We start from the raw sequence: 72,089 nt of genomic DNA, 5'->3' as shown, positions 1-72,089 counted from the left end.
CACCTTTAACAGCATAGGATCCATTAAAGTGATTGGTGATCAATAATGAATCTACATATACTTCGAGATATCTTACCCCCATATCCTTAGCAATCTGTAAGCCAGCAATTAAGGCTTCATATTCAGCCTCATTGTTAGTTGCTTGGAACTCACAGGCTATGGAGTGGGGTATTATGTCCCCCTGTGGCGATTTTAGTAGGATCCCTAGCCCTGTGCCTTTGATATTTGAGGATCCGTCAGTGTGTAGGATCCAAGGATCCTTGGTCTCATCCAGCTGTTGGACCTCCAATTCTGCTTCCTTTTGTAGATCACTACTGAAATCAGCCACAAAGTCAGCTAATGCTTGAGATTTAATGGCTGTTCTTGGTTCGTATCTTATATCATGGGCACTAAGCTTTACTGCCCACTTAGCCATTCTCCCTGACATATCTGGTTTCCTGAGGACATTCTTAATTGGAAAATTAGTTTTAACAATAATAGTATGGGTTTCAAAATAATGCCTTAACTTAGTGGATGCCATGATCAATGCGAGAATAAGTTTTTCGAGGTGTGAGTACCTGGATTCGGCATCAAGCAAACTTTTACTTACATAGTAGATAGGATATTGTGTACCTTCATGATCCTTGACAAGGACTGCACTTACAGCGGTTGAGGATACCGCTAGGTATAAGGATAACACATCTCCTTTCTCCGGTTTTGCTAATGCTGGTGCTGAGGACATATACTCTTTTAGGGCTTGTAAAGCATTCTCATGCTTCTCAGTCCATTCAAACTTCTTATTCTTCCTTAGGATATCGTAGAATTCTTTGCATTTTTCTGAGGATTTCGATATGAACCTGTTCAAAGCTGCTATCCTGCCTGTCAGTCTTTGGACATCCTTGGCATTGGCAGGAGATTTGATATTTATCAATGCTTTGATTTGTTCCGGGCTTGCTTCAATGCCCCTCTGGGTTACCATGTATCCTAAGAACTTTCCTGCCTTAACACCAAAATGGCATTTTGAAGGATTAAGTTTCATGTTATAATTATCAAGGATATCGAATGCTTCTTCCAAGTCCCTTAGGTGATCCTCAGCTTTCTTTGACTTGACCACCATATCATCTATGTACACCTCCATAGTTTTTCCAATTTGATCCTTGAACATCATATTTACCAGCCTTTGATATGTTGCACCTGCATTTCTTAGTCCAAAAGGCATGGCAATATAACAATATAAACCGGTTGGGGTCATAAAGGCTGTATCCTCTTGGTCAGATGGTTCCATCTGGATTTGTTGGAATCCAGATGATGCATCCATAAAAGTTAACAGTTCATGCCCCGCTGTTGCATCCACCATGGAGTCAATGTGGGGTAATGGGAAAGGATCCTTGGGACATGCCTTATTCAAATCAGTGAAATCGACACATACCCTCCACTTTCCGTTTTTCTTTTGGACGACAACCACATTGGCTAACCATTTTGGATACTTTACCTCTCTGATCATACCTGCTCGAAGTAGTCTCTCTACTTCTTCTTGGATAATGGCATTCCTTTCTGGTGCAAACTTCCTCCTTTTTTGATGGATTGGCTTGATAGACCTGTCAATGCCAAGTTTATGAGTAATAATATCCTTAGATATACCTGTCATATCTTCATGTTTCCAAGCAAAGGTAGATTTTCTTCTTTTGAGGAAGGATATCATTTCTTCTTTCATCTTGCCATGGATCCCTGATCCGATATAGATTTTTGATTCAGGATCACTAGGGTCCAAGAGGATTTCATCTACATCTTGCTCCCTTGCCTCCAAGACATTCCTCGGAGGATACTGTAATTGCTATTGCTCCCTTGGCTTCGAGGTTGGCTTCATGGATGAGGTATAGCAATCCTTAGCCTCTTGCTGATCACTGTCGATCTTGATTATCCCCCATGGGCTAGGGAGCTTCACACATTGATGGTAGGTAGATGGAACTGCTTTCATGTCATGTATCCAAGGCCTGCCAAGGATAACGTTGCAACAAGATAAACAGTCAATAACACAAAATTTTTGGTAATTATGTAATCCTTCCACGTAGATTGGGAGTTTGATGTCCCCCAAAGTTTTCTTCGTTTCTCCACTGAATCCTACAAGCACGGAGGATCTTGGTGTGATGTCTGATTCTGGGATACCCATTTTCTTCAGAACATCAAGCTGGATAATATTCACTGAGCTCCCTCCATCAATAAGGATCCTGCGGACAAAATGGTTAGAGATAAAGAGAGTGATAACTAAACTATCATGGTGAGGATCCTGAATGTTAATGCGATCATCCTCATCAAATGTTATCATCTTCCCTTCTGAGACACTTGAGGTTCTAATAGGCTTTTCTCCATTATCCATTTTTGATTCTTTTGCATGTCTTTTGGCCGCTGAAAAGGATGTACCACAAATGTCTGATCCTCCGGATATAAAGTTAATCACTTGTGCGTTTGCCGGAGGTGCTGGAGCCTTTTCAGGGATCCTTTCAGGATCCTGGGTCCTTTGCTTTTTTCTCCCCAACAATTCTTTTAGATGCCCCTTGCTTAGCAGGTATCCAATTTCTTTTCTTAAGGCTATGCAATCTTCAGTTAGATGCCCGAAATCCTCATGGTATGCACACCATTTGGACTTGTCTTTAGTCCCGGATGGTTTATCATTCTTCCTGGGCCACCTAGCTTTCTCACCTAAATTCTGCATTGCAAGGATTAGTTCATGATTATCAACGGAAAAACAATATTCTGAGATTGGAGGATATTCTTCATCATCCTCTTCTTGGTCGACAGCATGCACATTCTTGTTCTCGCTTCTATGGTAGGATTTGAACTTGTTGTTTTTGAAGGAGGATCCTTGCTTATCTTGTTTTGAGGATCCTACTTGTCTCTCCTGGATCCTCTTGTCATCCTCTAGCCGGATAAACCTGAGTGCTCGAGTTCTTACTTCATCTAAATTCCTGCAAGGTGTCATAACAAGATCATCATAGAATAATGAATCCTTAAGAAGTCCCATTTTGAAGGCTTCAACAGCCGTAGCCATATCCAAGTTGGGAATATCCAAGGACTCTTTACTAAATTTAGTTATATAATCCCTTAATGATTCATTATTATTTTGAGTTATCCTGTACAAATCACTAGTTAATTTTTCAAATTTTCTACTACAAGAGAATTGGTTATTGAATAAATTAACTAAATTAGCAAATGAAGTAATAGAGTAAGGGGGAAGACTTAGCAGCCACTTAAGAGCTGATCCAGTTAGAGTGGATCCAAATCCTTTACATAGGCATGCTTCCTTCAACTTTTCTGGGATAGGATTGATTTCCATCCTTTCCCTGTATTGTGCTATATGTTCCTCTGGATCCGTTGTGCCATCATACAGCTTCATGGTAGGGATATGGAACCTTTTGGGCACCTCTGCATCACAAGGTGGTGCAAAGCGAGATACCTTGTGGCTTCCATCTGCAATCTCTGGGATAGGTTTGACTACCCCTGGAACACTTGAGATCATGTCTTTTAGCTTCTGCAACTCCCTGGCCATAGCATGATTGGTACCTGTATCCTGCATGAATCCATGGTTAGTGGTAGGATAATTGTTTAAAGTGTTACCTCCCATTGGGTTCAAGTTAGGGAATCCATATTGCTGGGATTCTGGAACAACGGAGGGACCAGTGGAAGCAATGGTCTGCATTGGAATGAAGTCCCCTTGATGGACATCTAGACTCCCTGTTTGCAAACTTTTTAGGGATCCTGGCATCTGTAAGGATCCTGGTATCTGGGACGATCCTGGAACGAAGGAGGATCCTTGAACCTGGGATGATCCTGGAACAAAGGAGGATCCTTGAACCTGGGATGATCCTGGAACAAAGGAGGATCCTTGGCCCTGGAATGATCCTGGAATAAAGTAGGATCCTTGAAACTGCTGTGCCCCCGGATAGGCTCCCGGATTCATGAAGGATCCCATGTACTGAGGATAGGATCCTATTGGCTGAAAATGTGAGTCTGATGTCTGAGTCATTGCTGCCGAGTTGAGACGTGATCCTCTTGACTCCCCTATGATTTGCACGTCCGGGATCCCTGATGGCTGGGAAGTGATTATTGGAGTATCGAAGCTCAAGGATTTGGGCATCAGTGGAGAGTGATCCTCTGCTGCTTTCTTTTGTCTTTTGAGATCTCCAATTTCCCTGAGGATCCTTTCGTTGGTTTCATCTTGCCGCTGCATACGATCCTTCATCTGCAAAATTAAAGCAAATACATCACTAGTACTGGGAATAGAAGAATTCATAGCAGAAGAAGATAGAGGTTTAGAGGAAGTGGGAGTTGATCTCTTCTCAGTATTTTTCTGAGATCCTGCCGGTGGAGGAGGCAAGGTGATCTGTGATGAGGTGACTGCAGACATCGCCGTGGACGTGTTCTTCAATGATGAAGCCATGTAACTCTTTGAAATGATTTCGGACAAAAGATTTTCTTATGAATGAAGCACCAATTGCCCCACGGTGGGCGCCAAACTGTTTTGGTCAAAAATCACACAAGGATAATGTAACCAAACTTTATGAAAACGGGGTATGATGCTTGGTTAACTATGAAAGTAAAGGATCACTTCTGTGATGAAGATGCAAAGACACAATGATTTATACGAGGAAAAAGCCCTTGATCAATGAATGATCTCCGGCATAAAAAACCTCGGGTGATGGCAACTACCGATCACCAACTTCAATATAACAAAAATATGATTACAACTTTGGATGATAATGAGCTGAGTACAAGGATCACTATTGCTTTTGGTGTCTAAGTGTGTGAGAGTTGCCTTGTATGTTCGTGTGTGTTCTTCCGAATGAGGAAGATGGGTATTTATACATGTGTGTGTGTGACTTATTTTAGGTAAAATGACTAAATATCAGCTCATTACCCCTTTAGAAATAAAGACAATCTAGCCTAAATTGCTGCCCATGAATCAAGCCATGTTTCCATATCCTGTGCAACGTCTATCTCTGATTTAGCTCTTGCCATATTTGTGAAGACGCGTCCCTGGATCATGGTCTTTAGAATATATCCTGCTAGATGTTCCTGCAAAACAATATTGTATTAAACGGAAGTGGCCGTTAGTATGAGGATCACCATAATGTCCCATGATCCTGATCCTGAAGTTCTGCTGAGGATCACTGTCTGCCAGAGAAACAAGGATCACTGGTTAGGATCACGTATAAGGATCACTTATAGTAAAAATCCAGCCCTAACACTTATACCTTGCGGTATCCTCAAAAGCAGTAAGTGCAGTCCTTGTTAAGGATCATGAAGGTACACAATATCTTGTCTATTATGCAAGTAAGAGTTTACTTGATGCTGAATCCAGGTACTCACACCTTGAAAAACTTATCCTTGCACTGATTATGGCATCCACTAAACTAAGACATTATTTTGAAACCCATGTTATTGTTGTTAGAACTAATTTCCCAATTAAGAATGTCCTCAGGAAACCAGAGATGTCCGGAAGAATGGCTAAGTGGGCAGTAAAGCTTAGTGCCCATGATATAAGATACGAGCCCAGAACAGCCATCAAATCCCAAGCATTAGCAGACTTTTTGGCTGATTTCAGTAGTGATTTACAAAAGGAAGCCGAATTGGAAGTCCAGCAGCTAGATGAAACTAAGGATCCTTGGATACTACATACTGATGGATCCTCAAATGTCAAAGGCACGGGGCTTGGTATACTACTAAAATCGCCACAGGGGGACATAATACCCCATTCCATAGCTTGTGAGTTCCAAGCCACTAATAATGAGGCTGAATATGAAGCCTTAATCGCTGGCTTACAAATTGCTAAGCATATGGGGATCAGGTATCTTGAGGTATACGTGGATTCATTGTTAATCACTAATCACTTTAATGGATCCTATGCTGTGAAAGGTGAAAAACTAACCAAATATTTAGAGATAGTCAAAGAATAGGCACTCTCCTTCGTTTCTTTCAGTTTGACACAGGTACCAAGGGAGGAAAATACAGAAGCTGATGCATTGGCCAATCTAGGATCATCTTTGAAGATCCCAGAGGATATAAGTATCCCCATCATCCATATCCTGGCTCCTGCTATTGAAAATCAGGTGGCCATGGAAATAGAAGAGGATACTGCAATGATCCCTAGCGAGGATACTCAATCTTATTCAGGATCATGGATCTCACCAATCATGAGATACTTACAACACGGGGAGATTCCTATGGGAGAAAATCCTAGGGCTTTCAGGATTAAGGTATCTCAATTCACAATCTTGAATAATGTGCTATATAAGCGATCTCTTGCAGGACCATATTTAAGATGTATCGAGGATCCTGAAATTCAAGAAGTGTTAAAAGACTTCCATGAAGGAGATTGTGGAAACCACACTGGGGGCAGGGCATTGTTCTCAAGGATCTTAAGGACAGGATACTACTGGCCAACTATGAAAAGGGATGCTGTGGAGTATGCTAAGAAGTGTGATCCTTGTCAAAGACACAGCAATATCCTTCATCAGCCGGCTGAATTTCTACATCCTATACCATCCTCTTGGCCATTTATGAGATGGGGGATGGATATAGTTGGCAAGCTCCCTAAAGCACCTGGTGGAAAAGTATTCATGCTTGCTATGACTGACTACTTCTCCAAATGGATAGAGGCTGAAGCTTTTGCCCAAGTCAGAGAAAAGGAAGTTATATCCTTTATTAAAAGAAACATCATAACTAGATTTGGCATTCCTTCTGAAATTGTATGTGATAATGGTTCCCAATTTATTGGGAGCAGGACTACTAACTTTTGTGACAGCTGGGGGATTAAGATGATAATATCAACACCAGTCCACCCACAAGCCAATGGTCAAGCAGAATCATCCAACAAGATCATCATCAATAATCTGAAGAAGAAACTTGGATCCAAGAAGGGGAAATGGGCAGAGGAATTGCCTTATGTGCTTTGGGCTGATAGGACAACTCCCAAGAATGCTACTGGTCAAACACCCTTCTCTTTAGTGTTTGGGGCAGAAGCAGTGATCCCAACAGAAATGGTGGTTCCAACTGCTAGAACAAGTACTCGTGATCCTGAAGGAAATGCTGCAAACCTAGCTCAAGACTTGGATACTATTGAAGAAGTCAGGGATCTGGCTAGGATAAGGATGGCTAGCTACCAACAAAGAATGGCTGGTGCTTACAACAAAAATGTAAGGATAAGGAAATTCCAAGTTGGGGATATGGTATTGAGAAAAGCATTCCAAAATACCATCAATCCTGCTGATGGGAAATTGGCACCAAAGTGGGAAGGCCCTTACTTGATTGAAGCCGAAGCAGGAAAGGGGGCATATAGATTGCTAACCATGGAAGGAAATTTGTTACCAAGAGCCTGGAATGCTGTTCACCTAAAGAAATATTTCATGTGAACAGGATCCTCCTGGCACATATGATCCTTACATTAAAAGCATCCTCGAAGGATCCCAGTGATGTCAATGATCCTTACTCTGGTAAAGTCCTATTCCTAAACTATTCCATTTTCTTATTTTTACCTAAGGATAAGGATCATGTATCCTTCATCCTCCTCTCACGAGAATTTGAGTTCTGATAGTTCAGGTATCCTCAGCATGTTATTGATAGTCTTCAAAAGCATCTCAGATCCTTGGGTTCGACCCCAGTTATCCTTGGCTTGTCCCCAGTTTTCGCCTGAAGCGCACGATGATCCTGGTATAGTTCACGTCTTTGGGACCAGTACCCGCTTTAGGGGCTGATAACCTCATCGTACTGGCTATACCCAGGATCCTACGTATAATGGTAGACGTACCATACATCCGTTCCTAAGGTTTCTAACGTTTTCACGTTAGCTAAGGTTTTGGCATTTTCATGTCACTAAGTTTGGATAGTCGCCAGTGAGGGCCATACTCCAGTTTACATACGATCCTTGGGCTTGTCCCCAGCTATCCTTCGGGCTTGTCCCCAGTGATCCTTTGGGCTTGTCCCCAGTGATCCTTTGGGCTTGTCCCTAGTTATCCTTTGGGCATGTCCCCAGTTACTAACTTATCTTTTATATTGGCTTAGTCCCAAGTTATATCCCATTTTTTCAGGTTTTCGAAGTTAAACAATTAAGGATCCTTAATCCTTACTATCCATTAAAGTTTTACTTATGGTTATCCTGATTAAAGGTTAGGATCCTAACTTGGATCCTCAGGTATGATCCTTAACTATTTTTAATTTCATTCATTATTCATTTGAATAACCCTTAGACCTTGACAACTGAACCTATGATCCTTAAATTAAACTACTTTGGAAATTTTCGATTATAGGATATTTGATCCAGGATCATATCCTAAATTTCTTGAACATAATTTGCTTAACTTTTCTTACTCAAACGAATATGTACTAAAGCAATTGGAAATTAAAAGGATAACAATACGAGATAAGCCAAAAAGATTAGAGTTATTTTATTAACAAAGGTTTAAAACCCTTCAAAGTTGTCAAAATTGTCAACCCACGTTTCTACCAGCAAAACGTGGCCCGTCCACATGGGTTGGCAAAGGGTGTCCATTGTTTGTGCGGTCATAGCATGCAGGTAAATAAAAGGCGGCAGGATCACAATGGCTCCATCCCCCAAACAGAGGATCCCTCCACCACTTGCGATCCTACCTATTGTCTGAAGGATCCTGGATCCTTAATCCTAAAACTATTGTTAAAGTTACAGACCATCATTGTTTTAAAACATCACAACCACTAAACAAAAAAAATTGGGCTCCGGCTATGTCTAGAAGTTTCCTTCATCGCCCAATCCTGCAGCTCAAGCCTTCGCTGCACCATCACCACCAGCTCCACTTGCCTCTCCACCCTGATCCTTGCCAGCATCACCACCTTCAAGCATAGGGATCTCCTCAGCCTCCTCATCATCCTCCAACTCTGCCAGCCTCGCCTTCCAGCCCTCAACGTTCCATGTGCTCTTGTCAAAGGCAGGATCCTGAGCTTCCGCAACCATCTGCAGCTGGATCTTATACATGGCTATCGCAGCAGAGACCTTGGCATCCTGGGTGATATCATGCTTCTCATAATCAAAATTGATCAGCATCCTGGCAGCATTATCCTTGGCGGCCTGGAGCTCCTTCTCAAGATCAGCAATCTTGAGATCCTTCAGCACACCCATCTGTTGGAGGTCAGCAATTTGGCGGTCTTGATCCTCAACGTGGCCAACATAAGTCTCTATTTCAGCAAATTTCTGCAAGGAAAACAAGGCATAACGTCAGAAACAAGTGATCCTCAAAACTGTCAGGATAACAAACAGGGGCAGTGATCCTTACCTCGTTAAAGTAGTCCAGAAACTGTTGGCGGAGCAGGGGCAGACCTTGTAAATCCTCAGAGGCCTTTCTCTTCTTTCCTTTACCCCTAATAGGTGCTTTAGGGGCTGAAGCACTTGGGCTAGCAGGATTCTTCTTCCTTGAGGATTTCACGTTGGTCAGATCATCGAAGCCAAACTTTGAGGCAGACTTAGAAGGTTTTCCAGCACCTACACAACCAAAATAAGATAAGTATTCTAATTAAAATTGAAATCCTACACAGAATTACTTTATGAATATGAATACTTACTTGACATTGTGGCAGAGGCAGAAGATACTTCTTAAGAATCCTGGGTGGCAACTTGGAAAGTTCTTGTCTCCGGGTCAAGCTTCTTAAAGGCCAAAAGTCTCTCTTTTGCAGCAGGTGTTAACTTCAGATGAGAGATGGAGATAGCTGCATAACAAACAAGAAAATATCAGTGATCCTCATCCTAAGGAACAAATTTTATGGTGATCCCTCCAGGATCCTCTATCCTACCATGTGTCACACCCCGATTTCCACGTGTCTCACCGGTGGGCCCGGTGGGGGATTACCGTGACGATGTTGGCAACAATATAGTCAAACCACACAATTATATAATGCACAGCGGAAGCATAATTTAAATATATAATTTCAACCTCTGATCATAATATCAATGTATTACAGAGTTGAATATCCACAGTGGATCGAAAATAAAGATAAAGTATTGTTCCATTAGATACTGCAATCAAGCTTGCGAGGCTTATCCCGACGCTAGGGAGCTAATACCAGCCAATTACGTTTAGGTACCTGCACTTAATCTTTTTGGGGAAAATACGTCAGTTTACACTGGTAAATACATTCAACTGACCCATTTGAAAATGTTTATTAAAATTGATTTGAATGCACAAGGCACAAACTCTTTTATAACTTGGGAAAATTCGTAATGATCTTGTGAACGTTTTACATGTTCTTTTATGCGTTCAGTAGCCCGGGTCGTGCCGGGTTAAAGATTTATAGACACACCACGTTTGCGTAAAACCGTAGTACAGAAACCAACGGCTACGTCTTTTAGTTTTAATGTCGACACTTTATACCGGGTGTACGCCTACACCGGGATGTCGATGGTCGTGGCCATTTCGTAAAATGATGCCAAGGATATCCGGGACAACGGTCATTAAACCCCCCAAAGGCTTATAAGCAACAAAACTGTTTAAATGAGCCGATCATATTATTTTAGTTATCCACCTAAGCGATGGATGAATATAATGCTCAATCAAGCGGTATTAATATACCGTAACCCAAGCCCATATAGGGGAAATAAGTCAAAAGTATTTACCTTTGCAAGTATTAATCCTTAATTTAGATCAAGTCACCGATAGCTTTTACTGGGGCTCCTAATCTGGAACGAAGGTTTTAATTAACCTCTTAGAATCCTAACGGTCCTTAAAGTAGCCGTAGCTTAAACCGGTTGATTCCGATATATAGATATGGTTAATTCGCACGAAAAGGCGAAAACCGAGAATGGAGTATGATTTGGACCCAACAAGTTCAGAGACTTGTTTCATATGGGTTTATAGTTCATACTCTGGATTTTTTTTGGGGTTCAAATAGTATAATTTGACCCGTATCGGCTATTGCACGAAAGCTAGTTTCATGAGCCGTACCGTGTGCGCAAATAGGCGAAACGGTTAACCATAAGAGTCGTACGCTTATTTCCTAAGTCAATATGCCTTAAAAGTATTCTGGTATCAGTAGGATACCTTCCGTAATGCCCGTAACGAGTTTAAGTTAATATTATGCCCCGTAGGGGCTTTTCGGTCATTTTAAAGACTTTAAAAGGGATTTTCGAGTTCTACAGGAAATCTGAGTTTCCCGAACAGCTTATAAAGCTTAAAATACTTTATTTATTATTTAAAACCAGTAGCAACTGGAATCGGGTCAAAAGACCTTGTAGAACTCCCGTTTTGGCCAAAAAGGGCATATTCGGTATTAACCGAACCGTAGCCATAACCGCAGGTTATGAGCAAGGTAAAAATTGTTAAAAATCTTTAAAATTCCCAAAGTATTATTTTACCACAGTGGGTAAAAGTTTTTGGTGACGAAAACTTGGGTTAGATGGGCGTTATGCTAATTGCGCCGTTAATTACAAAACTTTCTTAAAAGTGCGCCTTTTAGCATAACTTTCATTCTAGACCTCGGATTGACGTGAAACTTTAAGGACATGCTTATAATTCAACAAGCAAGGTTTTGGTCCGTTCACGTGTCCGAAATACTCGTTTTAATTTTAAAAGGCCGTTACGGTCAACTTTTAGGCGAATGACGGAAACGCGCTAAAGACTCGGATAACTCATGAACCGACCACAGAGGCTTATACCAACATGTGACCTGGTCCTAAGAGAGTCCTAAGGTATATTTATACCTCACTAAAACGGGTCAGAACTGAAGTCAAAGCAATAGTCAAACTTTTGCGACTTTCGGCTCCGAACCGGTTCTATATAGTAAATGATCGATTCAAACGAGCGCAAACATGTTTATATACTTATTATCATGTTTTATGATTTTCAAAACGGGTTCCATAACATATATATCACAGATTATGCTTAAATTGCTAAAATAGCTTTCTGTTGACTTTTTAACCGCGCGTTTGACTCGATAATTGACATAGTTAGAGTGGTGATCAGGGGGAACCATTTTAGAGGTTTAATACCCACATGAATACCAACTCATAACCATTTTTGATTCGTCATAAGACTGAATCATTTGCAAGATATTGCAATGACAACCGTTAGTTACGACGGTTGCGTTTATAGGCTATAACTATGGAAATGTGAACCCAAAATGGTTATGAACGACTTACAGAAGTTAACTCTTGATGAGAGAACAGAAGGGAAAGCTAGAGAGCTCTTGAATGATCAGATATAAGTGTTTTTGAGTTGTGTGATTGGTAATGCACAAGAAGTGGCTATTTATAGCCAAAGAAGGCCACTTATGATCATTACAAGCTCTACTATCAGTCCAGAGCTGATGGGTAGTTGTCCCCTAAATGTATGGGTCATTTGTAGGGTGCCCATGCCCCATAATTACATGCATAATCGTTCACAAGTTCCAAAAGCCAAGTAGTTACCATTTTTCTGCATCTGGGCACTTTACGCGGCCCGCATGGGACTTTCCATGCTTTTTAACGCGGGTCGCCTAAAGTTCAAATAACAGACGCGAATTAGAGGAGGCTCGCGGCCCGCCTCAACTTATGTTGAAACTTCACGCGGGTCGCCTAAGGTTATATTTTCTGAATTTTTAAATCTTTTGTCATGATTATCAGAATCGGGCCATTATTAACGAAATCTTTCGTAATGATTTGCCTGACCTTTCGGATTTGAAGGGGTAACTTTGCGGTTTGGCCCTCGGTTATTTACCGATAGGGGCCTCGTGTTAATTACCCGCATTATTAAGTCCCCGGTTTATTTATTATTTATGTTGGAAAGCCTTAACTTTCACTGTTGACGCTTTTAACCCTTCTTCTACGAATTCGGCCGTAACTTTCTCGTTTCATATCGAAACTTCGCGAAATTTATATATATTATTTTAGTGAGGGTATAATACCGTTACAAAGTCTTGGAAACGTTAAAGGGTCACTCAGAGGTATTTATTAAACATGTTGACACAGTTAACCCCTGTAGTTTGTAATCTCTCACTTTCTTCCGCGTTTTATATATGTACGATCTATAATTTATTCGTTTGAAGGTTTAAGCGTTATTTAGGGATACTATACAATATATTTACCCTTGCTGACATTTATAACCCTCGAATTTATATACTTTCAAGGTTTGTCAAAAATAGTTCTTTATTTATTATAGATGCCACGTGTAAACAAATGACACGTGTTAACACATCATTGGACACAAAATTTCAAGGTGTTACACCATGGATAGCCCACTCCTTGGGCAAATCCTTCCCATCAGGAATGGTATCTCTCCTAACAAAAAAGAACCGACGCTTCCAGTTCATGTCGTTCTTGGTGACTTTGAAGACAGGGTGATCCTCTCCAGCTTTTCGCTTAAACAAATAACGATGGGATCCGAAAGTGGTAAGATCATACATCTCAGCCAGCTCCGCCATACCAAGATCAATCCTCTCTTGTTCAATGATCCTCTCAAGGGTATATAACACCCTCCAGATCATGGGCATGGCCTGGATATAGCAGATGCCGGTGAGAGAGAAGAAGGATTGAGTGAACTGTCGGAAAGGATACGAATATCCTATCAAGAACGGAGTAACCGGGAAAGCTACCCAAGCATCAGAAATAAAATCACTCAAAGCAGTGGGGGTGAAAGACTTGAAGATGGTGTTCGCCGGAAAACAATGACGGATTCTGTCGACCTGAGGATCGGTAAAACAGTACCTCTCGGTGGGAGAATCTTTAATAATCCCCTGACCCTTCAAGGGGCTGTTCTTCTTAGGATCCTTATGCGGGGAGTTCAGGAGCAACATCTTAACAGAAGGATGGAAGGAAGAAGAAAAACAGAGCAAAAGAGACGAAGATGAGAAGGAGAATACCTGGTTGATCTTCCGAATACGGTTATAAAGGGAGCCGCTTTGAATTTAAATGCATTCGATCCTATCCCTATCTTCTATTTATTTGCAGGAGAGTCACTTCAGTGACGTCAGGTTTGCAACGGCTAGTCCGTCTCCAACGGCTAGCTATCCGTTAGCTTGTTGCGGATAAGATCAACAAAATACAACTCGTTTATTTACAATATTACTCCTTATATTTTGGGGGCAATTGTTAGGGCTGAATTTTTATGACTTATGATCCTTACATGTGATCCTTACACGTGATCCTAACCAGTGATCCTTGTTTCTTTGGCAGATAGTGATCCTCAGAAAAGTTCCAGGATCAGGATCACGGAGCATCCTAGGGATCCTCTTACTAACGATTGTTCTCTTTGAATTTAATGTTGTTTTGCAGGAATTTCGAGTAGGATCCGCTCTTAACAATGTAAACAAGGAACCTGTCACGCTACTTTGGCATATGCATAATCAAAGATGGACGTTGTGGACAATATGGAAACTCAGCACAATTTAAGGGCGATAATTTAGGCTAAATTTACTTCTATTCTTGAAGGGGTAACGAGCTAATAGTTAGGTTATTTACCTAAAATACGACCACACATACTTGTATAAGTAGCACTCTTCCACATTCGGAAGACACAACACATTTCTCACACGCTTTGACACACGATACTATAGTGATCCTTGTACCTAGCTCGTTACCATCCGAAGTTGTAAAAACATTGTTTGTTATATTGAAGCTTGGTGATCGGTAGTTGCCATCACCCGAGGTTTTTTATGCCGGAGATCATTCATTGATCAAGGGCTTTTTCCTCGTATAAATCCTTGTGTCACTTGCATATTTTACATTAAAGTGATCCTTTACTTTATTCATCAAACCAAGCATCATTCCCCGTTTACATAGAGTTTGGTTGCATTATCCTTGTGTGATTTTTGACCAAAACACTTAGCTAACGTGAAAACGTTAGAAACCTTAGGAACGGATGTATGGTACGTCTACCATTATACGTAGGATCCTTGGTATAGCCAGTACGATGGGGTTATCAGCCCCTAAAGCGAGTACTGGTCCCAAAGACGTGAACTATACCAGGATCATCGTGCGCTACAGGCGAAAACTGGGGACAAGCCCAAGGATAACTGGGGTTGAACCCAAGGATCTGAGTTGCTTCTGAAGATTGTCGACATTATGCTAAGGATACCTGGACTTATCAGAACTCAAAATCTCGTGAGAGAAGGATGAAGGATACATGATCCTTATCCTTAAATAAGAAGATATGTAAATAAGAGTTCGAGCTTAGGACATTACCAGAGTAAGGATCATTGATGCTTCAGGGATCCTTGAAGGATACTTCCAATGTAAGGATCATTCATGCCACAAGGATCCTGCTCACATGAAATATTTTTTAAAGTGGACAGCATTCCAGGCTCTTGGTAACAGATTACCTTCCATGGTAAGCAATCTATATGCCCCCTTTCCTGCTTCGGCTTCAATCAAATAAGGGCCTTCCCATTTTGGTGCCAATTTCCCATCAGCAGGATTGGTGGTATTTTGGAATGCTTTTCTCAATACCATATCCCCAACTTGGAATTTCCTTATCCTGACCTTTTTGTTGTAAGCACCAGCCATTCTTTGTTGGTAGCTAGCCATCCTTATCCTAGCCAGATCCCTGATTTCTTCAATAGTATCCAAGTCTTGAGCCAGGTTTGCATCATTCTCCTCAGGATCACGGGTACTTGTTCTAGCAGTTGGAACCACCATTTCTGTTGGGATCACTGATTCTGCCCCAAACACCAAAGAGAAGGGTGTTTGACCAGTAGCATTCTTGGGGGTTGTCCTATCAGTCCAAAGCACATAAGGCAATTCCTCTGCCGATTTCCCCTTCTTGGATCCAAGTTTCCTCTTCAGATTGTTGATGATGATCTTGTTGGATGATTCTGCTTGACCATTGGCTTGTGGGTGGACTGGTGTTGATGTTATCATCTTAATCCCCCAACTGTTACAAAAGTTAGTAGTCCTGCCCCAATAAATTGGGAACCATTATCACATACAATTTCAGAAGGAATGCCAAATCTAGTTATAATGTTTCTCTTAATAAAGGATATAACTTCCTTCTCTCTAACTTGGGAAAAAGCTTCAGCCTCTATTCACTTGGAGAAGTAGTCAGTCATAGCAAGCATGAACACTTTTCCACCAGGTGCTTTAGGGAGCTTGCCAACTATATCCATCCCCCATCTCATGAATGGCCAAGAGGATGGTATAGGATGTAGAAATTCAGCCGGCTGATGAAGGATATTGCTGTGTCTTTGACAAGGATCACACTTCTTAGCATACTCCACAGCATCCCTTTTCATAGTTGGCCAGTAGTATCCTGTCCTTAAGATCCTTGAGAACAATGCCCTGCCCCCAGTATGGTTTCCACAATCTCCTTCATGGAAGTCTTTTAAAACTTCTTGAACTTCAGGATCCTCGATATATCTTAAATATGGTCCTGCAAGAGATCGCTTATATAGCATATTATTTAAGATTGTGAATTGAGATACCTTAATTCTGAAAGCCCTAGGATTTTCTCCCATAGGAATCTCTCCGTGTTGTAAGTATCTCATGATTGGTGAGATCCATGATCCTCCTGAACAAGATTGAGTATCCTCACTAGTGATCATTGCAGAATCCTCTTCTATATCCATGGCCACCTGATTTTCAATAGCAGGAGCCAGGATATGGATGATGGGGATACTTATATCCTCTGGGATCTTCAAAGATGATCCTAGATTGGCCAATGCATCAGCTTCTGTATTTTCCTCCCTTGGTACCTGTGTCAAACTCAAGATACCTGATCCTCATATGCTTAGCGATTTGCAAACCAGCGATTAAGGCTTCGTATTCAGCCTCATTATTAGTGGCTTGGAACTCACAAGCTATGGAATGGGGTATTATGTCCCCCTGTGGCGATTTTAGTAGTATACCAAGCCCCGTGCCTTTAACATTTGAGGATCTGTCAGTATGTAGTATCCAAGGATCCTTGGTTTCATCCAGCTGCTGGACTTCCAATTCGGCTTCCTTTTGTAAATCACTACTGAAATCAGCCACAAAGTCTGCTAATGCTTGGGATTTGACGGCTGTTCTAGGCTCATATCTTATATCATGGGCACTAAGCTTTACTGCCCACTTAGCCATTCTTCAGGACATCTCTGGTTTCCTGAGGACATTTTTAATTGGGAAATTAGTTCTAACGACAATAACATGGGTTTCAAAATAATGTCTTAGTTTAGTAGATGCCATAATCAGTGCAAGAATAAGCTTTTCAAGGTGTGAATACCTGGATTCAGCATCAAGTAAACTCTTACTTACATAATAGACAGGATATTGTGTACCTTCATGATCCTTAACAAGGACTGCACTTACTGCTTTTGAGGATACCGCAAGGTAAAAGGATAACACATCTCCTTTTTCTGGTTTCATCAATGCTGGGGCTGAGGACATGTATTCTTTTAGGGCTTGTAAAGCATTCTCATGCTTTTCAGTCCATTCGAATTTCTTGTTCTTTCTTAGGATATCATAGAATTCTTTACACTTTTCTGAGGATTTGGATATGAATCTGTTTAGAGCTGCTATCCTGCCTGTTAGCCTTTGCACATCCTTAGCGTTGGCAGGGGATTTGATATTCACCAATGCTTTGATTTGTTCCGGGCTTGCTTCAATGCCCCTCTGGGTTACCATATATCCTAAGAATTTACCTGCTTTAACACCAAAGTGACATTTTGAAGGATTAAGCTTCATGTTATAATTATCAAGGATATCAAATGCTTCCTCCAAGTCCCTTAGGTGATCCTCGGCTTTTTTGGATTTTACCACCATATCGTCTATGTACACTTCCATAGTTTGTCCAATTTGATCTTTGAACATCATATTCACTAGCCTTTGATATGTTGCACCTGCATTTCTTAATCCAAAAGGCATAGCAATATAACAATATAAACCGGTTGGGGTCATAAAGGCCGTATCCTCTTGGTCAGATGGTTCCATCTGAATTTGTTGGAATCCAGATGATGCATCCATAAAGGTTAACAGTTCATGACCCGCCGTTGCATCCACCATGGAGTGAATGTGGGGTAATGGGAAAGGATCCTTGGGACATGCCTTATTCAAATCAGTGAAATCGACACATACCCTCCACTTTCCATTTTTCTTTTGAACAACAACCACATTGGCCAGCCATTTTGGATACTTCACTTCTCTGATCATACCTGCTCGTAGTAATCTTTCTACCTCTTCCTGGATAATGGCATTTCTTTCTGGTGCAAACTTCCTCCTTTTTTGATGGATTGGTTTAACTGACCTGTCAATGCCAAGTTTATGAGTGATAATATCCTTAGATATACCTGTCATATCCTCATGTTTCCATGCAAAGGTAGATTTTCTTCTTTTGAGGAAGGATACTATGTCTTCTTTCATTTTATCAAGGATCCCTGATCCGATGTAGATTTTGGATTCAGGATCATCAGGATCCAAGAGGATTTCGTCCACATCCTACTCTCTTGCCTCCAAGACACCCCTTGGAGGATACTTTAATTGCTATTGTTCCCTTGATTTCGAGGCTGGTTTCATTGATGAGGTGTAACAATCCTTAGCCTCCTGTTGATCACTATCGATCTTGATTATTCCCCATGGGCTAGGGAGCTTCACACACTGATGGTAGGTGGATGGGACTGCCTTCATATCGTGTATCCAGGGCCTGCCAAGGATAACATTACAACAAGACAAACAGTCAGTAACACAAAATTTTTGATAATTATGTAATCCTTCCACGTAAATTGGAAGTTTAATGTCCCCCAGGGTTTTCTTAGTTTCGCCACTAAATCCCATGAGCACGGAGGATCTTGGTGTGATGTCTGATTCAGGAATACCCATTTTCTTCAGAACATCAAGCTGGATAATGTTTACCGAACTTCCTCCGTCAATAAGGATCCTGCGGACAAAATGGTTAGAAATAAAAATAGTAATAACTAAACTATCATGATGAGGATCCTGGATGTTAATTCTATCATCCTCATCAAATGTTATGATTTTTCCTTCCGAGACACTTGATGTTCGAATAGGTCTTTCTCCGTTATCCATTTTAGCTTCCTTTGCATGCCTTTTAGCTGCTGAGAAGGATGTACCACAGATGTCTGATCCTCCAGAAATAAAGTTGATCACTTGTGCATCTGCCGGAGGAGCTGGAGCTCTTTCAGGGATCCTTTCAGGATCCTGAGTCCTTTGCTTTTTTCTTCCCAACAATTCTTTCAAATGCCCCTTGCTCAGCAGATATCCAATTTCCTTTCGTAATGCGATGCATTCCTCTGTCAAATGCCCAAAATCCTCATGGTATGCACACCACTTTGATTTATCTTTAGCAGCGGCTGGTTTGTCATTTTTTCTGGGCCATCTGGCCTTTTCTCCTAGATTCTGCATTGCAAGGATTAGTTCGTGGTTATCAACGGAAAAACAGTATTCAGAAATCGGAGGATAATCTTCATCATCCTCTTCTTGGTCAACAGCATGCACATTCTGGTTGTCAGTTCTGTTATAGGATTTGAATTTGTTGCTTTTGAAAGAGGATCCTTGCTTTTCTTGTTTTGAGGATCCTACTTGTCTCTCCTGGATCCTCTTGTCATCCTCTAGCCGGATGAACCTGAGTGCCCGAGTTCTTACTTCGTCTAGGTTCCTGCATGGTGTCATAACAAGATCATCATAGAACAATGAATCCTTAAGCAATCCTATCTTGAAGGCCTCAACAGCTGTGGCCACATCCAAGTTAGGAATGTCCAAGGATTCTTTACTAAATTTGGTTATATAATCCCTTAATGATTCATTATGACCCTGAGTTATCCTATATAAATCGCTAGTCAATCGTTCAAATTTTCTACTACAAGAAAATTGATTATTAAATAAGTTAACTAAATTAGCAAACGAAGTAATAGAGTAAGGGGGAAGACTTAGCAGCCACTTAAGAGCTGATCCAGTAAGAGTGGATCCAAATCCCTTGCACAAGCATGCTTCCTTTAACCTTTCTGGAATTGGATTGATCTCCATCCTCTCCCTGTATTGTGCTATGTGTTCCTCAGGATCCGTCGTACCATCATACAGCTTCATAGTAGGGATATGGAATCTTTTGGGTATCTCAGCATCACAAATTGGTGGTGCAAAACGAGATACCTTATGGCTTCCGTCTGCAATCTCCGGGATAGGTTTGACTACCCCTGGAACACTTGATATCATATCCTTCAGTTTCTGCAGTTCTCTGGCCATAGCATGGTTGATACCTGTATCCTGCATGAATCCATGGTTAGTGGTAAGAGAATTATTAAAAGTGTTACCTCCCATCGGGTTCAAGTTAGGAACATTGGATGTGAATCCGTATTGCTGGGATTCTGGGATGATGGAGGGACCAGTGGAAGCAATGGTCTGCATTGGAATAAAATCTCCTTGATGGACATCTGAACTTCCTGTCTGCAAACTCTTCGAGGATCCTGGTATCTGGAGGGATCCTTGAAACTGGGATGATCCTGGGATGAGAAAGGATCCTTGACCCTGGGATAATCCTGGAACAAAGGAGGATCCTTGAACCTGGGATGATCCTGGAATAAAGGAGGATCCTTGAAATTGCTGCGCTCCTGAGTAGGCTCCTGAATTCATGAAGGATCCCATATGCTGAGTATAGGATCCTGCCGGCTGGAAATATGATCCTGATGCCTGAGTCACTGTTGATGAGCCGAAATGTACTCCTCTTGATCCACCCACATGTTGAATGTCTGGGATCTCTGATGGCTGAGAAGTAATCATCGGAGTACCAAAATTCAAAGATTTGGGCATCAATGGGGAATGATCCTCTGCCGTTTTCTTTTGTCTTTTGAGATCTCCGATTTCCTTGAGGATCCTGTCATTAGTTTCATCCTGCTGCTGCATACGATCCCTCATCTGCAAAATCAAAGTAAATATATCACTAGTACTGGGAGCAGAAGAAGTTAGAGCAGAAGAAGATGAAGGTTTAGAGAAGATAGGAGTTGGTCTTTTCTCAGCATTTTTCTGAGATCCAGCTGGTGGTGGCGGCAAAGGTGGAGTGCCATTAGATGAATTGACTGCAGACATCGCTGTGGAGGTATTCTTCAATGATGAAGCCATGTAACACTCCGGAATGATCACCAACAGAAAAACTTTATTATAAATGAAGCACCAATTGCCCCACGGTGGGCGCCAAACTGTTTTGGTCAAAAATCACACAAGGATAATGCAACCAAACTCTTTGTAAACGGGGAATGATGCTTGGTATGACGAACAAAGATAAGGATCACTATAATGAAAATTGCACAAGTGACACAAGGATTTATACGAGGAAAAAGCCCTTGATCAATGAATGATCTCCGGCATAAAAAACCTCGGGTGATGGAAACTACCGATCACCAAACTTCAATATAACAAACAATGTTTACAACTTCGGATGGTAACGAGCTAGGTACAAGGATCACTATAGTATCGTATGCTAAAGCGTGTGAGAAATGTGTTGTGTCTTCCGAATGTTCAAGAGTGTCATTTATACAAGTGTGTGTGGTTCTATTTTAGGCAAATCACCTAACTACTAGGTCGTTACCCCTTTAGAAATAGAAGTAAATTTAGCCTAATTAATTTCCCTTGAATTGTGCTGAGTTTCCATATTATCCATAACGTCCATCTTTGATTATGCATGTGCGAAATTAGCGTGACAGATTCCTTGTTTATGTTGCTAAGACCTGGTCCAACTCGTAATTCCCGCAAAACAACATTAAATCCAAAGAGAACAATCGTTAGTATGAGGATCCTTAGGATGATCCATGATCCTGATCCTGGAGCTCTTCTGAGGATCACTATCTGCCAAAGAAACTAGGATCACTTGTTAGGATACCAAGTAAGGATCATAGGTCATAAAAATCCAGCCCTAACATTTTTCTTTTTAAGTAGGTTGTATTTTTTATTAATTTTATTGAAATTATGTTTGCTATATTTTTTTTAATTTATTTTAAATAAAAATGGTATATAAATTAAGAAAAACAAATAATTAAGCCTTATCATACTTTAAATGTCCAATAAAATACTTATACTTTTTCAATAAAATATTATCCTTAAATTTAAATTGTTAATTTAAAATATTTTAAATAACCAAATTATTTATACCAAAACCAAACTTTGTATTAATATATTATTTATTTTTGTTTTCATTATTAAAATAATACTATATAGATTTTGTTACATATTTTTTAAACAAATTGTATATAACTTTCAATATTACTTTATAAATAAAATTTGATTTATTACGGGTTTATTTAAATATAATTTATATTTTATCACTCAAATTGCTGCTTATTTGTTTCTTGAATAACATGTTTGACAATTATATACTCCTTTCAATAATCATCTCCACAATCAGCATATTTATAGCGTACTGAGTATATTCATTAGTTTTTTTAAATAGAAAATACATATGGTTCTTATAGATATAACTTTTTATTATTTAATATATAAAATTACATTTATTCAACCCGTGTAATAAATGAGGTTTTAAAGTTATATTGTTTTATTATTTAGTATATAAAATTTATTTATTCGACCCGTGTAACACACGAAGTTATAACCTAGTTTCCAATATCCAAAATTCAAATCGGCATTACATACCTCATCAGGAACCAATTCCGGTACCAATCAGGTACTAAACGACCAATTTCGATACGATATTCGGAATGTGTTTTATTAACTTTTTTTTGAACGACAAAACCACTGAAGTATCATGTGTTTTATTAAGTAAAATAAATCAAAATCGATTATTAACTAATTTTTTATTTTAATTTTTTTTGAATGGCAAATCACTTTATATATATATATATATATATATATATATATATATATATATATAGGGAGAAGATCATACGAGAACCACCTCTTATTGTGAGAACCGCGAGAACCAATGTGAACACACTAAAAATGCCTAAAAATAGCTAAAAATCACACAATTTTTTTTTTAATTTTTTAATATTTTTTATAAAAAAATCGCTACTTTTCGAAGAAAAAAAAACTTTTTTTTTTAAATTTTTTTTTTTAAATTTTTTTTGGCTTCTAAAAGTAGCGATTTTAACATAAAAAATATTAAAAAATTCAAAAAAAATTTTTAGATTTTTTTTTTTTGATTTTTTTAGATTTTTTTAGGTTTTTTGGGGGTTTAGTTTTTAGCATTTTAGCTTGGGGAGGGGGGGTTAGGTTTTTTTGGGGGGAGGGGGGGTTGGGGGGGTTTAGGTTTTTTTTTTTTGGGGGGGGGGGGGTGGGGGATTAGGTTTTTTTAGCTATTTTAGGTTGTGTTCACATTGGTTCTCAAGGTTCTCACAATAAGGGTGGTTCTCGCATGAGCCCCTCCCTATATATATATATATATATATATATATATATATATATATATATATATATATATATATATATATATAAAGACAGCAAGCAACTGGGAGAACAACAAAACAAAAGAAACGAAAAAAAAAACGAGACAAACGACAACTACATCAAGTCAACTACATCAAACGAAACCCAATTCTCCCATTTCGGCTTCTTTAAATTTGAGCGAATACTAACCCAAAGAAAAGAATCTTCCTTGATGAGCTCCACCGTCTTCATAATAGAGATGAAACTATCTTCAAAGACTTTGGCGTTTCTCGCGCTCCAAATTCTCCAAACCGTAGCGATAACAACCATAGATACTAGCCTCTTCCAAACTCTGCTCCCTGGGCAATCTTTAACAAATCTGACTAACTCCAAAAGCGAAGCACAATTAAGAGGGAAACGAATACGGAGCCAAGCCAGGACATGCCACCAAATACTTTTAGCCCACAAGCAATTAAGGAAAATATGATTAGGACTTTCAACCTCCAGCTCACACCTAGGACAGCCCACATCATGAACGGCCACCTCCTACGAGCCAGACGTACCTTGGAAGCAACTCGACCGAGAAGAGCCCGCCAAAGCAGGATGTTACCTTTAGTCGGGGCCCAGCTGTTCCATACTAAATTCGGGTCAACCACTGGGGTGGGCTGCCGAACGTTTTCCAGGCCAAGACGCACCTGCTTGACCGAGAAACTCTCCTCCACTGCAGATCGCCATTTCCAAGCCCCGTTCTCCTCAATCAGGTTTTGATTTATGTTTAACCCGGCTTTGGCTAAAACCGAATCCATTTTGCCGATGTCATTCCACACACCAGGGATCGACTTCTTCAAGGGAATTAAAATATTAGAATTATTATTATGAATTGACAATATTACTTTGGCCCATAGCTGATTCGAGTTCGAGTTATATCTCCACCACCACTTAGTTAACATAGCCAAATTAAAATCTTTAATGCTCCCCACACCTAACCCACCTTTTTTTTTTTGAATTTAAAAGACCTTCCCATCGGACCCATCTAAGTTTCTTTAGGCTACTCGGTATGGTGATGGTCCATCCTTGGAGGATGATCCGCCACGTAGGCGCCACGTCATAGTCCTCCAAAGATGGTCCATCCTCCAAAACTAGAGGGCATGGGAGAATGGTGCTAGATGATCCTACCCACAAAACTATGTACAAGTATTAAAGCATAATGTACAAATCCCACAAATAAATAAACAAACAAACAAAAGAAATGGGGCCCACTGTTTGCTCCGTCCTGGACGTCCGAAAACCGACGGAGACGACGGGCGACGATGGAGGCGGCATGGATGGATGGCCGGCGACGGATGGAGACGGTCCAAAGCCGATCCCCATACCGTATAGCCTTATCGAATCAGAGAATCAGTACCGAGCTCGTCTGATTGCTTAGGTATTGGTAACTTGTGAACTTTGAGATTTGTCTCCATATGCATGAACGAGGAGTGGCCCAGACAAGCATGAAAATTAACCAACGAAACGTGGCGAACTCCACAAAATGAAGAAAAGTAAAATGTTTTTCTTTTTACAAATTTTATTCAACAAACTTATTAAATGATGCCTTGCATACAATTATACATTAGAGTAAATTAGCCGAATTGCTTGTTAGCTATTCAAGGTTTGTTAAGAGTTTAGATCGAGCTGATTCTAAATGAGTTCGAGCGTTAGTTTTACTAAGAGAGCTTAAATAGACCCGCGAGTCTACTTTTTGTATATTTTCTAATAATATTTAATGTACTTAAATTATTATAAAACAATTCATATATAAAAATATAGCTGTAAACATATGTAAAGAGGAAATACAGGTTTTTCATGTTCCTATCAAAGTCAATCCAACATTTTCATTAGGTGTTTTAATCTTGTGAAATTAGAGCTAGAAGTAAAAGTAAGTGAAACAAATTCAACATATATCTAAGTAGTATAGATCCATTATCAGGATTGTTTATAAATGAATCACATAAACTAGATCCATCATATTTCACTCGTTTATTATTTTTTAAAAAAATAATAATTGAGTTAAATCTTTGTTTTTAAAAGCCAATGAGATAAAAGCCCCGTTACCCGGTAACCCAATGGTCCCAATGGCAAAATGCAACCTCATACGCCTACAACCACAAAAAAAATAAATAAATAAAATAACAGTAGGTAACCCAAGCTCACCATCACCAGTTTCGGGGAAACCCGTCGTCCAAAGACCCACTATGATAAAACCCCGTTGAAATCAAATTTGAACTTAAGACCTCTGACCTCAAACCCAAATCTTTTCTTCGCCTCCAATGTCAATTGAGCTATAGCTCATTGGCTAATTGAGTATAATCTCTTTTTTTTTTTTTTGAATGGTCAACGAATCCTCCAAATGGGCTACTAGCGAAATTCACCATATCGGGATACACTCGCCTTCGAACCGGATAAACCCTCACCTAGGGCCGAAGTCCGTTAACACTCGCCTGAAGGCACGACAGCGCGGTGAGGTAAAACCCACTTAGTTCAAGGATCGAACTAGCGATCTCCACTTATTCGCCTAGTCTCCCATCATCGCCAGGTGCTGTCGAAAATAATGCGGAGGACATGAATCAAATTTGAATCCCTTAAAATACCAAATCTCTCTCTTAACACTCCGTCACCACAAACTGCCCTGCCATTTTCCATTAATTCACCATTATGACATTTTGGTAGCAGTTAATATTTCCACTACACTCTATTTAATACACACACACCCACAAACTCTTCTTCCTCACAAACACCATAATTCTGTCCTCAACCAAGACTCAAAAGCTAACAATGGCGAAATCACCAGAATCTGAACATCCAATCAAAGCCTATGGTTATGCTGCTCGAGACACTTCTGGTGTTCTTTCTCCTCTCACTTTCTCCCGAAGGTACACATTTTTCTTATATAATAATTAAACAACGTTCATCGATACATCCAATGCCCATTTTTCTGCTAGAGATATAGTTTTATGTTATCTGATCTGTAGTTATTAAAGGTGCTAGGCGCACTCAAGGCGCATAGGCGTCGCATGGAGCCTAGGTGGCGGGCGCAAAAAAAGCGAGGGCTGAGAAAAATAAAGCGCACAACGAAAAAAAAAAATTAAAAATATTTTATGTATTAGAAAATTAATATTATTCTTCAAATAAAATAAACTAAAGCTATTATATATTAATTACTATCATCTATTTAATACCAAAAGTTATAAAATATTAGTGTATTAGTGTAGAAAAGTAGTTTTCGTTAGATAAAGTTAGAAATCTAGCTTGAATTTTGTTGGAATTCAGAGAATTTGGCCGGAAACTCTCCGGATCCAGGAGTCGCTTCGGAATCTGCGCCTGAACCATCACCTGAAGAATTAAAGCGCAATTGCCCTGACTTAAGGCGCAATTGCCTCGTCTCGCGTGAAAATTGGGCCTAGGCGCAAAAGACGATGGTTTTTAACAACTATGATCTTTGGTTATGAATCATGGTTATATCATCTAGTATATGCTATTTGTACAGTCTAAAAGGAAAGTGTTGTTAATGATGATTTATAGGGCTACGGGTGATAAAGACGTGAGGTTTAAGGTTTTGTACTGCGGGATCTGCCATTCGGATCTTCACTTTATCAAGAATGAATGGGGCGTGACTACTTATCCCATTACTCCTGGGTATGTTTTAATCGATCTGATTATCCTATAGAATTTTCATTTAGATTTTCAATTTTGTTGTTGCATTTGAAAATAGTATTTGGTACATGCATATTTGACTTATGTTATTGGTTGTTTAATGATTACACATAGATTTCGTTGTTGGCCCAGTTGGGCGGTCAAACGACTCAAACCCATGTTACCTCTGAGGTTAACCGATCTTTTTTATGCCACGTTTCATAAAAGTTAAACCATCCACTACCCTATTTACTGGCGTCACTTGAGTTAACCTTTTTCTTTTTTTTTTTTTTCATAAATTAATACATTCCTATAAATAAAAATTTATACATTCCTAAAAAATTTATAAAGTTAAAAACTAATTTTTTTAAAAATAAATTAAGTTTTTGTTTTATAAAAATATAAAACATTTAAATTATAGGCTATTTAAAAAACATATATTTAAAAAAATAATAAAAACCCAAACAATCATCTTCTTCAACAACACCAACTTCTTTCACTCAAAAACAAAATTTCAACACAAAAAATACCTTAACTCAATAGCAAAAAGTTAACCCAACCCATACCCGCCCGCACCACCACAACAGTGTGTGGTGGCAGGTAGGGGTTACCCGTTGTGCCTTATCCAGGTTCCCGAATTTGGTCATCACTTGGTTGGTACTTACCATAGTGTTTGGAGTTAACATGTGGTCCTTTACGTTTTTTTATCCCGTGAGTCACTTGGTGTAAAAAAATTGTGTTTTCATTTTATGTTTTTTCTTGGTTTTGGTCGCCGTTCGGTTGCTACTTAGCATGATTTCCCTCCGCAATACCGTTAACACGGTTTTACACCACCTCACCGAAACGCGGGGGGAACAAGACTAGTTTGAAAATAATTCATATAAAATAATAAGCAAGTTTATCTTTCATCAAGTCAAATTGAATAAAAAAAAACATACTCACTAAATAGTATCTAAGATTCATACATAATCTATTCATATCACTTATTTTAAAAAAATTAACATCCATAAAATAGTGTACGATTGAAACAACAAATATAGTTGAGTAACATTATATAGACAAAAAGATTTTGAGTGACTTTATAGTAGAATGAATAAGAATCGTGGTTACAATTATGTAAAGTATTCCTTTTAAAAATAACAATCTTTTGGATCAAACCCTACCGAACCCGAATTCATTATACAATGATGATAATGCAGGCACGAGATTGTGGGCATAGTGACTGAAGTAGGCAGCAAAGTAGAGAAATTCAAAGTTGGTGACAAAGTTGGGGTTGGATGCATAGTGGGATCATGCAACTCATGTGAAAGTTGTGCTAAAGATCTTGAAAGCTACTGTCCAAAACAGATTCTAACTTACGGATACATCGACCATGATGGCACACGCACTTACGGTGGGTACTCAGACCACATGGTTGCCGATGAGCATTTCGTTCTACGTTGGCCTGAGAATTTGCCACTTGATTCTGGTGCACCATTGCTATGTGCTGGTATCACAACCTACAGCCCACTCAGACACTTTGGACTAGACAAACCTGGTGTGAAAGTAGGAGTAGTCGGGCTCGGTGGGCTAGGTCATGCTGCGGTCAAGTTTGCTAAGGCTTTTGGGGCCGAAGTAACGGTTTTCAGTACCACACCGGCTAAAAAGCAAGAAGCAGTTGAAGGACTTAAAGCTGACCATTTCATAGTCAGCAAAGACCAAAAACAAATGCAGGTGGGTAGAAGATTTGTTAGTTTTTTCTTGATATCCATTTTGACAATAAAAATGTTTATTTTGTTAACTTCTTGGATTTTATTTTTTATTTTTTATTTTTTGGGTAATCAGTCTGCCGCGAGCACATTGGATGGAATAATCGACACTGTCTCTGCGAGTCACTCGATTGCACCATTGCTCAATGCGCTTAAACCAGATGGAAAGCTTGTTCTTGTTGGTGCACCAGAGAAATCATTTGATTTAGCCGCATTTTCTTTGATCACTGGTTAGTGTTAATTCTTCATTAATTTCAGTCTGTATACATACATTCTTGAGCTTGCTTAACTGAAAGGGGTGGGTCACAGGGAGGAAAATGGTGGCTGGAAGTGCAACAGGAGGGCTGAAAGAGACTCAAGAAATGCTTGATTTTGCAGCAAAACATGGAATAACTGCAGATATCGAGCTAATTCCCATTGATTATGTGAACACTGCCATGGGCCGTATGTTGAAATCTGACGTTAAATATCGATTTGTCATCGATGTAGCTAACTCCCTGAAAGCTCCATAGATGAAGCCGGTTCAGTAATGTGTTCATCGTGTAGAACATGAGTCAGTTTTTTTTCATTCTAATAAGAAGAAAAAGTGTTGTCTTGGTCGGTCAACTTTTATTATTCCGTCTTTTTAAGTTGACTTTTACTTGTTTTTTTTTCGGTTTAATTGACGCATGGAGCTTTTTTGAATTTGAGATGTTTTGTTTTTTATTTATTTAATTTTTTTTTTTGTTTTGCACACTATGATTATACTAAAATGATGAAATGGTGAATAACCAAACCTGACAAATATACCCAAAAGGCGAAGGTTAATGTGTTTAAAGAAAACATAAAAGTCATGTGGCGAGAGCACATGGTAAATGATTTTTGACGCACCAATCATCAACCTTTTTTTCTAGGGTGTTGTTAAATATACCCAAAAGTCAACATTTGAGAAAAGAGAATTATGGACAGGAGAAAGAAAAAGGTTGTCATTAATTACTTAAAGCATTAATTACCTAATATTTCTATTTTATTTTTAAATTATTAATTAGAATCATTAGTTTTTAGCTTTTATTTTATTTTTTAAGTGAATATAAGTATTTTTTATACAATCAAACTTTTATGTAATGAAGTTATAACACACAGACTTGACAAATGTTTTGAATAAATTATTCAACTTTAAACCAATCAAGTTGAATAACAATAGAAAAGGTTTCTTTCACTTGATCGGTTCACTTTATTTCAACATATAAAGAAGTAAAGAAGTTAATCCATTAAAAAAATTTACATGGCTAATTTAAAATGTAATTTACCTTGACACAAAAAGTTTGTTACGCCAATTCATATACACACATATATATAATCATCAGTGCATAATAATAATAATAATAATAATAATAATAATAATAATAATAATAATAATAATAATAATAATAATAATAATAATAATTCATATAAATAAAAAGTATCAGGTTAACTCTTGAAGTTATATGAACAATTCATGTAGCAAAGTATAATATATATCACAACTAGCATCAATAAATATACAGAAATAAGACAGCACAAGTAAAAAAAAGGTCTAACCTCTTTTAATAGTACGTAATTAAGTGATAGATATATACATTTATGTCAATAGAAATATTCACTATATCTGGATCAAGTAACATGGGTTATGTATATATTTATGTCAATAGAAATATTCATTATCTGGATCAAGTAACATCGGTTATGTAATACTTATTTTTTTACATGAAATATAGTCTTGATCCCTAATTCTTTTTTACAAAAGTATTATAAAATAAAATAAGATAAAAAGCATAATCATTACTTTTGACTTTATAATAAAACATAATTATTACTTTTTACTTTATAATAAAATAATATAAGAAAGTAGTTAATCATTACAAAATCATTACTAAAATTGACTTTGGGGTATATTAATCCTTGTGATGGGTATATAAGTATATTTATCACACCCCTTTTTCTATAGAAAGGTGTTTCAGAATGAAAAAAAATGAAAAACCATAAGGAGCACATACCTGCTGTTTTTAAAAGGTGTGAACTAAACGTAAAAAACATGAAAGCACAGGGACCATCCGGGCAATTAATTCTTTTTAGTTTTAATGGTTTTATTATTAGTTTTTGAGTAAACTGTCATTTTGGTCCCTGAGGTTTGGTCACTTTTGCCACTTTAGTTCAAAACTCAAACTTTTTGCATCTGGGTCCCCGTGGTTTCAGTTTTATTGTCATTTTGGTCCAAAATTGAAATCAAGTCATATTTGTCTTATAAAATCCTGCAATTTTGTCTTTTTCCTCAGGGCAAAATAGTCATTTTAGTTTTCTTAATTAAAATAATAAAATTAAATAATCCAAAAATCAGAAGCCTCTTCTTCCTCTTCTTCCGGTTTGTTCCCAATCTCCACCACCACTATTATCTCCTTTTTTAGATGTATACATCAGAACCAGACGCGCAAGAATCGTCAGGACTACCATGGGGAGTGACGGTGACGCCGTTCGCCACCAACGACGAGAAAGGCAACTCGCCGTTGTATGGATCCGGCGGAGACTTAATCCCTAGGTGCGAGAATTGCTAGGCGTACTACAACACATATTGTGATCAGGAACAGGGGGCGTTTACTTGTGCGATTTGCAGAACGCTAAATGGCTTACCGTCTGAGACGATTGCGAGGCATGCTAATCCGGAATCGTCTTCGGAGACGATGTCGTCGTTTATCGATCTGGAATTGCCTTGTAAGTTTCAAATTATGTATCTACACTTAGTATCCTGGATTGTTATTGAAATTGAGTAATTCTGTTAAGAAAACAAATCGGTTGAGCTGGAATTAGGATTCTAGACCTAACAAATTATGCTCTGAATCATGTTTTGTATGTATACATGTAAAAAGGGGGATAACTGTGGTGGTGGAGATTGGGAACAAATCAGAAGAAGAGGAAGAAGAGGCTTCTGATTTTTTGGATTATTTAATTCTATTATTTTAATTACAAAAAATTAAAATGACTATTTTGCCCCTGAGGAAAAAGACAAAATTGTAGGATTTTATAAGACAAATATGACTTGATTTCACTTTTGGACCAAAATGGCAATAAAACTGAAACCACAGGGACCCAGATGCAAAAAGTTTGAGTTTTGGACTAAAATGGCAAAAGTGACCAAACCTCAGGGATAAAAATGACAGTTTACTCTTAGTTTTTGCTTGTTTTACAAATACTAAAATTAAAAAATGAATTAAATTAAATTGAATAAAAAATAAATGGTTGGGAAATAATTAAAGGGGGTTTATTCCACAACAGCTTAGGGGCTGTTTGGTAGCCTCTTAATGACCATTCAGATGCTACCTCTTAATGGTTTAAAACCTCTGAATGAATAAGAGGTGACCTCAAGTCTGAATGGTTAAAAGGTAACCTCTGAATAGTAAATCATCACATGTCACATTCTTCTACCTTCTCAATGGTAAAATTCTTAATGGTTCCATTAAGAGGTAGCCTCTTAATGACCATTCAAAGGCTAACAAACAGCCCCTTAGTTAGTAGTGACGCTTTAAAGCCTCCACTGTCTACATTGCGTTGATATGACACAGACGTGAAACTTTAAAGCCTTTATGGGTTTTATCTCACATCCTACCCTAGTCCAACAACACACTAAAGTATAATTGGTGTTAATTAATTATTAAAGTAAAACCACTTTATTTAGATTTTGAACCAGGTCCATGACCCTTTTCCTCTATTTTTTATCGATACAAATACGTTTTAACATACAAATAGGTCTTAAAATGAGAAGTGAAGAAGAGAATTCTTTTTTATTTAAATTTTTTTTCTTATCTACTTAAGCATGATATTTAATTTGCAAAATGTAAAAAAAGATGAAGAAGAAGAAGAAAAGTCCAATATTTACTCTAGTAGAGTAATTATGTGTAATTAGAATAATTATAACTAATAGTTTAAATACACAAAATTTTATATTTTTTAGATTCTTATACTAAAATAAGTGCTTAACATGATGTCAAAAAAAAAAAAAAAAAAAAATCCCTCCTCCTTTTCTTATGTTAAGCATATATGTATGTTAAGTCTCATTTGTACCGGAATTTAACTCTATATATATTTATACTAGGTTACAACCCCGTGTATTACACGGGTTGAATAAATGTATTTTTATATAACAAATAATATATATATATATATATATATATATATCTTTAAAAATCTTGTTTATTATACGGGTTGAATAAATATAATTTTATTTATCAAATAATAAAAAATATATAATTAAAAATCTCGTTTATTATATGGGTTGAATAAATGTAATTTTATATATTAAATAATAAAAAATGTTGTATTTTTAGAAACCCCGTATATTGTACGGGTTTGGTAATTTAATTTTATATATTAAATAATGAAAAAAGTTACATTTTTAAGAATCTCATGTGTTATACGGGTTGACCACATGTAATTTTATATATCGAACAATAAAAAGTTATATCTTTATAAACTCTATGTATTATATGGATTGAATAAATCTAATTTTATATACTACATAATAAAAAAAGTTATATTTTTAAAAACCCCGTGTATTACACGAGTTGCATATATGTAATTTTGTATGGTAAAAATAAATATGTTATATCTTTAAAAAAACCACGTTTATTACACAGGTTAAATGAATTTAATAAAACAATATATCTGGTGACTACTTTTCTTGGTGTACGTAATCATTTTTCACATGATTTGCCTCATAGGATTTTTTGACTTGTTAACATTAATTAATTTTACCTAAGTTATTTCTAATCTCTATATTCTTAATGATATTTCCCTAACAACTTATCCATCTTTTTTCTGTCTATAGCTCCATTTTAATCTCCAAAATAACATTTTAATTTTACTAAATTATTTTATAATATTACCCACTCTTTTAGAGAAATTATTATTATTATTATTATTATTATTATTATTATTATTATTATTATTATTATCATCATCATCATCATCATCATCATTATTATTATTTTTAAATCTGATAAATATTTTAAAATATTAGATTATCTCCTATACGAATTGTTTAAATTTATATTAAATTTAATTTTATAATTATCATTTAATTGATGGCTTCAATGAATTATTATTATTGTTGTTGTTGTTGTTGTTGTTGTTGTTGTTGTTGTTGTTAAATATGATAAATATTTTAAAATATTATATTATCTCCTATACGAATTGTTAAATTTATATTAAATATAATTTTATAATTATCTTTTAATTGATAGCTTCAATGAATGACATATGTCCCTTTATTGGTTTCTTTTATTATATAGTATAGATTGTAAAATAAGAGTAGGAGTTGTGTGGAAAGTCCAATTTTCCTAGAAAGTCTAGGAAGCAATAGTATATTGACATGTGGCATGGATGTATTTTAACTAGAAGGGTAAACATGTAATTGCATATATTTTTTTTATTTTTGGTAATTATCTCAAATAACTATATTTTTTGCATGTTCGTATGTGTAACCGATTATATGCATGATATGCGGGATCATAGTTTTTTTTTAATCCAAATCTATTCCAAATTCCACGAACACGAAACACATCTATATATTATAATTTCGATCATTCTATTCTTCACCAGAATCGTTCTTATTCTATATTATTTCAGTCTGATAAATCTTGGCTTCGAACACCCTCGCTGATTGTGGAGATGGTAATTACAGTTACTTTTGTAGGCTTTTGTGTTGTTTCATTATCATGTTTATGCATATTCGTCAGTTTGTTCTTGATGCTGTGTTTTAACAGCAGAGGTTTTGAGGTTTAGTGTTCAGTGATTCTATAAGATGACCGATGTTTTTTCTAATCTGAAGATTAATTTTTTTTCCTTAAGATATTTCATGGTGTGTTTTAAAATCCATACTTGTAACTTATGTGCAAAAACCATCATGTATGTTATTGGTGCTGTGTTTTAACAGTCATACAGATTCAGGTTATTTGTGTTTTTAACCGTAATGTGTTTAACAAGTTATGTGTTTTAACAGGTTTTGAGGTTGTGTTTTAACAGTTATTGAATCTGAAGCCAATTTTTTTTTCATAGTTCCATATTCAATGGTGTGTTTTAACAGTAATGTGTTTTACTAGTTATGTGTTATGTTATAGTTTCTTCTCGAATGATGTGTTTTACTCTGTAATGTGTTTTACCAATTATGTGTTTCAACAGATGTTGAGGTTTGTGCCAAACCATCATCTTGTTATTGGTGTTGTGTTTTAACAGTCATACATGTTCAGGTTGTTTTTTGTTCATTGATTCATATAAGTGGGCTGATGGTTTGTAGTATCATGGTCACCCTTTTCTTACATATTTGAATAGTGTGTTTTAACATCGGTAGTTGTAGTTTTTTGTTCTGTTTATTTAAACTATTTATGAGAAAAAATCAGTTGTTATATGTGATGTGTTTTAACAGTTATTGAGTTTGAAGTAAATGTTTTTTATAGTTTCACCTTGTATAATTGAATCGGTGTTTTTGAAATTGCATTATGTTTGTTTAGAAATGTGTTTTATACACTTTTTTTGTCATGTGTTGTAGATGCACCTAATTACCAATTACGTGGTGTTGAACAAGTCTCTCCAAACACTGGAACAAAGAGATATATTCCAGATTCACCCTCTTCGTTGACGCCAGCAGAGGGAATGTTATTCGACACAGTTGATGACGCGTATAACTTTTATAAAACTTACGCAGAAGCGGGAGGTTGGACCGTAAGGAAGGGCACACCGCACGAGAACCGTGGTATTGTTATAAACAAGTACTTTTTTTGTTCAAAGGAGGGTCAAAAAGACTTTCGACCGGTTGATACCTTAGTCGAACAGTTGTCTGATAGGTGGGTACGTAGGGTACCATCCAAAAGGACCGGATGCCAAGCTGCGATCAGAATAAAGCTTACCGATGCTAAGAAGTATTTGCTGTATCATTTTATAGAGGCGCACAACCATGATTTTGTGCATCAAGAAGATTTACATCTTCTCAAGGAAAACAGGGGTATTAATCGTGCTCACGAAGAGATGATAAACAAGATGTCACATCTCAACATTGGTCCTGTTCGTGCATTTAACATTATGAAGGAAGTGTATGGTGGGTTCGACAAAGTCGGTGCGACCAAATTCGATTTTAAAAATTTCAAGAAAGAATTAAATCTTTTTATCGGAGAGTTTGATGCGGAAATGTTTGTTAAGCGACTGATGAGGAAAAAGGAGTTTTTACCGAACTTCTCTTGTGAATATGAAACGACAGACGAAGGTGTGTTGAAGTGTATTTTTTGGGCCGACGAGGATATGAAGAGAAATTATTATATGTTTGGGGACGTTATATCATTTGATGCTACCTACAAGCGTAACAAGTAATGATTTGTTTAATTTTTTATATATTCAATGTGTTTTAAAACTTACTGTGTTATAAATACATCATGATCTTTTTGTCATCGCTGATTGTGTGTTTTTTTTAAGGTATAACATGATGTTTGTCCCTTTCACTGGGATTGATAATCATAATAGGAACGTGACACTTGGTGCTGTAATTCTCGGTTCTGAAACGGCAGAGACGTATAGCTGGTTACTTAGGGCGATCAAGAACGCATATGGGTACGCGCCTCCTGTAATCGTTACTGACCAGGACCCTGCGATGAAAAAGGCTATAGCGGATGTTTGGCCTGAGTCGAGGCATCGGTTATGTATGTGGCATATCATGGATAAACTCACTACTAAGGTCTGGTTTTTTATGGCAGGGTTTTATTTTTTTTATATGTGTGTTTTTTACTGTGTTTTTTTTTTTTTTGTCATTCATGATACAATGTTCCCTTAGGTCGGGGCTGCCCTATGTTCAAATACAGATTTCAGGAAAATATTGTCTGCAGTTGTTTGGACTGATTCTCTATTGCCCGAAGCGTTTGAGGCTGAATGGCAGCTATTATTCATGATTTCGGTTTAACCGACCATGAATGGCTGACGTATATATACGGGCTACGTGAATCATGGATTCCAGCTTACTATCGCGAAGAAGAAATGTCTGGTCTTATGCGGACATCATCTAGGTCCGAAAGCGAGAATCACTTTTTTGGCAAGATTAGCAACCCAAAGTGTACGTTGGTTGAATTTCTTAGCCACTTCGATACGGCTATTGAAGCGCAAAGGCACGAGCATCGGAAAAATGATCATGACACTCGATACACCAACCCTGGAGAGTGGAGTGATTTTGTTCTCGAGAAGCAAGCAGCTCAGATATATACCAGAACTTTATTTTTGGATGTTCAACTCGAGATTCAACATGCTATTCATCGTTGTACTAGTGTCAGATTAGATCACGTCGGTGATTTCATTAAGTTTTTTATGAAGGATCTCGACCAGCCATGTTCTTCGTTATTCGAGGTTATTTTTTTTTGTTTTACTTTATGTGTACCCTTTTTTTTCATTATACATTTTTTATATGAACTGTGTTTTATGGATATTAAATGTTACAGGTTATGATACGCGAGGAGGATGTTACTGTTAAGTGTATCTGCAACAGGTTTGAGCAGTTTGGATTGTTGTGTAGTCACATTTTTTGCGTGTTACGGATTCTTGATATAAGGGAGTTTCCGAAACAATATATATTGAGGCGTTGGACGCGTGAAGCTGTTCCAAATAGTTCCCCCGGGTCCATTCTTACGGATGGTGGAGATCCAGATCGTAGTGAGGAGGTTAACCGTTGTGTTCGTGAGATTAGTCACGCAACTGAGTATGTTGTGAACAAGTTGATATCAAAATTTGATAAGTTGTCTGATTTTTGTGACCATATCAAGCAGTTTATGTCAGTTGCTGATGAAGCTCAAATAAATGCACCTCCCAAGACACGGCGTAATCGATTTGCTGAACTGCTAGGAGTTGCTCCAGAGAGCACGGCCACTATCCGTGTTCCAGTTGGTACCAGGTTCAAGGGTTGTGGGTCTCATAAACGCCTTAAATCTCAAAAGGAGCGAGCCATAAGTCAGTCTGGGAGTAAACGTCTTCAATGTTCATTATGTAAAAAATACGGTCATAACAGAGTAACGTGCTGGAAATACACCGTGGGTGTGCCTGAGGCAGGTGCTTCGCAGAATGCTGGAGGTAATGAAGATACAATTCGCGAAGGAGATGCTGCTATGGTTGTTGAAGGTGATGGTCCTGGTTCGAACGATGATGACGATGTGTTTTACACATCTGGAAACGATGCAGATATGGATGATGAGGACATGGCAGAGTAGGATCTTTTATATCAATTTTTTAAGTCTGTTGCTGAACTATTCAATTTTCTGTTTTATTTTTCTCTTATGTTTGTTTTGGATTTGGTTTTGTTGATTTTAAGACTTATTGGATTCGACATTTCATAATATTTGTTGCTTTGTGTTTTAGTGTTAAGTTTGTTTTTTTAATAGCCATCTGTGTTTTTGTAGGATTATTGATTTGTTCGTGGTTTTGGCATATAGTTTACTTTGTAAAAAAAAGTGTTTTAAATGTGTTTAAACTATAAAGTGCTGATGAAATAGATAGGCTGGTTTCCAGTTCACAGTTTAAACTATAAAGTGCTGATGAAAAAAGTGTTTTAAATGTGTCTGAACTATAATTTGTTTAAACTATAAAGTGCTGATGAAAAAGTGTTCTACTGTGTTTTAAGTATTAACTATGTTCCAGAGAATCCATCAGCCTTTAATATGTAATGTGTTTTAACAGCTAATGTGGTTTAAGTTCCTTAGAATCCATCAGCCAGTTATATGTAAGGTATTTTCACACATATTCGAAGCTGAAGTCAATGTTTTTTATACTTGAATATACGGTGTGTTTTATTGTCCATTATATTGTTTTACCCCATGGTTATTACTTTATTAGCATGGAGGTTTTGGTATACAGTTTAGTTTTTGTATTGATTTTAAAGTGTTTTAACTTTGTTTTTGGTAATATAGATACTTGATGAAATAGATAGGTTTGTTACCAGATCACAGTATTTGCACAAAGTATATAGGCTGTGTTTTAAGAGGTAATACAACTGTATGTCTGATGTAGATCGAAACAAAGTAACAATATCGTCATAAATTCATAAGGTTAAAGAGGTTCAAACTACATATTCTAACTGAACAAAATGGTAAAACTGTTTTTTTAGAACATCAGTGCACAATACGTCAACAAACTACCGCCAACGAAGTTTTTTTCGAGAACATGCCATGTTAACTTAGTTATCCAATCTTGCAAGGATTGCGTCATAGGCTTTTGCTTCTAGCCTCTTTTTTTCATCAGCCGACAACTTGTTATAGCTAGCAACCTCAGCTTTAACAAAACCTCTGTACTCGTTTCCTTCACTTAGGAGCATCTTCGTGATGTACTTACGCCTCAGATTATCAATTTCTTTGCACTGCTTGTATGAAATCTCACCCGCATCAGTGCACTCGTTTGAGAATCCGCATTCCCAACCTTTTCCAGATACGCCCTTGTATGTTTCCATATGGCGCATCAGGAAGACGCCACAATCGATTACATTATTTTTTGTACGCCATGGCATCTCCAATCGTACCGGCTCAACTTTATCGATCACCCCGCCCGCTGGATGCCCATTTTTTTCCAAGTACACTGATAAAGCATCACGCTGCATGATAAACAGTTTTCATCAGATTGTGTTTTAAACTGAATTCATTAAAATGCACAACGTAATTAACAAAGGGATTATTTTAAAGTTCTGACTCAGTGTGTTTTAAGTGTTTTTTTTAAACAGTTTTAATCAGATTGTGTTTTAAACTTAATACACTAAAACACATTGTTCAGGGTACAAACCCTCTAACAACCTGACCTTATAACATATTGTTCAGGGTACAAAACCTCTAACAACCTGACCTTAAAACACATCTCTTTAAAACACATGTGTATTAAAGTATTAATAGTGTTAACAACGTAGCATTCAGTATAACCGTGTTTTAACAACAAATTTTAAATTTTTTACGTAGTGTGTTTTAAGTTATCTTCTATGATATTATGTTTTGTTATATTACACTGTGTTTTAAAGTATAATTAGTGCTGATAACGTATCATTCATTTATCAACTGTGTTCTAACATAAGACTTTTATAATTATGTTGAAGTTGGTTTTCAGTTAATATCATTTTAGTATCAATTGTGTTTTAACATCAAAGTTTATACATCTTTATGAACTATTTTAAACATTTTTTTGCAGTTTGTTATTTTGTGTTATAACAAAGGTGTAATCAAATGGCATGCATTTCCGGTCGTTTGTAGTTTATATATAAAGGGACGTACCAATTTTTCCGGTCTTTTTTGTATTTCGCTTGCATTGAGATATCCTTAGCGCTGTTGTCCAAAACTTCTACCTTCATGTCCCTTAAATTAAAAGATACACAATAGAAATGAGCGTCGTGTAAGACTGGTACAAAAATGATCGACTGCTCAGGTATCTTTTTCACATCAGCTGAAACTAAAACCGGTTCCATGTTGTCTGCGAATGTTTTTGCCCTTGATTTTGCATTTTTAATGTAGTCGTCTTCATTCTGCATTTTAAAGTGATCTCGTTAAACAATATTACTAAAGTCGTCAACTTAAATTTCAATTCCGTTATGATCAGCCTTACCAACATATTTACTGAACAGAATAGGCGTGCGATGCTCCCCTTTTGCTTGAATTTTTCTTCAAAATTCAACAAATCCGCCCATGCGCTTATTACCAATATGGTGCATCGATTCCCGGCAATAATGATTCGAGCGGAGATCTCATCACCGGCACTCCTCTCTTAGTTCTAAACACAACATCCCTAATGTATACAAATGTGTTTTAATAAATGTGTTACAATATATTCATCAGAATCAGTTTCATATATTGTGTGAAAATATTTTTGTAGAAACATTCTTATTTTAAAGTGCATTTTTATAACATACCACATCGAACCCCAGGCTAAGAACATGTAGGAGCTGACGGAGAGCTCAGCGTTTTCAAGCTTTGCCTTAATCTCTACTGCCCGCTTCACGTAAGGAGACCTTAGAGCATCGGTCAACTATGTTTGTCTTTCCGGTCTTACTTTCCGCTTTCCAAGGTCCAAATCGTGTATAAGCTGCCCACGTCTAATCGTATATTCATATTCTTCCTGTGTTTTTTGGGAGATCGGTGTGACGGCGAGTGCGGTCTGCTCCATTTCTTCAACCTGAGTCTTCTGTGCGGGCTGCTCAATTATTGCAAGTTGAGTCGTCTGTGTGGTTGTCTTGTCAACTGTCTTACATACCTCTTCTACCAATGAAGGTGTCCACTGCGACAACTGTGACATATCCAAATTCTCCTTATTTGCCTCTTTTTCCGGTGTTTTATCCCCAGGAGTTTGTGGTTGTGTAGTTGTCGTACACGTCGATCCGACCTTTTTCAGCTTATCAGTCCACAATGTGTGTATATCTTTTATTTTCTCACTTTGTGGGTACAATTGGAAACCTTCTTTAAAAGTGTCGTTTATCCTTCTTACACATTCGTCGAATTGATTCAAGAACACTTCCAACATTCCCGCATGTACCTGAAGTATTTACCAGTGTTAAAATGTGTTTTGCCAATCAGTATTTGTGTTTCTTTTTTATTTTCAATGTTTACTGTGTTTTACCTACCAGCATTGTGTTTTAGGAATCAGAATGTGTGTATCAAATGTTCAGTGTGCTATTTTACTACTTCAATGTGTTTTACTACTCATAAAGTGTTTTACCATATTGAAAATGATATCTACCAATCATTTTTTGTTTTTTTATATTTTTTCATCATTATTATGTTTTACCAATCAGCAGTGTGTTATTACTAATGCAAAATTCTGTTTTTTGGTATTCTGATTGTGTTTTAAGGTGTTAATTTTGCAACATCTCAAAAAAAAATTATTTTTGTTTGTGTTTAAGTATAATTAATTGGAAAATTAAAAGATTACCTCGTCGCTTTGTGTCGTTTGTGTTGATCCATATTGGGATACCATAGGTGAGGTAATTCCCGGCTGACTTTGTTGTGTTTGCCCCCACTCGCCTGTTTCTCTGTAGTATTTTTCTATATCTGATGTATCTACAAAAGGCACTCTTTCTGGGCCAACTTCTTCATTCATGTCTTCTGCAAAATCTCTATGGAAACCCGCATTAACCGGGATTTCTTCGACAACACGCGCATTTTCCCGGCCACTTTCAACATCAGTTTTCTTCTTCTCAGCCTCAGCGGTTTTCGCCAGCTCCTTTTCAATTTGTTTTTTTTTTTCGGTACCGGTGAGACCGGAGGTTTTCCATGCGTTTTACCGGCCGGCTTCACAACAGATTTTTTCCTTTTTTCCGGAACACATTTGCTAATGTGTTTTCCAGTCTTGGGTTCATCTTTCTTTTTTGTTTTCAATTCCTTTGCTTCAATTTCTTCATCACACTCTTTTGCAAATGGATACCTTTGTTCCGGTTGCAACTCATATGCATCCACTAAGATTTGATCAAGTCTGACCGAGTCCAACTTTATGCTGACTGCCTCGATATCGTCATCAGTGATATCTTCGATGAGATGAGGTGCTCTTGGCTCACCTTCTTCGTATATCTTTTGGTCACGTATCAACGCAGCCTGTAAAAAAACAATAACAAAACTGATGTCAGATGTGTTTTAAAGTTCTTATATACAACAGATTGTGTTTTATCACATATAATGCTGTTTAACTACACTTCGAATGTGTGTTGATGGTTTTTATATACATAATGGTTTTCACAATATGTTTGTGAGTATACTGGTGCATTACTATATTTTGAAACAATATTAATGTGTTTTACCAGCAAACAGATGTGTTTTAAAGCACATTCATAGTGTGTGACTTTGAAATTTACATATGTATTTAGAACATACCACTAGCAATGGCATTAGTCCAAGGAAGGGCTCCTTTGGTGTCCATGTTTCCACCGTTCGATCCAGACACCTGATCATGTACTCAAAGCAGTTAAAACTTGTTATATCCTTCCCGCGTTGCAAGGCTGGTAAAAACTTCATATTAATTGATGAATTCGTAGTTGTCTCTCCGAGCAGTGTGTTGTAAAACACCAAAAAGTTCAACACAAAGATCCTCCTGCTCGCTTGTTGCCCCTGCATGTATGTTTTGAATTGAACAGGCGTCAAGCGTGCAGGAGCGCTTTCGAACTGTCCTTTCCATTCTGCCACAACCTCATGGAAATCAACCCTTGCTCTCTCTACTTCCTTTATTACTTCATTCCCTCTTGGTACTCCGAACACATCGTGCACCAATGCCTCTGTTATTTGAATTTGGTGGCTACCGCAATTCAAGACCCGTGTTTTAGTGTCGTAGTTATTTACCAACCACCAACTCAGACTTGAGGGAATCTGACCCATTCGAAAGCTAAGTATTGACCCGAAACCTATGTTTCTGACAGCCCCCCGTTGATTTTCGTTTAAAGATTCTATCAACTCCCCCATGTGCTTAAGAGCCAATCGCAAAGTTAGTTTCCCATCAGAAAGTGGTATGTAATTCTTGACCGTTGTTGGCCTCTTACGTGTTTTAGAGCCTTTGATTGATCTAGCATATGCGGGTCGTTGTGTTTTCTCAACAACTTGTGGGCCAGTACCCGACCTCGTTTTTTTCCAAGGTGGGTTGTCAAAATCATCATCAGAATCTTCTATTGTGGAACCTGACAAAACACCAACATACGAAGCCGATCAACAAGTCAGTCTTTTCAGTATCTAAAATTTAGTTCATAATTTTAAATTTACCGTGTGCTGCTTCTTTAGTCGTCTTGACTGTTTGTATAACCGAAGCTTTCTTTTCTTTCGTTTTGATTCCAGCCTTTTTGTCCTTCCTTTTCTTACCGGTATCGTTACCCTTTTTGCTTGCGTCGGCTGATTTAAAGCCCATCATAGGTGTTAGTATTATGCATTTGTGTTTTAAATCATTAAACATATGGTTTCACGTTTGTTCAATTAACTTACATATGGGCATTTCACGATTTTCATTGGGTTCCGATTGTAAAACGTCATTTTTATCCATTACGTTCGGAAATAGATGTGCAATGTCAGACAGAAGGGTGCCGGCAGGCGGTTGTTGTGTGCAGTCTACTTTGTTGTCTACCGTTTTTGTAGTTTTGTTAACACATTCAACTGTTAGTAACAAAAAAACACAACTGATCAGACAGATAGCCATATAAGTTACCCCCCACCCTTAACTGCCACAACTAACCGCACCTTGTAAAGGTGATGCTTCTTCTGTGTCTGATTCATCCAGTATAATTGGCTTGTCAGGTGGGTTTCCCGGTACCCTTGAAAGCCATTTTCCTTTTATTCTCTCACTCTTTCTCCGTTTGACTGAAAACACTTGTTTAGGATTTATAAAACACAATTCCCACCCTTAACTTAACACACTTGTGTAGGATTTAAAAAGCCAATAACAATCACAGTATATGGAAAACCCATTAATAACCTAACCTTAAAACACAGCATGTTAAAACGTGCTCGTTTAAGACATTTGTTCATAACCTGTACATAAAACACATTTGTCCAGGGAAAACCAACTAATCTTAAAACACATCTGTCTAGAACACATTTCAAAAAAAAAAAAAAAAAAAACCAATTAAGAAACACAGTTTATGGATAACACATTCATAACATAACCTTAAAACACAACATGTTAAAACGTGCCCATAAAAGACATTTTGTTCAAAAACTGTACATAAAACATATTTCTTCAGGAAAAAACCCACTACCAAACTGACCTTAAAACACATCTGTATAAAACACATTTCAAATAAAACGCCATTAACAAACACAGCTTATTGAAAACCCATTAATAACCTAACCTTAAAACACAACATGTTAAAACGTGCCCATAAAAGACATTTGTTCAAAACTGGACATAAAACACATTGTTCAGGGAAAACCCTCTAACAACATGACCTTAAAACACACCTGTTTAAAACACACCCATAAAACACATTTAGGGCAAACTCATTAACACAAAAAAACTTTAACAGACAACTCCCACACACAAATTGATACTCTATAAAACCAACATAACAACCATAACACACATAACCAAGAACAACCAATGAAAAAAACACAGTCATCCCCAACAAACGCAAATCATACACACATTTGTTACTTTAAAACACATACCTACGGTTCTCGCTACTACATTTTTGCTCCCGGCGACTGTGTTTGATCTTTCAGCGACTTGGATTTTGCTAGAATCCATCTTGTTTAAATCCACCTTTTTTTTTTGAATCTCTTACCTGCAAAACATAAAACACTTCAATGTAGAACAATTTTGAACCCTAATCGCCTTCTAAAACACAGAGCACAATGTCCGTTTGATCTTACGTATATAGAAGTTTGAAAATCTCTTATCTTCATCCATGATTCTAGGTATTTTTGGTATGATTTTTTACTGATTTCGTTGGGGGTTTAGAGAGAGAAAGTGAGAGAGAGGGAAATTCGCGTCTATTAAGGAGATGTGATGTGTTGACGGTTATTTTTGATTGTATTAAAACACTGTTATGACGATTTTACCCCTGATCATTTAAAACAATCTATTAAATTTAGTTAAATATTACAAGATTGTCATTCATTTAATCTCAACCATTAAACACACCAATCCGATTGACCAGATCGCTTCCTAGACTTTCTAGGAAAAACACACTTTCCGTAGGAACCCTACTCTGTAAAACAAAATCAATTTATATAATTTTTATATGATAAAAACTGTAAGAATTTTATATTGTTAAAATCGGTAAGTTGATTTAGTTAAACGTATATAACTGAATCATATAATTATCAATGAGAGTAGATTACTTTTATCATCCTCAACTTAACCACGTTAGACGTTAGTAGGTTTCTGCATTTGATTCTTAAATACACATGGGCTTGGGTACAACCTTCACATGGCAACCAAAATGGATGACCCTACGTAGGGTTGTAAACGAACTGAACGAACACGAACGCATACCGAACATAAGTTTATGTTCATGGTCGTTCTTTAAGGAAATTCAGTTGTTCACGAACAGTTCGTGAACACTAATCTCGAACACAAACGAACACAAACAAATAAAAAAGAACGCAAACGAACATTTAGCTTGAAAATAAAAAAAAATAAAAATATTGTTATCCTTAAACATTGGATATAAGTAGCTAAATATAACCATCAAATGATAAATCAAAACACAAGAAGTCTAATACACCACCAAATACACCACCAAACAATGAATCAAATTTAAAACTAACTTAGACATAATTATCCCCAAAAATGTCTTAGCATGTTCAAATTTTAGCTAACTTAGAAAAGAATAGGGTTTCAAGTTTTCAATATGTTTAGATAAAAGGTTTATTATTTATTATTTTTTAATATAATCAAACAAACACGGACGAACGTAACCGAACATATTACCGAATGTTCACGAACGCAGTCGAAAGAACGAGACCTATGTTCTTGTTCGTTCGCTAAGCTAACCGAACGATATTTTTTGTTCGTGTTCGTTCGTTAAGCTAATCGAACGAACATAAACGAACTTCCCGCCGAACGGTTCATAAACTGTTCGCTGAACGTTCGGTTCGTTTACAGCCCTAACCCTATGTGTGTGTTCATGTTTGGTGAGTCCGGTAGTTATACACCTCTAGATATTAGAGTGTATAACATTATTAATCAAGAATTATTATTATTACTATATATTACTGTATATTACTAAACGAATTGAAACTAATAGTGATTTTAATATTATAATAATATATAGTTTTTTTAATACTTTTATTCTTTTAATACTATAATAATAGTTAGTTTCTTTATTTTTTAAGTTTAATCCTTTTTTAATATATCAGGGGTTGGGATACGCTTGGTGTCAACCGGTATCGAACCAGTACAGGTATCGAAAATACTGGTACGGTCCTGTTCGGTATCAGTACATGAAGGTAAAAACCGACACTAATACAGAAAATGCCAAAAGTTGGTACCGAATTGATATTGGAAATATTTAAGTTCGGGAAATTCAGTGCTGCTACCTAGGGGTGAGCAAATACCGATACCGTCTCAATCCCGAAAAATACCGATCCCGAATTTTGTGTAAACTTGGTACAGATACCGATACCGAAATATGTCGTTACGGTACGGTATCGGTATTTTAAGGGTAAAATTCGGTATTTTACCGATACCATACCGACACCGAAAATGCCAAAAAGTGGATACCGTTTCCGGTACCGAAAAAATTCGGGATCGGGACGGTATTTTATACCAATTGCTCATCCCTACTATCCGGTACCATTTGCTCATCCCTGATCACGTTTACCGTATGAACAACGGTATTGTACAACTTTTTTTTGTTGGTTTTCTTCAACTTTTAATTTTTTCTATTATTAGTTTCAGGGGTAGTGAAAGCTTGGTGCCAACTGATATAGAATCGGTACTGATACCGAAAATACCGGTTACGGTACCGGTATCTGAAGGTAAAAACCGTTAGTGAACCGGTAACAGCAACACCAAAAGTCGGTACCGAATTGGTACTTAAAATCTTTCGGTTCGGCAAATTTGGTATCGGTACCCAGAACAATTTGCTCATCTCTGACCATGGGATTCATACGAACAACATGGTTACCATACAACTTTTTTTGTTGATTTTCTTTCAGTTATCTTTTAGTGTTTTTTTCCATATTTTCTTTTTATTCTTGTCAGCAGTTACATTAGCAACACGCTCGTAGTGATTTCAAAACACATGTAAACACAGACTAAATAACAAAAGAAATTCGCCGTAACACAGCAAACTTCTTTAAACCTAATTATATAAAAAGGACAACTACCCACACATAGGACTTATTAGGGGTGTGTGTAGGGATATCGTGGATTGGACAAGAAAGGAAAGAACGAGAAGTGACCTTCTTTAACATAAATGGTTTGTATTGTTAAGACAATATCGTTTCTTTAGTATTGGGCCTCCATAGGTTAGGTTAGGTTAATGTCGTACAAACTATGCTCACATGATTGTTAGGAAGAAGAATTATGATGATAGTTATTTGGTTACTTTAATATTAACATGAACATTAATCGAATGAAACACACTCATTTTTAATGGCTTAAATTACATCAAATTTACATTTGGCAAGGCTCAAACCTTTGAACTCAAGGGAGCAAAACATTAACTTCAATGGTTTTGCCAATTGATCCCAATCTACATTTATTATATATCCAAGAATGTGTATATATAATGGCCCAAAATTTAAAAACTTATATATAATAATATGGACCAATAGCTTTTAGATGTTTATCCACAAAAGGTAGTAATGTAATCATGTTAGAATATCATAAACAATTGTGTGAATACTAAATTACCCATAGCTCTTTGATCAAGAAAATGAGGGTAAGAATGTTATTGTTGGTGGTGTTTAGAAGGCTACAAAGTGAAACGGGAGTGAAAAGGGACATGACATTGGAAGGAAGGGACAAAACTCTTTTGCCTGCCACACCTATATATGTTGATGCTTTTGCTTGTACTGTTCTTTATTTCATTTGTACCATATTTTCCCATTTCCATTACAAAAACAAAATAACATTTAGTTTCATTTTCTGGTTATTATTTATAAATATAACATTTTTAAAATTTTAATGTGGCTTCGAGGTCTCAATCTTGGGAGTTGCAGGACCACATCTTACGTAACAGCGAGGTTGTTAACACTGATCCGGATTATGCTAGTGCCTTGGAACGCTTGCATGAATCTATACCTGACTTTGATCTCGGCGGTTTCTCTAACAAGGACACCGCCCCCAAAAAGCCACAGAAAACTTTGGTGAATGCCCTTTGTTGTCGAATCGCACAAAGTTTGGAAGAAAATTTTCATTTATCCCCCCGCCAGAAAGTCGTCATTGAATGCCTACAGAGACCTCACGCTCAGGATTTCTTAACTATTATTCCTATTGAAGGTTTGGGTCAAAATATGTCAGCGGTGGAGTACCGGTCAATCCTTAAGTACCGTTTGATGATCTCCATGTTCCCGAATGATGAAACTTGCCCAGTCTGCCGTAAAACATGCTTGGATAAATACGGAGAGCATGCGTTACACTGTAGAGAGTTGCTGGGGTTTAAGTATCGCCATGACTTTGTTCGAGACGCGTTAATGGATATTCTCATACGAGCAGGGATCTCGGTAAAGAACGAGGCACCGGTTAATTTTCTTACAGACCCGTCGGAGGGGAGATCCACCCTACGCCTGGCGGATGTGCTAGTTTTTGGTTGGGAGGGTGGGAAACATGCTTGTGTCGATCTCACAGGTGTATCCCCCCTAGCTGGGTTCCGAGAAAATGGGTTTATGGCGGGGCAAGCAGTATTGAAAGCAGAGTCAAATAAGGTGGAAAAGCGCGCGAAAGCTTGTGAGGATAATCAGCATGCCTTTGTCCCCCTGGCGTTTGACACGTTCGGCTCCTTGGCGCCAGAGGCAGTTCGGTTCATGTCTAGAGTTCAGCGTGTGGTCCACAGCAACTTTTCGACCCCTCAGGGGCAAGGCTTTGTTTTTAGTAGATTAGGGTTTTCTATTCAGAAAGGGATGGCGGCGCAGTTTGTTGCTCGTCTACCTGCTATCCATATGTAATTTGCCCTGATGAATTATTAATGAAAATAGTAACTTTAATTAAAAAAAAAATGTAATCATTAGAACTAAAAGCTCATTTTTTGTTTGAATTGTATAAAACCTCATCTAAGTAATAAGCCTGGTGTGTGGGTGATGAGTCTCCATTTTTTGATATTTTTTTGTTAATTAATATTAAACATATATAAAATTAAAATTAAGTTAAATACTAAAATTAATAATATAACTTACATTACATTAAATAAAATAAAACCTAAACTTAAAAAAAATACAAGATTGCTTAAAAAGCTAGGAACTCCATTTTTTGGCGATCTTTTTCTTTCATTTTTGCAAAATGTGGCAGTCTTCTTCTATTCTTCTAGATACGTGTTGATGTCGGTTTTCATTATCTTCCATTCCTCTATTTGTGTCGCCTCTTGTTTCAACCTAAGTCGTTCAATCGATTCATGAAAATGAGATATGTTTCTTTTTCAAACCTTAATTGAAGCTTTCAGCTGATCTCGCCCATCGTTGTGATTCAAAGGAAGAAGCAGTTACGATTAAGTTTAGGCCTTTAAGGTAATTTGATTTTTATCTTCGTACTTTGATTGAAGTGGATCTGTTCATTTCGTAATTCATCCATTTCTCTATGTATCTTACTATTCTATGTGTGTGTTTTGTGATAATAGTTTACTAAACAAAGACACAATGGTATAAGTTTTTTTTGTCATGGTTTCGTTCATTTGTTGGTTTTACCAGTGGTGATGTTGGTTGTTATGACGAATACGCGATGAATTAGGGCTTGGAAATGGGGTGAAACTTGAGGTTACGTGTGCTCGGAGGGCTGAGGTGTCGCTGGAGTGGTTTCCGGTGAGTAAAAAACCTAAAAGTGGCTCTTGAGCCGGGTACATCATAAAACAACAATTTTATTCTCGAATGTATCTCAAACATGATATTATGAATATTATTGTATGAAGTTGTCAATCATTACAATTAAGTGGAGTTTTATGTTTGTTGCAGGTGATTATTTCAGTTTGTGACACAAAACAACCGGTATGCTTCATTGATTCGATCTAGAACGATTTAATTGCACAGACTGTTGAGTTAATATCGGGGAATATTTCTGTGATATCTATAAATTCCATGATGATGATGTATGAAACCGAACGTATATATTGTATATCGAATGAGTATGTATTTGTTTCACTGATTTTGGTTATCGTATTGCAGATTGACAAGGGTCTGTTCCATTGTGAAGATTGTGGCATCTGCAGGTTTGTACATGAAGATTATGTTTGCTAATTATTTATTTATTTTTACCTATTATAAGAATCTTATAAGATAACAGTTAAATTTCTTGTGGAAGATTCTGTGACTTTTGAAAGTCTAAGGTTACTGCAAACTTTATCTCTTAAACTTTCTGCTTATGCATATTATTGAATCAAGAAGTGTTTGGTTTTTGTAAGATCAGCCTATAGGTAAACCTGATAGTTACAAATTGTGGACAGAGGTAAACATCATATTTTCAGTTAGTAATATTATTCTTAACTGTGAATGTGTTGTTTACAGGTTAAAGAATGATGCAATATCTGTCCTTTTGATGGCAATTTTTTCTCAAGAATTTAAGCGACATCTTTTGGATCAGCTGAAAGAATTGCAGGCGGGGGCTACTAGGGCAGCCCTTTGTAAAACAGAATGTTGCCACAGTTCTTTTGTGGAGCAGATATGGGGCCCACCCGAAACAGGGAACGACAACCGTAAGTGTGTTGTTGTTTATACTCTTGCAAATGAACCGTAGGCACTTACGTGACAAATGTTGCTATAGTACAAGTAGCTTTATGTGTGCTTAATCTGGTAAAGCGATTGTTCAATACTACAACTGCAAGTGGAGATTTCTTTTATTGAATTGGAGACGTACTTCTGTTTGGGAACAAGCAAAGGTTAAAAGTCGGTTCAGAGAGATTGAAGAAATCTATCTCGAAAATTGAGTAAATAGGCTTATTTAGTAGTGCCTTGGGTCTTTGACTGGTTGGAAGCATTGCATAAGATCTATGATTGATATACTTGAAAATTGTGTCTTTCATCATCCGACCCGAGTCCATTCTACTTTTTTTTTGCTAAGTATTCTTCTACATTGCACCAATACGAGAGATAATGAGATGCACAAACCCAAGTTAATGTCTTCTACATTCAATAAATTTGTTTCTTTTGGGTGTATAAATGTTTGAAATTGGGCTTCTTCCGTCTTTGTCCAATAAAATCATAACTCTTGCTACCAGTAGTAATGTGTTTGTCAAAGGGTCTCTTTTGAAGAAACAATTGCTGAAAGTTATAGCAAGCAAGAAGAATCGAGTGGTGATGCACTTGAGGTATTGACACGTGAGAAGTTGTTAAACTATCAGCCAGAACTTCTGCAGCAATTTGGGATGGAAACTAGGAGGGCAACTTGGGTATATAACTAGAAACCATCAAACTAACAAGCATTAACTAAGTCTTTCTAGATAAAGACATTGGTTGAATTATGGAAAGTGCATAGTTTTCTTAAGGTGAAAACAATATATTGTATAGAAATGGACCTCACAGCACACCTTAAACTTGGTTTTACAAAGCGCGTATGAGGCCTATGAGGCGTTAGGCGACGTTTTCCAGGGGTTTGAGGCGGCGTCTCATGCACATCTAGATCAAAATTTGTTAAGCTTGGCAAAACGCGCGAGGCGAATCAGGTTGGGTAACGGGTCAGTCTGAGTTAGGGTCTAATCTAGTTTGTAAAAACGTTGTTGTTTATTAGAAAGTATCGGTTCGGGTTGAAGTTAGTAGTTTTATAAAAAAAATCAAAATCGGTTCACCCCCTATATTTATGTTTTACGTTAGTTAATGACAACGACAACGACGATGGTAGTGGTGTTGCGACAACAGTGCTGATTGTGGCGACAGCAACAACGAGGTGGTGGAGGCGGTCGATGAGGAAGCAGTCCGAGGAGTTGGGTATCTTGGTTGCCAAACGTTTTTTGTAGTTTCTTCGTCTGCTAGACTTTTTTTTCACCTGTCGGTGCATACATAAGTCCCATAAACTATGAATGATCTTCAGTCAAACTCCATCAACAATTTATCTAAAGTGTACAGGATTCTGGTGAAGGTTGTACTCCAGCGAGGTTCCGACGACGCAGAGGTCCAAACAGAGAGTGATTATTATTCACATTTTTAATGGGAAAGACCCATCAAGTGTGTCACCCTAATACAACCATTTAAAGAAAAAAACACTTTCATGGAAACACATTCTTTGAAGGATGAATTGATGGCAGCGACAAATTAGTGGGAACATAGATTTTGATGCTTCCAATAGAAGTTAAAAAAAGAGAAAAATGCAATTTGCGTCCCTGTGGTATGTGTGAAACATCAACCTGAGCCTCTAAATTAATTTTTTGGTTTTTTGAGCCCCTGGGCTTATAAATTCATAACAGTTTGAGTCCCTCCGTCACACTTCCGTCTGTTTGAGCCAGGGGTAACACCGTCTTTTGGCATATATTCATAACACTTTGCGTCCCTATGGTACGAGTGAAACATCAACTTGAGACCCTAAATTCTTTTTTTTGCTTTTTTGACATTATTTATATATTTAACATTGTTTAAGGATCTGTCTATCATTTATTATATGTATTTTTATGATTACATATACAAAAAACCAAATTGTTTATGTATAATAACTAATTTACATATGTGTAAAGTAAATAATTTACATTTACATATCTAAACTATATAATAAAAGAAACTAATAAGTGAACACATGTCATTCATTGGAGCTATCTATTTTTAGTTTTCTCATCTCTATCTCCTACTTAATTATAATTAATATTAATAAAAAGATAATTATAAAATAAAATTTAATATAAATTTAAACAATTCGTATAGGAGATAATATAGTCTTTCGAAATATTTATTAGATTTCAAAATTATTTATCTTGAAATTAACAAAAGACATACACTAAATATAAATTAATATAATGTAAAGAGTTAAATGTCATTTTAATCCCTGTGGTTTAGACCATTTTGTTGGTTTAGTCCAAAGGTTTTTTAATACACAGGGTTTATAAAGATATAACAATATATAGCTTTTTATTGATTTGTATATAAAATTACATGTGCTCAACCCATACAATATATGAGGTTCTTAAAAATGTAATTTTTTCATTATTTATATATAAAATTAAATTTACTCAACTCATACAATACACGAGATTCTTAAAGATATAACTTTTTTATTATTTAATATATAAAATTACATTTATTCAACCAAATAATATAGCAAATCTGGTTTATTACATGGGAAGTGGTATTTCTGTTGTTGTTTGATTTAATCTGCAATGCCCCCTCCACCCAACTTATATTGTGAGAAATGTAACTAGATTAAGTGTGTGTGTACGTGCATGGAGATTAAGATTTTTTCGTATCAAAATTCAAAAATAAATTAAATGCATCTTTTGACTATTAAAGTACAACATTCAATGAAATTTTTTTTAAATGTCGTACCTAAAAGTAAATAATCAATAGATTTTTTTAAATGTCGTACCTAAAAGTAAATAATCAATGAAAATTTAACATGTTTATATTGTTTGATTAAAACGAGTGTTTCCAAGTCTGCTAACCTTGAATTCTAAATTCCAGTTGACACTTTATAAAAGTTTACATTTAATATACAATTTAGGCTTTAATAATTTGTTATATATAGTATACATTTAAATATACCATTTAGTTTGGCTTTTATCATTATTTTAATAAAATTTTTACCGGAAACTAAAGTATCTCCAAGATAAATTCTTTTTTTTTTTAATTTTGAAATGCATGTATGTTATACCGTTTAGTGTTTAACTGTTTACACACCCTTTAATTAGTCTTACAATACATTGGATAAAATAAAAAGAAAGTAAAACATTTATAAGTCTTGTATCAAGTATCAAATGAAATAGACATACTTTGAGACATAGTTATTAGACATACATATGACTACTTTTTTAACATGTTTTTTTATAAATACAAAATTAGTTGGTGTAATAGCATATATAAAATGGAATATTTGTTATATATTCCATTTATATGATACAAAATGAAACCATTTAATTATTAGATTGCAATTATTTAAAGAGTAGTTAATTGAATTGTTAAATTAATGATTTCTTAACAAGTATATAAGTTTATATTAATTATACAATTGAACTGTTTGAAAAATGAATGCAATTAATACAAACGTTGAAATAAAATTATTTATAAAATTGAAAAATGTTTTATATGTTCCATTTATGTGATCCAAAATGAAACCATTTAATTATTAGATTGCATTTATTTAAAAAGAGTTAATTTGAATTATTAAATCAATGATTTCTTAACAAAAAAACAAGAAAAGAATTTAGGGGCTCAGGTTGATGTTTCACTCATACCACAGGGACGCAAAGTGTTATGAATATATGCCAAAAGACGGTCTTACCCCTGGCTCAAACAGTCAAACAGACGGAAGTGTGACGGAGGGACTCAAAGTGTAATGAATTCATAAGCTCAAGGGCTCAAAAAGCCAAAAAATGAATTTAGGGGCTCAGGTTGATGTTTCACACAAACCACAGGAACGCAAATTGCATTTTTCTCTTAAAAAAATAAAAAACCCAACCATCGTTTTAAAATACAACCCACTCACAATCCCTAAATCATTTTAAGTGATTTACTTACTTCCACACAACTTCAATAAATCTCATATTTCCAAAATGTCCAGGACGACGTATTGGTGTTACAGATCCACACGCATCGTGAAGGGGTATGGTCCCAAAAACACGCGCAAGCCTTCCTCCAGGTCACGCGACAGACCATACTCCTTAATCAATTACACTTCCGATCTCAACCTCGCGCGGGCTAAGCAACACTAGCCAACGTCGCGCGGGGTCCAAACGAGACAAGCTAACAACTTAGCATCCAGAAGTGGAGTCTCCAAGCGCCCATACATTGCGCAGGCCAGTTCCATGTGAAACATGGGCCGCGCAAGGACGCGGCGTAAAGACATCTTAAGAGTACAAAAGGTACAAGTGTCAGATGAAAAGAGCCAATCCATATCCTCCAGGCTCTGCTCAATCGTGCTCCACGATCATCTGACATGCAGGAGACAAAAAGTACTCAAGGACGCCAACGTGGCACCAATCACGGGGCAGAGACACCTGCCCCACGATTTCCACTAACTGGCTGATGACAGAGACCGACAACAGCGACACGTGGCTCCACTCATGGTGCGCCAGCACCGAGAAGCGTCCAGAACACACTAACGGTCGACACTAGTGAGACAAAAGGCATATCCGTTCTATTGTCGTCTTCCGACCCAAGGCCCATTAGCCCACATCCTTTACACCACTCCGGCTATAAATAGAACACTTCATTCACAGGTTAATTCATTCTATTCCCTCTACTCTCACTCATTACTCACTTTAATCTCCTCGAGATAGTTACTTATTCTCACGCCAGAGCCTGGTTAAGAGGGAAACCCCCATATTCCCCTCTTAACGAGCTAACGGTGTTCTGTTTTGCAGGATAATCAGTCATTAAGGAGCTCAAGAAATCAAAGAAGATTAACCCTTATGGTAGAAACATAAACCAAACTAATTATCCCTAAGATTAGTTCCGTGTTTCTTCATTGGCGCCCACAAACCACTTTCATCTTCTTTTCTTTGAGCTTTTTGTTGTCTTTCCTCCGACCATGGCTGGTAAAGGAATCGTTCCTGATTTTGGATTCAGAGCAAATGCACATGTGACAGTGGGGGAGGACAATCAGAATGTCCAAGCCCAACAAATCAAAGAAATTGGTGAAATCGAAGTCACCAATACTGGGGGGACCTCGCGCGAGCATCACTCGCATCATTCAGTCAACAACCCCGGGAAATGACGCCGGGCCTTCAAATCCGGCCCCACCCCAGAACATTTCAGCGTTACTAGGGCTACCCAAAGGCGAAACTCCAGCCTCGTGGTATGCCAAGCAGATTGCCACCATCAATGCGGCGTACCAATCTCTAAGCGCACAGCAAGCAGTTCTCACAGCAGAGCCGTCCTTGGTCACACCACAGGACCTGAATCAAGGGGCGCGCAAGCCACCCCAACAGAGAAATCTCCAAGGAAGAATCAACAGGCCTCCTCCCCAGAGAAGACCAAGCGTGCACGACACGCGTGACACACGGGGAGAAACGGAAAGTTACTATGACCACCCGTCTAACATCCAGAGAGGACCAGTTCACAGCCGGCTCACACCGCACAGCATGAACAATGAATGGGATGACACTGACCCAAACGATCCAACTTGTAGGATCGTTTTCGGCCCTGTTTGAGTCGATCAGAGAAGTTTCTATCCAAATCAAGAGGCGGAAACTAATGATTTGGTGCTATTCAAGCTGTATTCACTTTAATCTTGCTGTATTATTGATATTGAACGCGATTACAAAGTTTGACAGCACTTCAGCAGCATGCCAGAACAAAAACACCTTCAATTATGTGTTCTCTCTCTAACTAGTTCGCTCATCACACACTCCCCTATATATAGCTTAGTTGGGTTCGCTTATATGGACAGCCATATAAGCGAACCAGTCCCATGTACATATAGGCGATCCATACAAGACCATAAGAGCGAACCTAGACCTACATAATGACATATAAGCGGACCTAGGACATGTATACATAAGCGAACCTATACAATTCACTATTTCTAGGTTTCCGTGTCATTTCCGATCTGTCTAACTCTAAGACTCGATGTAAGACGTAGTCAGCAGACGTAAGTGCACCAACAGACTCCCCCTCGGATGTTGACAGAGTCTTCATAGAGTCTTCGCACATGTCAATCTACAATCTTCATCAGTCGTCAATCTTTCTCTGAAATATCTGTCATTCCAAGTAACCTTGTTCTCTATTTTCATCAATAACCTTTTCTCTTACAACTGTTCACACGGTGTCTTCAGACTCCCCCTCTCAAACAGCTGGGATCGTAGTCTTGAATTCACAACTTCATCAGGTTCAAGATCGTAACCTGGCACTTCATCACATAATTGTCACCAGACTCAAATCCTGCACAATCTCTACCTAACCATAAGTTTCTTCAAAGATTAAAACTTTCCAACAATTCAGAAACTATGTTGATAAGCTTATAATAATGATTTTGCATTCAGAATCAATTACCAGCTTTTTCAAACAAATTTACCATCTTCACATACACTCTCCCAAACCAGTTCTTCAAGTTTAGCACTTTGAATTTCAAAAATCAGTATCTCAACATCAGTTGTCGAAACTCTTTTTGACTTTTTCAAAATTTATGCTAAAACACACCAAAAATCTTTTTGAATTTTCTGAATGAAAGTAAAAATGCAGAAAATAACTATTTACAGACAATATTTTTGTGATTTCGTGCAAGAAGATCATATCAGTATATGAGACATATCACCAACACCGTTAAGCTTTAAACATATTAAGTTCTAAACAATTTACCTAGATTGTCAGTATGTTTGTCCACTTAAATTTTCACACAGACTTCAATTGATTCGAGATACGATATTAATGTTTTAAAAACTAAAACTTAATTGTGTATCACTCCACTTGAATATACTCCCGTATCCAGATCCCAAATATTCAGTCTTACAGGTGAGTATACCACAACTGATATCTGTAAAGGGGTAGATGCGAAATCGTGAGAGCTCGGGTCAGAACTTCCGTTCAGCAGAGAGATGACGGCTCGACTTTTGGTGGGTCCCCTTTAGAGGATCTTTTATTACAACAGCAAAGATTATCAATTTTATTGTTTAATCAGATTGCTGAGGGCGAGCTTATGTTTCAAAGATTTTAGCAGAAAGTATTATTCGGGGACTAGGTCAGTATTTCCATACAGCAGAAGTCCCGGAATAATACCCCAGATATCACTGAGTATAAAGACCTAGTATCTCAGAATACGGGACCTTTCAAACAAGATTTCGGGGGTTACCCATATATTCAAGAATAGTTACCCACGAATTAAGTAAGTTTGATTTAGGTTTATATCTCGTTTCAAATTACTAAATGTGTGAAAATCTACTGACACATCCGCAGTAAGATTGTTTATCACATTTTGGCTTTACAATTCTTTAGCGTGCTGTGATAGTTCACTGATGTACTATCATTTCCTCTTTTATGCAACAAAAACTCATTTTTCAGTTTTATCATGTTTTTGACTTTTTCAAATTTTCTGATGTTTTTGGATTTTCTAAAAATTCTTACTCCCCCTAAAATTCAAATACATCTGAAAATTAAAAACAAACTGTACAGAATATGACAACTGATATCGAAACACTTCAATTCTCCATCCGTTTGGCTTAAACAATCAGAACTCCCCCTCACAACAAACTATTTTCCCATAATGATTTCAAAACATTTAAGTTTGTTTTAATCAGAATGGTTTTTTCGGAAAATAAGTTTAGTTGTTTTTACCTTTTGTAAAATTGCGGATCAAATCATCATATTGTTTTACCAATCTTATGAATGATAGTTAACTCAAGTACAAATTAGTGACCTTGATTTAACCACTTGTACGATCAACTAGTTCTCATTCTGAACCATTATAACATCCACAAACATACAACCACTTGTAAGTTTAGCAATTAATCTTTTCAAACCTGTTTTTCAACCAATTACCATCTTTTGGTTGAATTCTCAGGGTGCCGATTCCTACTCCTCGCTTACAAAACTGGAAGTTCCGGCAAGTCCTGCAAAACCTCAAACACAGATTTAGAAAGATGCCGATTCATGATCCACAATACCAACTTGGGATCTCCGGCAAGTCAGGTTTTTATTCTTTGAAAAATATATCCACCCAAGCCTGACCTTCCTTGGGTGTAACAACATCTTCTTCATTTTTTCTTTCAACAGATTTGTAAACAAGTCCTTTGGAAGCGTCGTCCACTATCGGAACTTTTTTTTCAACCTTTTTGTCAACACGTGGCTCCTCTGATTTTATGGAATCAGATTCATCACTAGAACTATTACCTGAACCTTTCACAACCCATTTCTGATTTTGCACATTTTCTTTCCTTTTTGAAGCATTCTTTGAACATTCTCCTTTCTCAAAAGTTGAATTTTCAAAGCCAGTAAACTTCCGGGTTGACAGTTCAGTCTTTTCAACAACTTTTTCTTTCATTTTCCCAAATACCTCCTGTTTTGGTCTGAATGTCTTTGGACAATCCTTTGCCACATGACCAGCAATTTTGCATTGAAAACAGGTTCTCTTTTCGATCATCTTCGGAACTTCATTCTTCTTTAGTTCTTCTTGCTTCTCGGCAAGGAATTCCTGATTTGTCTGTCTTCTAAATAATTGTTCTTTTTCAGCTTCTGACGTTTTCCCTGAAACAAACATAGTTTTTGGTTTATACATTTTTTCATTTTTATAGTTTTTCGGTGGGACAAAACCAAGACCTTTCTTTTTGAAATTACGATTATGGTTTGGTTTCTGTTGGAAACAATAACCACAATTGTAACCCATTTTCTTGTTGATTCTTTGTTGATCTCTTGAAGTGTATTGTTTAGGTTTTCCATTAAGATTGAAATCTTTTATTTCAAAAATATTAATTTCTGTTATTTTGAAAACCTTTTGAATCATTTCAAGTCTGACACTTCTTATTGGAAAACTTTCGTCAGAATATAATTTGTCAGAACCTTTCAAAGTGTATGCCACTTTGACTGATTCATCATTCAAATTAGATTTCGAAAGTAAAAACTCGTTATCATAAACCCGTTTGTCCTTTTTATTTGTCGGCTTTGACGTATTTGACCCAGACTTTGACTCTGTTTTGGACCCCGGATTTGACTCCTCACTGTCATCTTTATCTAACACCTGATCGACCACACTTTTTATCAACTTTGACTCATGATCAGTGTCGGATGACGTGTATGTAACATCAATACTTTCTGGCAAGTTATCCGACGGCCCAGACTCCCATTTCAAATTGATTGCCATATTGACTCTTTCAGAATTTGGATTTCGAGGTGAATATCCATTTTCGACTGGGGGCGGACATCTGTTATAGACCACACTTGATTTCTTACCAGAAGTCTTTAACTTTTCTTCATCCTTTGTCACGGATTTTCCTTCTTCAGATTTCTTCATTTCTTCAAACGTCTTCAAATCTTTCACAACTGGATAAATCCTATCAACAACAAAAGTAGAACATGAGTAACTATCTAATAATTTCTTAACTTTCTCAGTTTCTATCTTTTGTGTTGCCAGCTCCAGCTCTAGATCAGCACATTTCTTGATATGAAAGTTAGCATCATCCAGCTGTCTAAGATATGCTACTTTCAAAGTGTTCATCGCCATCGCTTGTTCACCACTCGAATCAGTATATTTGTTGATTTCTCTGTTCATTGTGTCATACGATTCTTTTAACTTGTGAATATTGTGCAACAACTCGTTGTTCTGCTTGATCAGCGAATCACAGTTCATGCACTTTTTTGGGACTATGACTGGTTCAGCGTCAATTTTCACTTCAAATTCAGGAACCTCATTGACTGTCCTGTTATGTTGTAAGAATTCAGCTCTTCTCCTTTTCTTAGCTTTAGCTTCAGCTTTTTATCGCTCTTCCTCTTCTTCCTCTTCTTTGTTCTTCCTTTGTCTTTCTTCAGCAGCTTCCATGACTTTTCTGCACCTTTCTGCACATTTCAAATCATAAGCATTAGCAAAGAAAGCATGAGAAGTGTTTTTGGACATCTCTTTGGCCATAAGATCTTGATCCGGACAAAAATCATCCCATGTAAAACCTTCAGCCAACTTCTCATCATCTTGTTCAGCCAAACACACTTTACTGTCTTTCGGAAGATACTTTTCCCAGGTAAAATTATCATATTTTCCCTGACTAACAACACATGCCCTTTTATCAACCACATCTCTCCCATGAACTGTTTGTGCCTCTTGTTGTGCTGGTGGTGTGATTTGATGATAGATGGCCTTCTTGTGATAGTCGTTGTTTCCGAAAGGATTCTGGGCTCCGGTAGCTTCACGGTTTTTACACTCCCTCTTGAAATGCCCCTTCTCTCTGCAACGAAAACACGTAACTTTAGATTTATCAAAACCTAAAGCTGAAACATTTGCATCACGAAAATCATCACGGCCTGTAATTTGTTTAAATTTTTCAGCACGTCTCATCACACTCGCCATACACCATTTTATATCCATCAATTCCATTTCCTCAGCATCAATTTGATCGTAATCCTCTTTTGTGAGCATTGGATTTCCGATCTTTCCTGCAACAAAACAACTATAAGACTCTAAAATCATCCCTAACAAAGACATTTGATTTTTTGCAATATCTTCAGTGTAGTCTTGATCATTTTCAAGGCTTAATACAATATTACACTGAAGTTTTCTACCATTCTTTGTTACAGAGATGTTAGGATCATAAGATGAAAATCTTGTGCTGTTGCTTGATCCTTGAGATGCCTTCTTCTCAGAAGAATCTTTAACACTGTAAGCAGTTTCGATCTTTGGAGAATACTTTGTAGAATCAGTAGCACCACTCTTGTAGTACAAACTGATATCCTGTTCTCCATCAGAGTTCTTCATCCTAGCGATTTTTCTCTGCTCCATCTCCTGAGCTTCCAGATGTTTGATAAAATCTCCCAGTGTCATTTTCTTATATTCTGCTTTGTTTGCTCGCAGCATCATCAGAAATGTTCCCCATGTTTCATATGGTAATGCATCTGCAAGTTTTTCAATTAATTCATCAGTATCTTTCTTAACACCAAGTTTCGTCATATTTCTAACCAAGTTACAATATCTATCAATAATTTGCTTGGTACTTTCATTTTTCAATCCCCGAAACAAGTCAAATTCCTTTTTCATGAGAGAGATTTTATTCCTGAGCATGTCGTCACTTCCAGTAAACTTTTCTTCCAACTCTGTCCAAATCGAATGTGCAGTTCCATCATGTTGAAGCAATATCAAAATATCTTCTTTTATCGCTTGCTGAAGTAGACTCACCATCAATTTCTCATCTCGATATTTCTTTTTATCTGAAGTACTCATCTCTCTAAGTGTTAATGGAGTACCATTCACAACATTGTTCTTTGTGGGCTTAACATATGGTTCCTCAGTGTGTTCCCACGCATCAAGGTGATAAGCTTCAACCCAATTTCCAAAACGTTCAGACCACACGTTATAGTCATCAATATCCATGAGTTTTGGTGGTTTCTGAGACGTTCCGGTTTCGTTTTCAATCAAAGCACTTTGAGTAATCGAAGTCGGAGTAGCAAAAGCGTTATAAAATTCCGTATCCATTGATCAAAATGTTCAAATGTCACAAAATTTTCACAACTTATGCAGACTGTTCAAAAGAGCAAAGCTGTTACAAAAGCGAACCAACAAATGTTCCAAGAGCGAACCAAACAAGTGTCGTATGAGCGATACTATCACTGTCCTAAAAGCGAATCACCACAAGTGTCTGATGAGCGAACCACTCTTTAATCACTTGAAGCGAACCAGATGAATGTCCAATAAGCGAACCAGTGATGTTGATCAATGAGCGAACCAAAAGAGATATCTTGGAGCGAACCACAGATAGATCTATGAGCGAACCAGAAATTAGCACTCTTGAGCGAACCAGAAATTAGCACTCTTGAGCGAACCAGAAACTGTCACTAAAAGCGAACCAAGCTGAACTTTCGAGCGAACCTAACCCAAAAATGTTCTTTGGAGCGAATCTAACAAATACACTGGAGCGGACCTAAATGATGATGTCACTATTTGTCCGAGTACGTATGAGCGAACCTATTAAAAATTAGCTTTCTAGGTCGATTTTAGTTCTGAAAACTTCAAGGGTTTGTTAATTCATGATTCCGAGTGCACTGTGTGATTTTGAGCTTGTTTTACCGTGAAAAGTTTTGAAAAAAATGAAGAAAGTGTAGAAAATCAGAAGAAATGCAGCTAAAATGGCAAGAACTCCTCCTCCTGAGCTCTGATACCAATTGTAGGATCGTTTTCGGCCCTGTTTGAGTCGATCAGAGAAGTTTCTATCCAAATCAAGAGGCGGAAACTAATGATTTGGTGCTATTCAAGCTGTATTCACTTTAATCTTGCTGTATTATTGATATTGAACGCGATTACAAAGTTTGACAGCACTTCAGCAGCATGCCGGAACAAAAACACCTTCAACTATGTGTTCTCTCTCTAACTAGTTCGCTCATCACACACTCCCCTATATATAGCTTAGTTGGGTTCGCTTATATGGACAGCCATATAAGCGAACCAGTCCCATGTACATATAGGCGATCCATACAAGACCATAAGAGCGAACCTAGACCTACATAATGACATATAAGCGGACCTAGGACATGTATACATAAGCGAACCTATACAATTCACTATTTCTAGGTTTCCGTGTCATTTCCGATCTGTCTAACTCTAAGACTCGATGTAAGACGTAGTCAGCAGACGTAAGTGCACCAACACAACTTGGCAAGATGATGAAGGCTCTTCAGTCTTCAATCGCTTGCAGAGGAACCACGAATACTACAAGCCAAAACAACATGTCGGATACACCGAAGAAGCAGAACGAGACTTTCGCCTCACTTATCGACCAGCGGAAGCTGCAGAACATTCAAAGTTCAACCCAAAGATCGCGCTGGCACCATTATCAAAAGAGAAACTACCACCGACAGTTGGAAAGTTTAATGGGTTGACTGATCCCGATGATCACGTCAGAGTTTTCACAAGCGTGGGCTGCATGGGAGGATGGAATATGCCCATGTGGTGCCATTTATTCATTCAAACCTTTACAGGAGCCGCCCGTGCATGGTTTGACAGCCTCCCCCCGGGATAAATCAAATCATGGGTTGATTTCAGAACTCAATTCGTCAATCATTTCAGCCAATAAAGGCGTTACCAGCGTGATACAGCTGAGGTAATGGATATTTGCCGCAGAGAGAATGAAGGTTTGGAAGATTTCATCACTCGCTTTAACAAGGAGTGTCTGGAGATTGGTGGCGTGAGCGAACAGCTTATGCGCGCTGCCTTCAAGAAAGCAATTCGCTGTGATAGCCTCATCAAGACTATCACCGGAAATGATGGGATGCCCAAGGAGTGGGACAAGCTTATGGACGCAGCAAAGATCGTTGCACAGACAGAAGAATCCCTGAGTGGGTCCAAATCTGGCTATGACACCAAAGAGCATCACTCATCCCATCATTACTCAAGGGATTACTCGCTCGATTCTAGCAGACACGAGAAGAGGAAAAGATACTCCGACTGGAGTTCAAAATCAAGTGATGACAAAAGCAGGCGTTGGGAGGATGCTTGCGCTACAATCGACAGAGTGATGCGTGTGTAGTGTAATACTATTTTGATGAGTACTTAAGCCCCTTTTTACACTTTTAGCCAAGTTTTAAATTTATAAAACACGATATTCACTAACACTAAACACACATATGGGCAAGTGCACCCATCGTGGACGTAGTATAGTGTTGGTAAGATACCGAGGTCGTCCAAGGACACAAGAGCTTTTAATACCGGTTTATCCTCAACGTCTAATCAAATCAAAAAGGTTAGAGAAATGTTTTTAAACTAAGAAAATAAAAACTAACTAAATGCTGAAAAATAAAAATAAAATAAAAACAGATAGACAAGATGAATCACTTGGATCCGACATGTGTATTAGTATAACCTTTGATTATTTTTGCACTTTTGCACTTGTTTAAGAGATTATCTTAGTTATTGTAGTAGGCCCCTCTTTTGAAGGCGACGTTACCCTCAACCCAGTAGTTTGAGTCAGCAAGGATACAATCCTAAAGGGTCGGATTATTGAAAGATAATGAATTAAGTTATTAATGCAAATTGTGGTAGGCCCCGCTTTTGGCGGTGACGTTACCCTCGGCTAAGTAGTCTGAGTCAGCAGGGATACAGTCCTAAATAGTCGGGTTATAGTATTAATAGTAGTTAACTTATGAGGGGGTCAAAGAGTTTGGATCCCCGCCATCCAATACCTATGGGCATTGAAGGAGATCCTACTAAATTTGACCCAGGTCCCAAGCAGGACCTCTAAACGCTGAACAAGGGCAAGACCCTTACCAAACCGTTCCCTTAACCCCCGACCAGGTAGCCAACATACCTCCATATAGACCGTGGAGATATGAATGGTGAAAATCTTTTATTTTATATAGACAGTAAAATAATGCCAAGACACCACGGACAAACGATAAGGAAAGATCACCTTCAACATAACTAACTAGTTATTAAAGTCATTAATACAAAACCAAATAAAAAGTGCAAAAGATTAAAAATAAAAAGTATTATACTAAACACTTGTCTTCACCAAGTGATGTAAGAGACTTAGGCAAACATGGCCTTGATTGTCAAGAACTCTTACGATCAATCTTGGATCCCGAGACGACTCACACACTCTACGATGGACAATGGATGATGGTGGTGGATGATAGTGTTATGGTGGTGGTGGGTGGTGGATGAGGTGTGAGAGAGGTGGTGTGCCAAGGGATGAGAGAGAATGAAGCCAAGCTCCTCTATTTATAGGCTGAACAGAAGGCTGGACACGGCCCCGTGTCCGCTGGACACGGCCCCGTGTCCGTCTGACATTCTCTCACTTCATTAATTGTAATTGCGAATTACAATTAATGCGCCTGCTGTACTTTCACCACGCCCCCGTGCCCGCTGGACACGGCCCCGTGGTGGGCAATGGAAGCTTCTACTGGTTTGTCTTTTCTGCTGCTTCCTGGGCACGCCCCCGTGTTCGCTGGACACGGGGCGTGTTCAGACTCTGTTTCTTCTCCTTTGCTTTGGGAGGTGCCGTTGAGGGTCCGGGCAGTCTACTTTTGTTCCTTTTCTTGTATTTATGGTAGAATTAGTTGTCTTTTTGCTTCTTTTGTGATTTTGAGCTCATTTCATCCTGAAAATACAAAAGGAAGACAAAAACACTCTTTTTCCAACATTAGCACTTAAAAAGGGTTAGTTTTATGCCTTAATTGATGTGATTTATATGTTGCATTTTACACACATCAAATACCCCCACACTTGAATTTTTGCTTGTCCTCAAGCAAAACTCTTTAAATGTGGCTTACACTCCCAAATGGAATAGGTAGAAGAGAAGTTTTTAGCTTGTCCTAGAGTGTCGGGAATCCAAGGTCTTTATAAGTTTTATTTTTATTTATTTACAATCCTATTCGTTATGATTTATTTTGAACTTTTCATAAGATGAATACTTATTTGGGCATAGCATGCCTTATTAAAATTCCATTTATATACAAGTTCACATACCTCACGGGAGATCACTCAACACTCGGCCGAAGGTGTATATTTTTAGTGAATCACTCGAGAGCGGCATGGAACTTACGCCTTCCATAGGCTTGCCAAGCAATCAATCCTCCTCCTTTTTAACTTTTTACCTTTGTAAATATCAAGAGGACTTTTGGGGTGAAGGGTTAGGCTTGGGTTAAAGGTGGGTGGTTGGTTAGTGGTTAGTAAAAAGGGCGAAAATCGTAACAAGCGTCGGTTTTCGTGAAGTACCTTGTTTTTAGTGACTTTTTTATTTTGAAGTATTTCTCCAAACAAGCTTTTATAGCTTTTGTTTGTTTTTGACTTCATCATCATTTATTTATTTATTTTTTTTTTCATCGTCACATAAAAAGGTGAGTTTACGAAAAAGCGAGCTTGTTACTAAAATAAATGTTGAAAAAAAAGAAAAAAAAAATAAAAAGGTTTTTGGTGGGTAAAAAGGGTTTTGGGGTAATGAAATGAAAGGTTTAGGCTCAAAGGGGCTATCTAGGGGGATTTTGGGTAGGTAAAAAAATGAAAAATAATGGTTTTGAAAGAAAAATGGTTAGTCCTAATGCCTCCATCATTTACTTACTTGGGTTTAAGTTGGTAAGGACCGGAAATGTATCGTCGTGGCAAGTTCTAGATTTGTAAGAACCGAGCGGCTATTCACACAAGAAACGAAAAATGAGCATTTAATCTAAATATGTGTATTTTTATGCTCAATAAAGGCTCAAAACTCACTTTTGTGGGAATGGGTTTTTAATGTGACCAAGTATATATAATCGAATTTTTAACTAAGCTTGTCATGTCGTTTCATAATTTTCTTATGTTGGTTCTTTTTATCACGACGCTATCGGTTGTAAACTTGTAAAAATATAACCTTTTTAGAACTTGTTATTCCCATCTTAAACTAAGACAAGTAAATAAAAAAAAATGAAAAAGTTTTTGAAAAAATTTGGGGTGTTTAGCGGTTCCAATAGAGTTTTGTGTAAGGCTTGTGTTTAGGATTTTGCAAAATTTCAAGGTTTTAGCATCCCCCCACACTTAAATTACACATTGTCCTCAATGTGTCCAAAAATAAAGTTTTTGGTTGATTAGAATGTGTAAAAGTGGGTTAAAAAGCAAAGATTTATGTTACTGGCATCCTGGACACGGCCCCGTGTTGACCGGGCACGGCCCCGTGGTCAAGTGCCAGTAACAAAAATTACAGAATTGAAACAGAAGCCTGGACACGGGGGTGTGTCCGCTGAACACGGCCCGTGTCCAGTTACCTGAACTGGGTGATTTTCTGCAGGGGGCTCAGCACGGGGCCGTGTTGGTTGGGCACGGCCCGTGTTGAGCCTTCTGTGATGGAGATTTTTGTCGGGTTGCCCTGTTCTTCGTGCATGGTTCCATTTTTCTCGTTCCCTTTTTCATCCATTACCACCATGAGTGTGTTTTATTCTCAAAACAACCATCAATCTTAAAAACCATCATAACATCGCTAATAGAGAGACATTACATTAAGTTAGCTAAATAACTAAGGGATACATGAGGTTATCATAAGGGTTCTACTTATTTAGGAAAATTTCGGGAATAGCTTCCCGATGTAGTAACACTCTCTAGCCGATGACTCCTCGGTTGTTACTCAAAGCCATTCTTCTATCTCCCTTGGGAGGTAGAAGGTAGCTTCATTCTCTTCCGTGTCTCGAGGAAGAACGCTCACCGGGACTCCTTGCACCACCCTTGGTTGAGGTACTTGGTGCATGGCGTGCCATTCGGTTGGAATGATGACCTCGGGTACTACATTCCACGCCCTTTGGGTTATCACTGGAACCAAAGGCGGGGAAGCGAGAAGGTTTAACCTTTGGTGCAGGAGGTTTACTTCTCGCAGGCAGCCCTCCAAACCTACCGTCAGATGATTAATACGGTCCACCAATGCTTCTTCTACCCCCGTCATTTCGTCTATGGCTTCCCTCAAAGCGTAAACGTAGTTTACTAGGGAATCCTCCGCCGTGGACGATCTCCTTCCATTTCGGTTATTTCTTGAAGATGTTCCGCTGTTTCTGCTGGCCATTTTCTGCGAAATAAGCCGAAGATAACTAAACTTTTGCAAAACAGTACCTCGAACACGGCCCCGTGCTCAGTGAGCACGGCCCCGTGTTCAGCTGTCTGCAGGATTTTTGTCTAACGATTCCAGGTTTTTAAATTATTTTAATACACTTTTATTGCGTTTTAAGCTCAAATAATTTAAAACAAAGTTATAGAACTAACTTTAGAAAAGAATCCGTAGCAAAAACTCCTACAAACCTTTCATAGAAGGTTGGAATCATGGGTTTCCAAGCTTCCATGGAGGTAAGGTTTGAAAAATTTTTGAAAGAAGGAGAAATGAACAAAAGTGGAAAAGACAAGATGGTCCTTAGGAACCTTCTTTTAGCACTTACCTAGGATGGTATATGTGAAGATCCCAGGAATGTCTGCTTGGTGAAGTGGTCAAAAATGAGCAGGATTCAGGCTGCATTTAAAGAAAACGACAGCACACTGGACACGGCCCCGTGTCCGCTGGACACGGCCCCGTGTGCAGAGAAAATCCTGACACATTTTGTCCGTATTCTGACAGAATCAGCAGAGAATCTTCTGAGTGGACACGGGGGCGTGTTGACCGAGCACGACCCCGTGTTGGCAGGCTGTTTTATGGAGTTTTGTCTCTACTAAGGAGTTAATTTATATCGGGTGGCTCTTGACTTGTTGGAACAACCCCAAAGTGCCTAAGATACCTTAATTGTCCTATACTAAGGCGAGAACGCAAGAGGTTGTCGGTGAGGGTAATTCCTATTTTCATTCTAGGTGGACAAGTCCAACCCTTTCCCGGGCTCTCGTTAAAGAAGGTGTATGCCGAATCGCTCAGGTCTATGTATGCATCGAACGAAGTCGATGGGGAGTCCTTCACGGCACAATCGGCACAGGGACGACTATCGTCCGCGTCTTTTCTAGGTAAGAAGGTATTTTCGGGAGCAACGAGGTTGTCGGAATGCGGTTCCAACATTTCCTCATGGTCATCGTCTTGGGATGGATCTAAAAAATCCTTCCTAAGTTCTTTTGACCAATTGAGAAGTAGTTCTTCTAGTTGAAATAACTCGTCAAGGAGCATTTCTCCTAGAATATCTGGCTGGGCGCATTCGAGGGAGAAATAGTGCTTATTTTTACTTTCGCCCCTCTTAAGGTTACAAGGAATCGGTGGGTCTATATAGTGGGGCCTATAAGTGAGGAAAAAACATTTTAATTCCTCATGTTCGCCTCCACATATTCGACACCACAAACCATAAGAGTGCCGAAAGTAAAAAGAATTACTATCACTCATGTTTGTGTCAGAAATTACCAACCGCCGGGATCTAACGGTTCTGTTTTCAGCAACTGAATCTTGGGCACGGGGGCGTGTTGAGTGGACACGGCCCCGTGTTCAGCCTACTGTCTGACTTAAAACAGGATTGCCAGTTCCAATGATTGAGCACGGGGCGTGTTCAGCGGGCACGGCCCCGTGTTGAGCTCTGCAGAAGCTAAAAAACTAAGAAAAAATCCTAAAAAATTAAAGAAAAATAAAAATATGATTAGGCCGCTGATTCCTAACTTTCTTAAAATCCTTGTGTCCCCGGCAGCGGCGCCAAAAACTTGATGCGTGTGTAGTGTAATATTATTTTGATGAGTACTTAAGCCCCTTTTTACACTTTTAGCCAAGTTTTAAATTTATAAAACACGATATTCACTAACACTAAACACACATATGGGCAAGTGCACCCATCGTGGACGTAGTATAGTGTTGGTAAGATACCGAGGTCGTCCAAGGACACAAGAGCTTTTAATACCGGTTTATCCTCAACGTCTAATCAAATCAAAAAGGTTAGAGAAATGTTTTTAAACTAAGAAAATAAAAACTAACTAAATGCTGAAAAATAAAAATAAAATAAAAACAGATAGACAAGATGAATCACTTGGATCCGACATGTGTATTAGTATAACCTTTGATTATTTTTGCACTTTTGCACTTGTTTAAGAGATTATCTTAGTTATTGTAGTAGGCCCCTCTTTTGAAGGCGACGTTACCCTCAACCCAGTAGTTTGAGTCAGCAAGGATACAATCCTAAAGGGTCGGATTATTGAAAGATAATGAATTAAGTTATTAATGCAAATTGTGGTAGGCCCCGCTTTTGGCGGTGACGTTACCCTCGGCTAAGTAGTCTGAGTCAGCAGGGATACAGTCCTAAATAGCCGGGTTATAGTATTAATAGTAGTTAACTTATGAGGGGGTCAAAGAGTTTGGATCCCCGCCATCCAATACCTATGGGCATTGAAGGAGATCCTACTAAATTTGACCCAGGTCCCAAGCAGGACCTCTAAACGCTGAACAAGGGCAAGACCCTTACCAAACCGTTCCCTTAACCCCCGACCAGGTAGCCAACATACCTCCATATAGACCGTGGAGATATGAATGGTGAAAATCTTTTATTTTATATAGACAGTAAAATAATGCCAAGACACCACGGACAAACGATAAGGAAAGATCACCTTCAACATAAGTAACTAGTTATTAAAGTCATTAATACAAAACCAAATAAAAAGTGCAAAAGATTAAAAATAAAAAGTATTATACTAAACACTTGTCTTCACCAAGTGATGTAAGAGACTTAGGCAAACATGGCCTTGATTGTCAAGAACTCTTACGATCAATCTTGGATCCCGAGACGACTCACACACTCTACGATGGACAATGGATGATGGTGGTGGATGATGGTGTTATGGTGGTGGTGGGTGGTGGATGAGGTGTGAGAGAGGTGGTGTGCCAAGGGATGAGAGAGAATGAAGCCAAGCTCCTCTATTTATAGGCTGAACAGAAGGCTGGACACGGCCCCGTGTCCGCTGGACACGGCCCCGTGTCCGTCTGACATTCTCTCACTTCATTAATTGTAATTGCGAATTACAATTAATGCGCCTGCTGTACTTTCACCACGCCCCCGTGCCCGCTGGACACGGCCCCGTGGTGGGCAATGGAAGCTTCTACTGGTTTGTCTTTTCTGCTGCTTCCTGGGCACGCCCCCGTGTTCGCTGGACACGGGGCGTGTTCAGACTCTGTTTCTTCTCCTTTGCTTTGGGAGGTGCCGTTGAGGGTCCGGGCAGTCTACTTTTGTTCCTTTTCTTGTATTTATGGTAGAATTAGTTGTCTTTTTGCTTCTTTTGTGATTTTGAGCTCATTTCATCCTGAAAATACAAAAGGAAGACAAAAACACTCTTTTTCCAACATTAGCACTTAAAAAGGGTTAGTTTTATGCCTTAATTGATGTGATTTATATGTTGCATTTTACACACATCACAGAGCACGACACACGAAGACAGACAGAGAAGACCACCAGGAGAGGAAATGGACTCCACTAACCAAGACGCCTCTTGAGGTCCTCAACACAGAGAAGCTGGATCTCAAAGATCCATTACCAATGCGCAGCAAGAAAGACCAGGATCTTAACCTGTTCTGTGAATTTCACAAGGACACAGGCCACTTGACTAACGATTGCATCCAACTG

General features: G+C 37.8%; 3 protein-coding genes across 3 annotated transcripts; all 3 read left to right on the top strand.

Moving 5' to 3' along the window:
• Positions 1-26,022: 26,022 nt before the first annotated feature.
• Positions 26,023-29,370, top strand: LOC110909259 (8-hydroxygeraniol dehydrogenase). The gene is made up of 5 exons (XM_022154291.2): positions 26,023-26,178; positions 26,828-26,941; positions 28,138-28,651; positions 28,763-28,916; positions 28,996-29,370. Exons 1-5 carry the CDS (start codon positions 26,081-26,083, stop codon positions 29,196-29,198), a joined length of 1,083 nt encoding a protein of 360 aa, XP_022009983.1. The 5' UTR covers positions 26,023-26,080; the 3' UTR covers positions 29,199-29,370.
• A 1,739-nt stretch (positions 29,371-31,109) lies between these two features.
• On the top strand, positions 31,110-36,640 carry LOC110907291 (protein FAR1-RELATED SEQUENCE 5-like). Its single transcript, XM_022152291.1, has 5 exons — positions 31,110-31,240; positions 31,316-31,413; positions 35,243-36,053; positions 36,160-36,418; positions 36,515-36,640. The coding sequence occupies exons 1-5, from the start codon at positions 31,110-31,112 to the stop codon at positions 36,638-36,640; spliced, it is 1,425 nt and encodes a 474-aa protein (XP_022007983.1).
• Positions 36,641-36,714: 74 nt separating this feature from the next.
• Positions 36,715-37,931, top strand: LOC110907293 (protein FAR1-RELATED SEQUENCE 1-like). The gene is made up of 2 exons (XM_022152292.1): positions 36,715-37,077; positions 37,170-37,931. The coding sequence occupies exons 1-2, from the start codon at positions 36,715-36,717 to the stop codon at positions 37,929-37,931; spliced, it is 1,125 nt and encodes a 374-aa protein (XP_022007984.1).
• The last annotated feature ends 34,158 nt before the right edge of the window (positions 37,932-72,089 follow it).

Source organism: Helianthus annuus, chromosome 14 (assembly GCF_002127325.2).
Source record: "Helianthus annuus cultivar XRQ/B chromosome 14, HanXRQr2.0-SUNRISE, whole genome shotgun sequence".
NCBI classification, from domain to species: domain Eukaryota; kingdom Viridiplantae; phylum Streptophyta; class Magnoliopsida; order Asterales; family Asteraceae; genus Helianthus; species Helianthus annuus.
This window is presented reverse-complemented; position numbering and strand designations above follow the sequence as displayed.

Excerpts from the sequence above, each read along its gene's own strand:
- LOC110909259 (XM_022154291.2), top strand. The coding sequence starts at position 26,081 with ATGGCGAAATCACCAGAATCTGAACATCCAATCAAAGCCTATGGTTAT. Across the intron at positions 26,942-28,137 it reads ACTTATCCCATTACTCCTGG|GCACGAGATTGTGGGCATAG; the intron begins GTATGTTTTAAT and ends ATGATAATGCAG. Across the intron at positions 28,917-28,995 it reads CGCATTTTCTTTGATCACTG|GGAGGAAAATGGTGGCTGGA; the intron begins GTTAGTGTTAAT and ends GGTGGGTCACAG.
- LOC110907291 (XM_022152291.1), top strand. The coding sequence starts at position 31,110 with ATGTATACATCAGAACCAGACGCGCAAGAATCGTCAGGACTACCATGG. Across the intron at positions 31,414-35,242 it reads TATCGATCTGGAATTGCCTT|ATGCACCTAATTACCAATTA; the intron begins GTAAGTTTCAAA and ends CATGTGTTGTAG. Across the intron at positions 36,054-36,159 it reads GCTACCTACAAGCGTAACAA|GTATAACATGATGTTTGTCC; the intron begins GTAATGATTTGT and ends GTTTTTTTTAAG.
- LOC110907293 (XM_022152292.1), top strand. The coding sequence starts at position 36,715 with ATGTCTGGTCTTATGCGGACATCATCTAGGTCCGAAAGCGAGAATCAC. Across the intron at positions 37,078-37,169 it reads CATGTTCTTCGTTATTCGAG|GTTATGATACGCGAGGAGGA; the intron begins GTTATTTTTTTT and ends TAAATGTTACAG.